Source organism: Panicum virgatum, chromosome 1K (genome assembly GCF_016808335.1).
Source record: "Panicum virgatum strain AP13 chromosome 1K, P.virgatum_v5, whole genome shotgun sequence".
Taxonomy (NCBI): domain Eukaryota; kingdom Viridiplantae; phylum Streptophyta; class Magnoliopsida; order Poales; family Poaceae; genus Panicum; species Panicum virgatum.
In genome coordinates this window covers 31297747-31367990 of record NC_053136.1, presented here as the reverse complement: position 1 = coordinate 31367990, position 70244 = coordinate 31297747, and the positions used below count along the sequence as shown (strand labels likewise).

At 46.3% G+C, this 70244-nt stretch overlaps 4 protein-coding genes, 2 long non-coding RNA genes and 1 pseudogene across 8 annotated transcripts; 3 read left to right on the top strand and 4 right to left on the bottom strand.

Moving 5' to 3' along the window:
- Nucleotides 1-29874: 29874 nt before the first annotated feature.
- LOC120702734 lies at nucleotides 29875-47016 on the top strand (annotated as a pseudogene).
- Nucleotides 47017-48006: 990 nt separating this feature from the next.
- Nucleotides 48007-49424, top strand: LOC120702730. The gene is made up of 3 exons (XR_005686512.1): nucleotides 48007-48761; nucleotides 48868-49021; nucleotides 49124-49424. It is a non-coding gene; the product is annotated as an uncharacterized LOC120702730 (long non-coding RNA).
- On the bottom strand, nucleotides 49375-51959 carry LOC120702723. The gene is made up of 3 exons (XR_005686511.1): nucleotides 51335-51959; nucleotides 51092-51245; nucleotides 49375-49774 (listed from the first exon to the last, which is right to left on the bottom strand). It is a non-coding gene; the product is annotated as an uncharacterized LOC120702723 (long non-coding RNA).
- A 1-nt stretch (nucleotide 51960) lies between these two features.
- On the bottom strand, nucleotides 51961-52620 carry LOC120654553 (MEIOTIC F-BOX protein MOF-like). Its single transcript, XM_039932123.1, has one exon. It carries the CDS (start codon nucleotides 52618-52620, stop codon nucleotides 51961-51963), a length of 660 nt encoding a protein of 219 aa, XP_039788057.1.
- A 4740-nt stretch (nucleotides 52621-57360) lies between these two features.
- On the top strand, nucleotides 57361-64265 carry LOC120702694 (chromatin assembly factor 1 subunit A-like). Its single transcript, XM_039986599.1, has 12 exons — nucleotides 57361-57695; nucleotides 57829-57988; nucleotides 58106-58201; nucleotides 59158-59234; nucleotides 59945-60024; nucleotides 60761-60821; nucleotides 61745-61812; nucleotides 61909-61990; nucleotides 62105-62191; nucleotides 62397-62474; nucleotides 63697-63816; nucleotides 63928-64265. Exons 1-12 carry the CDS (start codon nucleotides 57528-57530, stop codon nucleotides 64102-64104), a joined length of 1254 nt encoding a protein of 417 aa, XP_039842533.1. The 5' UTR covers nucleotides 57361-57527; the 3' UTR covers nucleotides 64105-64265.
- On the bottom strand, nucleotides 64184-66505 carry LOC120702702 (stearoyl-[acyl-carrier-protein] 9-desaturase 5, chloroplastic-like). Its single transcript, XM_039986607.1, has 3 exons — nucleotides 66025-66505; nucleotides 65017-65515; nucleotides 64184-64918 (listed from the first exon to the last, which is right to left on the bottom strand). Exons 1-3 carry the CDS (start codon nucleotides 66165-66167, stop codon nucleotides 64349-64351), a joined length of 1212 nt encoding a protein of 403 aa, XP_039842541.1. The 5' UTR covers nucleotides 66168-66505; the 3' UTR covers nucleotides 64184-64348.
- A 365-nt stretch (nucleotides 66506-66870) lies between these two features.
- Nucleotides 66871-70057, bottom strand: LOC120702707 (F-box/kelch-repeat protein At1g67480-like). 3 transcript variants are annotated; one of them, XM_039986631.1, is made up of 5 exons: nucleotides 69837-70056; nucleotides 69426-69512; nucleotides 69110-69175; nucleotides 68144-69024; nucleotides 66871-67907 (listed from the first exon to the last, which is right to left on the bottom strand). In XM_039986631.1, exons 4-5 carry the CDS (start codon nucleotides 68671-68673, stop codon nucleotides 67280-67282), a joined length of 1158 nt encoding a protein of 385 aa, XP_039842565.1. In that variant the 5' UTR covers nucleotides 68674-69024; nucleotides 69110-69175; nucleotides 69426-69512; nucleotides 69837-70056; the 3' UTR covers nucleotides 66871-67279. The 3 variants fall into 3 exon arrangements, with proteins under 3 accessions (XP_039842565.1, XP_039842573.1, XP_039842555.1); XM_039986639.1 differs by having other exon boundaries at nucleotides 69426-69493; XM_039986621.1 differs by lacking the exon at nucleotides 69426-69512 and having other exon boundaries at nucleotides 69837-70057.
- Nucleotides 70058-70244: the final 187 nt, after the last annotated feature.

The following is a 70244-nucleotide window of genomic DNA, read 5'->3' as shown; positions in this document are numbered from 1 at the left end:
GCTCTCAGCTCTCCTGATGGCTGTCAGACTAACTAGTGGGATTTATGCTAAGCCGTTGCCCATACAACGGTCGAGTGGTTTGCACGATAGTGGAGTTAGGTGAGATGTCACACCAACTCGGTCCTTAGTTGTGACAAGATGGATATCTCACATCCTTGCCCTGCCATACCGGCACGAGCACACCAAACGGCAAATCACACCGAAATGCCATCCATCCCGTCTAGACTCATCTTTCGAAAATCCACTTTTATCCCTTCCCACACACACACCTCTTCTTTATAAAAGCAAGTTGTATTGTGTATAAGATCCTAAGCGTTCTAACAGCGATTAACGTTGAAACAAAATCAGTCATTAATCTAGGCGGTCAAGGAATGGTTATCACAAATCAAGGAGTGGCTATCCAACCTTGTTTTCATGCAAGCAAAACATATGCAATTTTGTAAAACAGACCAATGGGTTGTGTTTATAAAAACTAGGACAAAAGCATGCATCAAAGGTTGGGATTGAACTTGCCGTCTTCGAAGCCTTCGGGGAGGTCCTGGTCGAAGCACTGTCCTTCGGGTTCGGGGTCGCGGAACTGGTCCTCGTTCGCTGGCTCGCAGTACTACTCATCAACGGGCTCTCCTTCGTTCACACCGTGGTCTACGATGCATACAAACAAACACACAATCAAGAAAAAGAAATAAGAGTTTTATCGTTGAGCACGAATCGGAAATAATTAGGATATGGAGTTTGGAGTAATATTTTCGGGCGGTTTCCAAATGGCATGGATGAAACTATTTCTTGAGAGGCGTGGTAAAGTTTTAGGTAGATCAGAGGTCGTTTGGCGCATGAAATGATAGGTTATATAAAGGTTTAGGGGTCAAATAAGGGTTCAGGGACTTGTTTGTAATTAGTGAAAGGACTTGATTAAATTTTCAGGGAAGGTTTGGGTTATTTTGGAAAAAGGTAGGGGTTTATTTATAAATGTGTTTATATGGTAAAAGGGTTCATTTGTAAATAGAATTGTTGAAAGGGTTTCTTTTGGAAAATGCCAAAGGGTGGAGGGACTCTTAATAAAAAAAGCAGAAAAGGAGGGGCTAAAGGCAAAATGGCCTTCCTTCCTCCCCTTCCCCTCACTGGAAAGCAGAGGAGCGGCGCGGGGTCACCGGCGGCGGCTCTTGCCGGCGGTCTGGGCCCGAGAGTGGCTCTGGGGTGAGGGAAAAGGGAGAGAGAGACCCAAGGGGTCGATTCCCCCCATTGATTTGGGGGAAAGGAGGCCCGCAGGGCGAGGATTCATGGCGGCGGCGGTCAGTAGGCGGCGGCGGCCGTGGTGGCGCCGCGGTGGGGCTCGACGGCGGCCAAGGTGACGAGGGAGAGTGAGAGGAAGGCGAGAGGGTCCTACTGCACCTCTTACCCCGGGCAGAGGCAGCGCGTGGAGGCGGCTCCGCGGTGGCCGGCGTTCGGGGCGGCGGCGATGGTGGGTGGTGGCGCTAGGAGGTCAGGGAGGAGGTGCGGCTCGTGGTGGTGGCAGTTGCGGAGCTCGGAGACGGGGCAGGGGCCTCTTTATAGTCGCAAGAAGGCGGTAGGAAGGGGTGCGGGGCGGTGGCGGGTCGGTGCCGGCCGGCGAGCATCGCGGGGCACCATTAATGGCGCTCCGGCCGCTTGCTCGTGTCGTGGCGCGGTGGCGCGGGCGGCGAGGCGTCGCTAGGTGATGGGACGTCTCGGGCAGGCTTGGCGAGCGGGTCAGCGGTGCTGTGCGGCTTGACGGCGGAAGGCGCGGCGAGCAGTGCCGTTCGTGTCGCGCGTGGGCGTGCACAGGACAGTCGGCGGCGAAGGCGGGGCGTGCACGTGGGCTCTGCTCGCGGGCTCGGGCGTCGAGGCAGGCAAGCGGCGAGCGGTGCTGCAGTGATGGCGGTGCGGTGCGTGCCGCGTGCGCGCGTAGGTGAGTGGCGGGCTGCTGCGGCTGCGGATGTCACGGTAGGCGGCGCGGCATGCCGTGCGCGGCGAGCGCGTGCACAGCAGCAGTGGCTCGCACGGTGCGGTGGCACGGCGTGCGCGGTGCCGAGCTGTTTGGCAGCTTGCGGGGCGCGGCGAGAGGTACGGCGGCGTCGCGGAACGCGTGTGCGGGCGTGTGCGTGGGCGGGAGGAGGCGGCAGGGGTGAGCGCGCGCGGGCGTGCAGGCCAGGGGGCATGGCGCACGTACAGAAGGCGAGGCGCGCGGCTGGGCAGGCGGGGTTTTCGTTGCGCGGGCCGAGCGACGGCGCGGCGCGGCATGCCGAGCGCCTTGCGCGCACACAGGAGTGAACGTGGTCGGGGGCGGTGCGCGCGAGTGGGCTGGGAGCAGGTCAGGCGGCCGCGGCGTGCGTGTGCGTACGCGTGCGCGGTACGTGGGCGGCCGGGAGCGTGACGCGGCCGGGGGGCGTGCGTGCGTGGAGGAGGGGTGCTGCGCTCGGAGGGGTGCGCGGCAGAGGAGAGGGAGCCGGGGTAGAGCGCGCACGTGGAGAGGGCGGGGAGTGGCCGGTGGCGGGCGGCAGGGTGCGCGGCAAGGAAGGAAAGAGGAGAAGGGAGGAGGAGGGAAAGAGAAAGGAAAAAGAAAGAAAAAAAGGGAAGGAAAGAAAAATGGAGAAAAGAAAAGGAAAATGGAAAAGAAATGGAAAAATGGAAAAGAAAAGGAGAAAGGGAGAGAAGAGAGAGAGAGAGGAAGAGGAGGTTTTTGCCGGCGCTGATCGCGGCGTCGACCGCAGCTGTCGGTCACGCGCGCATTGTCGGGCGACACGCAGCTCGTTGCGCGGAGAGGAAAAAGGAGATGTGACATCGGTTGTTCGGGATAGGAAAAATTTCTAGAATTTAGGGTTTAGGGCTTTAGGAGGATCTCGAGCTCAACGACAAAAAATAATTTTGAAAATAACTTAGCGCGTGATTTATTTTGTGGATTTTCGGGATGTTACAAACCTACCCCACTTAAAATGAATCTCGTCCTCAAGATTCGGCTGGCTTCTAAACAGATGGGGGAAATCCTTCTTCAGAGTGTCTTCGCGTTCCCACGTAGCTTCTTCTACTCCGTGTCTGCTCCATTGGACTTCTGCAAATCCGTACCTCAGATCGATCTTGGAGAAGTACTTTGCTCCTTTTAGCTGATAAAAAAGGTCATCAATCCTTGGGAGGGGGTACTTATTCTTGATGGTAACCTCATCCAGTGCACACAACCTCATATTCCCATCCTTCTTCTTGACAAATAGGACTGGGGCTCCCCAAGGCGACGAGCTTGGTCTGATGGATTCAATTTGTTGTAGTTCTTCCTGAGGGGGGTTCTGCCCGATAGGCTGTACTTCCACATCAGCGGCTGGAGGGTTCCGGTTGCGGGAGGCCCTCGTAACGCTTCGGGAAGCCATCTGTTGATTGGGTAGGGTTTTGGTGAGAGTGGGATTTAGATTATGTGATGTTTAAGTTGTTTAAATCGTATTTTTGAAAAGACAGAATCTACCTTCTGCCAATAAGCACACAAACAACAAGCACACACATAACAAACAACAAGCACAAGCAAGTTTATTACAGCAAGGAGGGTACAACATGGGAACTAAAACACGTACTACACGTCCGGATATAGGGTCACACTTAAGGGTACAACTTAAGCCAAAGGGGCTTGGGAGGGTACAACACTAGGTCATCGTCGGACATTCTACTCGTGGGGCGAGCCTTCTTTTGGGGCGGAACGTGCTTCCAGGGGAACAGACAACTCACCATCTTCTATGTTTCCGTTTTCCAGGGGTTGCGCAGCAGCTTCTCTTTCGACGGCGGCAATAGGCCCTTCGGGGTTCTCGGGTGGGGCTTGTGGGGTTATCACAAGTGGTCCCCATCCTATGACGGGCGTTCCGAGTAGAACATGGTCTTCTCCAATTGCCGGGACTGGTGTTCCACTTCTTGTCCATTCTTGCATACGCCGGTCTCGGCTTGCCTGAGGCTCTCCTGAGCAACTGCTTCACTGCTGACCGCGGCTGTAGCTCTTGCCTCGGCTTGGGCTACTCGGATCTGTTGCAGTCTTACCGCGAGCTCTGCTTGCTCAGCTCGATGGGTCTGCTCTCTCAGAATGTTGGCTTGCTCGTCAAAGAGCTGATCCAAGCCGGCTAGGTAAGTAGCCACTTGGTACAGGGGATCTTCTTCATGGCGGCGCCATTCCAGACTCCTCATTCGAGCTTCCCAAACTGGGGTTCTGATGGCCGGCGGAAAGAACCTCATTGGCGTGGGGGCTAGGTGTTCTTCGAAAATCCAGCACAGGTAACGGAGTGCCTTTCTGATGGCGAAGGGATAGGTGTCTTGGTGCCTAAATCCTGTAGCGGTCACTCGCCATGGCTGGATGTCGGGGTAGCGATCACTTCTGGCGATGACTAGGATCACCCTGCAGCGGAGAGTGCCATGATGCTCGTACTCTCTGTTGTAGTACCTTGGGCGTTCTGTGACTCCAAGGCTTTCCAGGGCGTTGATCAAGAGGCTGGGGAAGCCAGGTGCAGCTTGGCAATTGCCCTGGGTCCATCCTTCCTCAGCCATCTGAAAACAAAGATAGGGTGAATAAACTTGCACAATTATCTGGGGTACACAAAGGGAGTAGATGATATTTATTATTGCAACATGGTGGGATACAGACTTCATGGATACACGATTATTAGGGCATAGGTTCTAGCTTGGGGTGCTACTTCTATCATGGGGATTCTTCCATGATCCTAAGAGGGCGCTTCTTCAGTGGAAGATACTGATCCATCACGTCATCTTCGGTCTGAGTACCTTTATCCCAATGGGTTTTATCGGGTTCTTCTTCTTCTTCAGTCTGAGTGCCTATATCCCAATAGGTTTCCATGGGTTCTTCTTCTTCTTTCTCTATCCAACCACCTAATCTTCTGCGAGCCTCGTACTCTTGCATCCGGGCTTGGAGCGCAGCTAGGGAATTCTCGGCGCGTGCGGCTCTCGTCTGTTGTTCTTCCAGTTCTGCCTCACATTGTTGCATTTGGGCTTGGAGAGCGGATAGGGAATACTCGGCGCGTGCGGCCCTTGTTCGTTGTTCATCCAGCTCTTGGGTTGCCTTTTCTGCTTGGTGGACTTGTTGCTTCAGTTTTGCCTCTTGTTCGCGGTAGAGCTCATCTAGGCCGGTGAGATAGATGGAAAGGTGGGAGACCGTATCTTCCAGGTCTTCTTCTTCTCTTCCGAGTCCTCTCATCCGGGCAATCCATGTGCGTCCTCTTCCTTCAGTCGGCGGGAAAAATCCCATAGGAGTCCGCTGAAGGTGATGCCTATAGATCACGCGTAGACGTCGCAGGGCTTTACGGGCGGCTTTTTGATAGGTGTCCGGGAAGCGAAAACCAGTGGTGGAGATGAACCAAGGGTCCACATCTGGGTAGCGGGTGCTCTTTCCCACGAAGATCATCAGGTCGCACCGAAGAGTGCCCTTGGAGTCGTACTCCCGGTAGACAAACTCGGGTGGGTCCACAACTCCGATATGTTCCAGGCTGAGTATCAACAACTTAGGAAGGCCGGGCTCTGCGTGACAGATTCCGCCAATCCATCCATTGTCAGCCATCTGGAACAGGGCAAAAACCAGTGGTGAGTGTTTGTGTGAAAGAAGGATTAAGGAAAGAAAAGTCCTAATGTGAAAGGGCCAGAAAAGGGGTTTCGCTCCTAGGGTCACGTCCTACGGCCAACCTACGGCTCTGATACCACCTGAAGCATCCCCTCATAAGAGAAGACTTAAATAAATGTGTTACAAATATCAGTCCCAGGAGGCTGATGACACATTTATTACATCAGAAGGTTCATTACCGTACAACTCTACGCGATAGTGAGCAGAGAAGCGCCACTATCACGAGGATTACAATCCACACACACGCAACGATATTAAATATAAAAAGAAGGTCATCAGAGTCTTGCGTCATGCGGTATCTCCTGCGGGTGACCCTAATCCACAGGCAAGGCTGGGTGCAGGACGGTACCCCTACTCAACGTCGTCAGGTACAAAGTCTGGATCTTCTTTTGTAAAAATAAAGAATGGGGTGAGTACAAACGTACTCAGCAAGTCCAACCACACCCACGGAGGGGGTATAAACAGAATATAATGCACAGGGTAAATCAAGGATAAGGCAAGGGTTTGATTTGCGGAAAGCAATATTTTATGCAGGGGTTCATTTGAAAGAAAGCATTTTCCAAAACCAGTTTTCTTGTACCGAGTAACACGAAAGGTTGATCCACACAGGATCCAAGTTTTAAACTGCTACCGGACTCCTCATCCACCGTAGCACACGGCACAACTGCCGGACACATTTCCAAAACAACTCACGCCAACCCGTCCCAAAGTAAACACTAGTTATGTGACCACACCGTAACTCACCCAGTACCGTGGGCACGGCTATTGAATAGATTCTTAACTCTGCAGAGGTGTGCAACTTTACCCACAAGTGGGGTACCGCAACTCGATCACCTTAGTGTCGGTGCAGATCCCAACACAGCCATTACCCACCTTAGCTAGACCTGACTAGCCATCACGGGATGCACCAAGGGGTCATCGACCTTTCACCTGGGTTTAACCGGGGCATAAGTCACACCGAGCTTATCCCTTCTCCTTAGTCACCCGTTGCTCTCAGCTCTCCTGATGGCTGTCAGACTAACTAGTGGGATTTATGCTAAGCCGTTGCCCATACAACGGTCGAGTGGTTTGCACGATAGTGGAGTTAGGTGAGATGTCACACCAACTCGGTCCTTAGTTGTGACAAGATGGATATCTCCCTTCCTTGCCCTGCCATACCGGCACGAGCACACCAAACGGCAAATCACACCGAAATGCCATCCATCCCGTCTAGACTCATCTTTCGAAAATCCACTTTTATCCCTTCCCACACACACACCTCTTGTTTATAAAAGCAAGTTGTATTGTGTATAAGATCCTAAGCGTTCTAACAGCGATTAACATCGAAACAAAATCAAACATTAATCTAGGCGGTCAAGGAATGGTTATCACAAATCAAGGAGTGGCTATCCAACCGTGTTTTCATGCAAGCAAAACATATGCAATTTTGTAAAACAGACCAATGGGTTGTGTTTATAAAAACTAGGACAAAAGCATGCATCAAAGGATGGGATTGAACTTGCCATCTTCGAAGCCTTCGGGGAGGTCCTGGTCGAAGCACTGTCCTTCGGGTTCGGGGTCGCAGAACTGGTCCTCGTTCGCTAGCTCGCAGTACTGCTCGTCAACGGGTTCTCCTTCGTTCACACCGTGGTCTACGACGCATACAAACAAACACACAATCAAGAAAAAGAAATAAGAGTTTTATCGTTGAGCTCGAATCGGAAATAATTAGGATATGGAGTTTGGAGTAATATTTTCGGGCGGTTTCCTAATGGCATGGACGAAACTATTTCTTGAGAGGCGTGGTAAAGTTTTAGGTAGATCAGAGGTCGTTTGGCGCATGAAATGATAGGTTATATAAAGGTTTAGGGGTTAAATAAGGGTGCAGGGACTTGTTTGTAATTAGTGAAAGGACTTGATTAAAGTTTCGGGGAAGGTTTAGGTTATTTTGGAAAAAGGTAGGGGTTTATTTATAAATGTGTTTATATGGTAAAAGGGTTCATTTGTAAATAGAATTGTTGAAAGGATTTCTTTTGGAAAATGCCAAAGGGTGGAGGGACTCTTAATCAAAAAGGTAGAAAAGGAGGGGGCTAAAGGCAAAATGGCCTTCCTTCCTCCCCTTCCCCTCACTGGAAAGCAGAGGAGCGGCGCGGGGTCACCGGCGGCGGCTCTTGCTGGCGGTCTGGGCCCGAGAGTTGCTCTGGGGTGAGGGAAAAGGGAGAGAGAGACCCAAGGGGTCAATTCCCCCCCTTGATTTGGGGAAAGGAGGCCCGCAGGGCGAGGATTCATGGCGGCGGCGGTCAGTAGGCGGCAGCGGCCGTGGTGGCACCGCGGTGGGGCTCGACAGCGGCCAAGGTGAGGAGGGAGAGTGAGAGCAAGGCGAGGGGGCCCTACTGCACCTCTTACCCCGGGCAGAGGCAGCGCGTGGAGGCGGCTCCGCGGTGGCCGGCATTCGGGGCGGCGGCGATGGTGGGTGGTGGCGCTAGGAGGTCAGGGAGGAGGCGCCGCTCGTGGTTGTGGCGGTTGCGGAGCTTGGAGGCGGGGCAGGGACCTCTTTATAGTCGCGGGAAGGCGGTGGGGAGGGGTGCGAGGAGGTGGCGGGTCGGTGCCGGCCGGCGAGCATCGCGGGGCGCCATTAATGGTGCTCCGGCCGCTTGCTCGTGTCGTGGCGCGGCGGCGCGGGCGACGAGGCGTCGCTGGGTGATGGGACGTCTCGGGCAGGCTTGGCGAGCGGGCCAGTGGTGCTGTGCGGCTTGACAACGGAGGGCGCGGCGAGCAGTGCCGCTCGTGTCGCGCGTGGGCGTGCACAGGACAGTCGGCGGCGAGGGCGGGGCGTGCACGTGGGCTCTGCTCGCGGGCTCGGGCGTCAAGGCAGGCAAGCGGCGAGCGGTGCGGCGGTGATGGCGGTGCGGTGCGTGCCGCGTGCGCGCGTATGCGAGTGGCGGGCTGCTGCGGCTGCGGATGTCACGGTGGGCGGCGCGGCATGCCGTGCGCAGCGAGCGCGTGCGCAGCAGCAGTGGCTCGCACAACGCGGTGGCACGGCGTGCGCGGTGGCGACCTGTTTTGCAGCTTGCGGGGCGCGGCGAGAGGTACGGCCGCATCGTGGAACGCGTGAGCGGGCGTGCGCGTGGGCGGGCGGGGGTGAGCGCGCGTGGGCGTGTGGGCCAGGGGGCGTGGCGCATGTACAGGAGGCAAGGCGTGCGGCTGGGCTGGCGAGGTTGGCGGTGCGCGGGCCGAGCGACGTCGCGGCACGACGTGCCGAGTGCCTTGCGCGCGCACAGGAGCGAACGTGGTCGGCGGCGGTGCGCGCGAGCGGGCTGGGAGCAGGTCAGGCGGCCGCGGCGTGCGTGTGTGCGCGCGTGCACGGTACGTGGGCGGCCGGGAGCGTGACGAGGCCGGGGGAGGCGTGCGTGCATGTTGACGCTCCTTAGCGCCCCCGATTTGTATACCGCAAGCGCACGGTTCGTGTAGCTTTTCCCTTAGAGTATTCCCCCCAAGTTTTATCAATCCGTGGATCGACAAAGAACTTACTAGGGTTTTCCATCTAATCTAACGGATCTATCCTAACATAAAGCATTAATTGCATATAAAAGGTGAACCTTTGATAGATATGAGTGATGTACGAAGGTTGATCTCATCCATGAACATCGGTAAGGATAAAGCATGACCGAAGGCATGACTAAGCCTATCACACGCATTCTAGTTGTAGTTCTAGCTAAACGAGTAAGATCAACATGCATCTCATCCAAAGCCTCTTTAAATCAAAACCTCCAATCCGATCCCTCGATACCCAACCTACTTAGTGGCAACGGCCTGTCACGACGCCACCCCTTTCAACGGGATACCCTGAAGCAAGTCGAACCCCCTTTGGGTAGATCCGGTATGAACTCCTAGCCACCATAGCTACAAGAACACCCAATGCAATCTATCTCGAGAATAAATCTAGGAATAAGCGCACCCAAAGCAAGAACGAAATCGAAAGAGGAGAGACATGATCGCTAAATAGATCGGATGACATGAAGACATTACTCACATAATAGATTCGTTTGGATCGCCACCACCGCGTATACACCATTGACGACTCCAACTAGCTCATGAACTCCACCATGACACAACCACGCAGGGAGGCCATGGCGGCTAGGGATGGCCTAAGCCATCTCCTAAACAACTTCGAAGACTTGCGGCGGCCGTCGTCTCCCTCCGGTCTTGGCCCTAGGTTTTCGTCGAGTTCTGGTTGGATGGATGCTTCGAGTTGAATAAGGTGCGAGCTATTTATAAGCCGAGGAAGCCACCGGTCGAAGGGGAAGGCAAACCGCCTCAGAAAAGGGCTGGGCCGGCCGGCCCCATGGGCCTAGGCCGGCCTACCCCTTTTCGGGCTCGCCTCGGTCTCATCTTTGGCGTGTAGACTCCTCGCATCTTCTAGACTTTCTGTCCTTCACGATTGCACCCCTTTGGACATTATTATCTTGGAGATATCTTCGAGGAAAGGATAGGATAGGGAATCCTTCCTTAAATCTTTATTTGCTTTGCTTAATCCTGAAGTATCTTGATCTCATCTTCGTGGGCTTGGTCCTTTGGGCTCTCTTGGAGGATGGATGTGCATGAATGTGCTTCGAATCAACATGGGCTTTGGTCCTTCCTTTGGGCTTTGGCCTTCATCTTTTTCCGTGTTAGCGCTCGATCACGGGCCTCGTCATTTCATGCTCCAAAATAGGCCAAAAACCTGCAAAATCGAAGTTCCTCCAAAATATATGTGCAAACGTGAAAATGACCAATAATTAGGCCGGGGTTAGGACGGTTAGTGATTTTGATATTAAATCCATGCCATTATCAAGGATAAACAAGGGATAAAGTGGGTACTTAAGGAGCGCCAACATTCCCCCCATGCTTAAACCTTGCTCGTCCTCGAGTAAGTCCAGGAGCTTTGCTTATAAAGAAATCAGCGTTGCCCCTCAATGTTCTCTCTGCACTTAGTCATACATAACAAGACGTATTGCTCTCTCAAGTACTTAGCATTTAAGTTCATGTTGTGACCAGCTACTTTTTCATTATGGAAGATAGACTAGCAATTAAAAGAACAAGCCACAATTATAAATAAATGCAATGCTCTTAGACTTAAGCGAACATCAAACCTTTACCTTGTTTCATCGTGAAGAGTTTTCAAAAGAATACATATCAAACATAAGTGAGGTTCTCTTGCAAAAGATCATGGAAATACTCATCTCATCAACTCGCTCAAGCCTACATTAGATTGTCTTTAACCTATTCTACTCATATGTAAAAGTGGAAGGCTTATGTGGAGCTTGGTAGGTAAAAACAATCCTAGCAAAACATTATATCTGAAATATTGTCAAACTAAGAGAGAGATCTATTGGATTTACTGAGACTAGTCAAAAAGGCCATTGGAAAATAATGTTGGAGAGGGAGAAAGATGAAACACACACATTTAGATAGGTGGACATGTGGAAGTGGCAAATGGATGATCCCGAGACACAAATGAAGTTCTCGTTATCGGATTGCACATGGTTGGAAGATTTGAGTATGGAATAGTTCTTCAAAGTAACTTGGAAAATTAATGAAGCCAAAAAGAACTAAGGAGCATTTTATTCTTCTCTTTTTTTTTCTTTCATTTTTCTTTTCTTTTCTCCTTTTTTTTCATTTTTCTATTTTTCTCTTTCTTTTTGCTCCTTAGAACTTTTGATAGCATAGAATACTTACCCAGCCATCCCCCCATGCTTGAACGAATGCTCGTCCTCGAGTATTAATAGTGGGAGAACCAACTAGCTAGGGTAAGTATCTCAAATTCACCTTCTTCTTCGTAGAACCTCTTGAATCTCCGGAGAGCCTTGTCTCCCAAAATTTTTCTTTATATGGTGCCCTTGATTCTTTTGATTCCGTCGAAATGATAATCCATACTAAATTGGGTTGTGGTCAAGGAGGTAATCACAAAAAGATATTTTTGGTTTAGGGTGGATATCCAGCGAGGTTTGCAAAATTCCCGAGGTAGAAACTCACAATGCATGGATAAATAGGCTAGCAGAAAGAAGGTTACACAAAAAAAACGGAATGACCAGCTTCTTAGTCTCATACCAAAGAAATCAATCTTAATCCAACTCATCAAAATATAAGTTTGCAATCTAAAGGTTTCATCATGAAAGAATATGTATGTATAGGCTTTGGTAGGTAGAACTTTACAAGAGATTCACAAATGTAGATAGCATAGGAATTAAGTTTTCAAATTAAACAACACAAGGTGTAAGGTCATCGGTAGACTTAAATCAAAGAGCAACATAGAATATGTGGGTTTAGAATTTAGTCATTTAACCTCCACAATTAAAAGAGCCGGTATTTAATCATTTTAATTCCATTTAATTGAGAGCAAATGGTAAAGTCATATACAACATAGCGTAGGTAAAACAAAGCGGCAACTTCCATCATTTTTCCATAAGCATAAGGCATTGCCAAAATGTATCAATGTGGTGAGCACAAAGTGATGGTGATCCTACACTTATTGAAAACAAAAACAAAACTAGGTTGTCCTCCTAGAAGCCATGTGATAGGTTGAGAGATATATACAAAGGTTGCATCTATGGTTGAAGGCATATATGTACAAGCATTTAGAAAAAGAGAGAGTTGAGGAAGAGTTACCGTCCTTCTCGATGCTCGTAATGAAGTGTAGCGTGGCCTCCCCCATACTTAAGCATTGTGATAAGCATGGAAGAAGAATCATGAGCATCTTGTGGCAACCGTGATTATCTTACCCCATGAGATCTTTCTTCCTTGTCCACGAAATCCTCCCCCATGCTTAGCATGATGCTAGGCGTGGAAGGAGAAGATGGACCATCTTGAAATTCTTGAAGTCCTTCCCTCATGTGTATGAATATCATCTTCAATGTGTCTTCACCTTTGTTGCCTCAATTTCCTTCAACTTCTTCTTGTACTAAGTCATGGTCCCAATCATTGCTTCACATCGTCGTCGCCTCCTTCAATTCCTCGTTGTCCCATTGCTGCCTCATCTTCACGAATTTTTCTTTCAATTTCCAGGACAGAACATGTACTGATACATTGCTCCATTGCGAAGTGCACGAATTTTCCTTTCCAACGAGTCCTTATTCGCCCAAAACTGATTTCGAACAAGAGAGTTATGTCCATTTCATCCCAGCGCTGCAATCTGTTCCGAATTTCAGAACGCGCAGCGTCCAAAGTTTTTGCCATATCTCCTTGTACGGGTCTTCAAATTCATTGATCTTGAATGCGTTGGAATGGGAATTTGATGGAGCTTCTGATTATCCACTTTTTCTTCCTTGTACATCTCTGTCCATGTGCAAAATTTGATGAAAACAGCGGGGCTTGCTCTCGAACTTTGGAGATGTTGACGGATTTGATTTCTTCTTTGATCACGAATTTATGGGAACGCTTTGTCATGCCTGCAAAACAATTCAAGTGCATAATCTACCCCCAAGGTGATGGTCGGGAGTAGAAACAAATGCCAACAAACCCACCATTCCTAAGATCTCAATTTGTGGCAAAGCTAGCTTAGCGAAAGTAGTGAGTGTACGTGTGTGCTAGTGAAAATGCAAATGAGAGGAAGGTATATAAACAAAGACAATGTTTACACCTAGTTCTAAACACCATGTTTAAAACTAGGTTGCCGAACTTCTCCATAGCCAAAAAGACTTATTTAACCAAGGTCAAAACACCATGTCTATCCCAAGATCAATAGGCCTTAATAGCACAAGAAAAAAATAAAGCGCATTGCAAAGCTTATAAACCAACCAAATGCAACCTCATAGCTTGGTAACTAAATGATGATGGTCTTCAATAATGTCTAAACACCATGTTTACACAAGATTGCAAAAAGGAAAATGCTCACGTGAAGCATTAACATGGATATGAAAGCTTTCATCAATAAAGTTGAGACCAAACTAGCAAAATGAGTGCATGAACAATGGAATGGATGCAAAGTGCAAATGCAAAGTTAGCAAAAACAAGTGTTAGCAGGGTTGAAAGGACCTTTCAATGTTGTTCCGTAACTAGCTTATCCAAAAACAATTGCTAAGAGTGACAAAAAGCCTCCGCGACACTTCATAAGAAGTGAGGCTTTTGTCAATGAAAAGGTTATTTATCGAAAAAGGATCAAGCAACCGAGCTAACAAGGTTTTAGAAGTAGGTTTATGGATTTCCTATATTTTTGGCTTAAAACAAAAATTTTGAAGAGAGAGAGAGTGTTGGGTATAGAAATTCTATCTAAGGTGGTTTCAAAAAAAACTAGAGAGAAACAAAAGTTAGATTTTTTTTAATGAAAAACATACCCTATGGTTTTGGGATTGCTCTATGAGTGGTTTTCCTAAGGGTTTTAGGATCTCAAAAGCGAGGCTAGTCAATGTTTTTAGAAAAGGTTTTTTTTTAAATGCAACATGCAATGCAATGCAAGGGTGAGACGAACAACATGGTATGCAATGCAACACGGGGTGGGTGAACAAAATGATATGACATGATGAGGTGGTCTAAAACAAAACAAAAAGTTAGCCTAAGTTAACTAGCCACAAGTTTAGAATCAAAGGGTGGTGCAACACTTCATATTTCTCTCTAAAAGGGACACAAAGAAAAAGACTCTAAACACTAATAGGCACACAAAAAGGTCTACAAATTTCCCAAGATCAAATAACAAAGTGCTCCCTCAATAACATTTAGAATGAACAACATGAAGTTGTGGTTTTTATTAGAGTAATGGTACAATGTTACTTGATATTCCGATTGAAGAGTGCAATGTAGACGGTCATATTAATATATATATATATAAAATAAAAGATCGGGTTGCCTCCCGCAAAGCGCTTCATTTAAAGTCATAGAGCTCGACTTTCTTACATACCTTCTCATTGATGCGAAGCCATGGTCCTTCATGCAAGAGGTGAAGGTGTTCCATGCAGCTCTTATTCCACTTCCCATGTTGGACATGATCAATCACGCTTAATGAAAAACTTGCCCAATCGTCTCTCACATCATGGTCACCTCCTTCTTTGTTGTCCTTTGTCGCTACCTTTTTTTTCACGGATTTTCCTCTCTGTCCAGATTGGGAATTGCGCCAAACAATTGATCCAATGCAAGGTGCACAAAATCTTCTTTCCAACAAGTCATCATTTGCCCACAACGCATTCCAATTGAGAGAGTTATGCCCCTTTTTCCCATCACTGCAATCTGCCCCGTGCTGATTTCAGCACGTGCATCTCCGATGCTTGAGACATAGCTCCTCAAGTGGGTCTTCAATTGTATCGATCATGGATGCGTTGAACCGAGGACTTGATGGAGATCCTGAATATTCAACTTTCTTGCATTGTAAATCTCTGGACTTGCGCACAAAATTGATGAGGCTTAGCGACGTCCGTTCTTGAAACTTGAAGATGTTGATGATGGTGTTCAAAATTTTGGGCACAGTTTCCCTCCTCATCATTTGAGTTTCATGTCCTGCATGGTTAGTGAAATTCGGGGCTTCTCCCGACATGTGCTCTTTTAAGGTCATGAGCTTGACCAAGCGCAAAGAAAGATCGAGATTTACAATTACTTGTAAACATATGCAACATAATCACATCCTCAATTAAATTTCATCAACAAGGCATGGTGTAATTAAATGCAGCATGTGTTTCTTGCATAGCGCGGAGCTCATTATTAGGCAAAGGTTCTTTAAGCATGAAATCAACCTTCTCAAGAAACTCTAGCCTATCATCATGAAAAGAACAAGGCATAAAATTTAAACTTTCATTCCGACTATTGGTTCGAGCATGAGATTTTTAACGATTATCAACAAACCAATAGAAGCTTGAGAATTCAACGTATACCTTAGCCTCGGAGCTTTATCATACTCATTGGAGTCATGGTGCTTTGTGCGAGATGTCATCTTGATGCACTCCTCGTGGTCCGTCATGATTTGCTTCTCACGTCTCCATGTGTTGAATGTTGCGCTCTTGTAATCCGTCGTGGTTTGTTTGCAACATCTTCGTTTGTCGAAGGTCAACCGCTTGTGCCTTCATTTGCCAATGTCATTGGGGTTCTTCCTCTGCTCCAAGCCTCTGAATTTTATCAAGTACGCTTGATGAAAACATCGCCCAAGCTCATCTTCATTGTTGTCATCGTCATCTTCTCTATCTTGTTCTCATCGCGTTGCTCCTGCCTCTTCTTCGTGGAATTTCTCCTGTATACTCAAGAGAATATATACCAAAATATAGCTCTATTGAAAATTTTATGAAATTACCTTTCCAACGAGTGGTCACTCGCTTTAAACGGAGTCCAAACGAGAGAGTTATGACCGTTTTCCTTTAGAGCTGCGTGCTGTCCAGAAAATTTCAGAGTGCACGACTTTCGATGTTTTGGCCATAACTTCTTGTGGGAAACTTTGATTGACTTCATTCTTGATTCGTTGGAATCGGAACTTCGTGGAGCTTTTGAATATCCAAAAATATACTGCAATTTTCTTCTGAGGTCGAGCAGAATATTGATGAGAATAGTATCTTCTTGTGAATTCATCCGAAGATGTCAATGATCTCAATCATGTGGTCTTTGGAGCGTCTTGTCGTGCGTCCTTGGCTTCAAGGTCATCACCATTGATTCACCAGCGAGTAGCAGGGCTCCAATGGTCTGTCTCCATGGTTCTTGCTTTGCCTAAGGTGTCGGGATCGAAGGAGGCTCCCATGCTTTGTGTCGATGATCAGAGCGGTCTCTTTCTTTGATTGCACTCGACTAGAAGCTTCTTGAGCATCCCATGGAGAAGATGGGTGGCATCATGGTTCATCTAATCTTGTTGCCTCTAGCATTGTTCAACTTCAAATCATCAACTTTTGTGCACAAGGTTCTCCAAACATCTTGCGACACCGTCATCACTTTCTCCATTGTTTGTTACTGCCTCTTCTTCGTTGAATTCCTTGATCATCCTACACAGAACATGTACCAAAATTCTACTCCATGTAAAGCCTTATGAAATTACCTTTTCAACGAGTGGTCATTGATCCCAAACGGACTCCGGATGAAGAAGTTATGGTCATTTTACTCCGGCACTACGCTCTGTCCCGAGCCATTTCAGAACGCGCAGCGTTGAAAGATTTTACCATAACTCTTCACACCGATCTCCAAAATTCATGATTCTTGATGCGTTGGAAAGTAGACATGATGGAGCTTCAAAATAATCTATTATTTTCTCATGGTACTTCTCTGATCTTGGACGAAAAACTCAATACAACAGTAACACTTTGGAGATGATGATGATCCGATCGCACGATTTTATTCGCGGGCATGCTTCATACCTATTGCTTGAACAAACAATTTTTCCAAAAAACATTAGTCTTTAAAATCAATTGACACAGTGGCGTACCTTATTTATCATCTTTTGCTCTGGGGAGTGGGGACTCGATAGCGGATGCTGGGCCACTAACAAAAGTTAGCACCTACCACTAAAGAGTGAATCTTGATGTTGTTGCTGTCATATCGATGTGGATGTTGTCGATGTTCCATGTCGAGGCTCCTCGATCATCTTATTGCCGATTGTTGAAATTTGGTGTCTAGCTTTTTCCACCTGCTTTCAAGGACACAAACAAGAAAACAAGGGTATATGCAATAATAAAAATTAGGGTTAGTCCAAAAAAACTAGATAGATCGCCCTAGGGTTCGAGTTGCCGATCCCCGGCAACGGCGCCAGAAAAGCTTGTTGACGCTCCTTAGCGCCCCCGATTTGTATACCGCAAGCGCACGGTTCGTGTAGCTTTTCCCTTAGAGTATTCCCCCCAAGTTTTATCAATCCGTGGATCGACAAAGAACTTACTAGGGTTTTCCATCTAATCTAACGGATCTATCCTAACATGAAGCATTAATTGCATATAAAAGGTGAACCTTTGATAGATATGAGTGATGTACGAAGGTTGATCTCATCCATGAATATCGGTAAAGATAAAGCATGACCGAAGGCATGACTAAGCCTATCACACGCATTCTAGTTGTAGTTCTAGCTAAACGAGTAAGATCAACATGCATCTCATCCAAAGCCTCTTTAAATCAAAACCTCCAATCCGATCCCTCGATACCCAACCTACTTAGTGGCAACGGCCTGTCACGACGCCACCCCTTTCAACGGGATACCCTGAAGCAAGTCGAACCCCCTTTGGGTAGATCCGGTATGAACTCCTAGCCACCATAGCTACAAGAACACCCCATGCAATCTATCTCGAGAATAGATCTAGGAATAAGCACACCCAAAGCAAGAACGAAATCGAAAGAGGAGAGACATGATCGCTAAATAGATCGGATGACATGAAGACATTACTCACATAATAGATTCGTTTGGATCGCCACCACCGCGTATACACCATTGACGACTCCAACTAGCTCATGAACTCCACCATGACACAACCACGCAGGGAGGCCATGGCGGCTAGGGATGGCCTAAGCCATCTCCTAAACAACTTCGAAGACTTGCAGCGGCCGTCGTCTCCCTCCGGTCTTGGCCCTAGGTTTTCGTCGAGTTCTGGTTGGATGGATGCTTCGAGTTGAATAAGGTGCGAGCTATTTATAAGCCGAGGAAGCCACCGGTCGAAGGGGAAGGCAAACCGCCTCAGAAAAGGGCTGGGCCAGCCGGCCCCCTGGGCCTAGGCCGGCCGGCCTACCCCTTTTCGGGCTCGCCTCGGTCTCATCTTTGGCGTGTAGACTCCTCGCATCTTCTAGACTTTCTGTCCTTCACGATTGCACCCCTTTGGACATTGTTATCTTGGATATATCTTCGAGAAAAGGATAGGATAGGGAATCCTTCCTTAAATCTTTATTTGCTTTGCTTAATCCCGAAGTATCTTGATCTCATCTTCGTGGGCTTGGTCCTTTGGGCTCTCTTGGAGGATGGATGTGCATGAATGTGCTTCGAATCAACATGGGCTTTGGTCCTTCCTTTGGGCTTTGGCCTTCGTCTTTCTCCGTGTTAGCGCTCGATCACGGGCCTCGTCATTTCATGCTCCAAAATAGGCCAAAAACCTGCAAAATCGAAGTTCCTCCAAAATATATGTGCAAACGTGAAAATGACCAATAATTAGGCCGGGGTTAGGACGGTTAGTGATTTTGATATTAAATTCGTGCCATTATCAAGGATAAACAAGGGATAAAGTGGGTACTTAAGGAGCGCCAACAGTGCGTGGAGGAGGGGTGCACGGCAGAGGAGAGGGAGCCGGGGTAGAGCGCGCACGTGGAGCGGGCGGGGCGCGGCCGGTGGCGGGCGACAGGGTGCGCGGCAGGGAAGGAAAGAGGAGAAGGGAGGAGGAGGTAAAGAGAAAGGAAAAAGAAAGAAAAAAAGGGAAGGAAAGAAAAATGGAGAAAGAAAAGGAAAATGGAAAAGAAATGGAAAAATGGAAAAGAAAAGGAGAAAGGGAGAGAAGAGAGAGAGAGGAAGAGGAGGTTTTTGCCGGCGCTGATCGCGGCGTCGTCCGCGGCTGTCGGCCACGTGCGCGTTGTTGGGTGACACGTAGCGCGTCACGCGGAGAGGAAAAAGGAGATGTGACATCGGTTGTTCGGGATAGGAAAAATTTCCGGAATTTAGGGTTTAGGGCTTTAGGAGGATCTCGAGCTCAACGACGAAAAATAATTTTGAAAATAACTTAGCGCGTGATTTATTTTGCGGATTTTCGATATGTTACTGTTCATCAGGCCATGTTGGTATGCAGAATGGATCTCCAGCGTGGTCTCTGTACAAAAGAAGGATGGCCGATGACGAGTCTGCGTGGATTTCAGAGACCTCAACAGAGTAACGCCAAAGGACGAGTACCCGATGCCCGTCGCGGAAACATTGATCAACGCAGCTGCCGGTCACAAAATGCTGAGCTTTATGGATGGTAATGCCGGCTACAACTAGATCTTCATGGCCCCAGAGGATATAAGCAAGACTGCGTTCAGAGTACCAGGCACGGTCGGCTTGTTCGAGTACTTGGTTATGACCTTTGGATTGAAAAATACCGGTGCGACATATCAACGCGCCATGAATTACATTTTTCATGATCTCATCGGCAAACTGGTAGAAATCTACATTGATGATGTCGTGGTCAAGTCCACATCGGCTGGGGGACATCTGGAAGATTTGCGTAAGGTATTGGAGCGGACTCGGAGGTTTGGGCTCAGAATGAACCCGAAGAAATGCGCCTTTGGTGTATCGGCCGGTCAGTTCTTAGGATTCCTGGTACATGAGCGAGGGATCGAGATCGGCCTAAAAAGTCAAGAAGCTGTAAGGACGATGAGGCCGCCTACTACGAAGGAGTTGCAAAAGCTCATCGGCAAAATCAACTTTGTCAGACAATTCATCTCCAATTTGTCTGGACGTATCGAGCCATTCATGGGTCTCAGGAAAATCATGTCCGATGATGAATTTCACTGGGGGGCAGAGCAACATCAAGCTTTCGACGAAATCAAGGAATACTTGTCGAAGCCTCCAGTTTTGGTTCCTCCACAGCAAGACAGGCCCTTCTACGTATACTTATCTGTAGGCGACACCTCCATTGCCTCGGTGCTGGTTCAGAAGCATGACGGACAGGAAAGGGTTGTGTTCTACCTTAGCAGGCGCATGTTGGACGCCGAGACCAGGTACCCTGAGATTGAAAAGCTTTGTCTCTGTTTATTCTTTACATGTACAAAGCTTCGTCATATTTTGCTCTCGGCGGAAACAATCGTTATTTGCAAATCGGATGTCATAAAGCATATGCTGTCGGCTCCTGTTCTGAAAGGCCGACTCGGAAAGTGGATGTTCGCGCTGTCAGAGTTCGATATCCGATATCAACCGGCAAAGGCAGTCAAGGGACAGGCACTGGCAGATCTCATTGTAGACAGGATCAGCACTGATGTGGCTGCACTTTTCATACGTCCATGGGCCATGTTTTTCGACAGATCGGCGTGTGATGATGGGTGCGGTGTAGGAATTCTTTTGGTATCGCCTCGAGGGGCGACTTATTCCTTTTCCATCAATATGACCACTCGATGCACCAATAATTTAGTAGAGTATGAGTCCGTTCGCAAGGGGATGAAATTACTCCTGAAAGCTGGTGCAGAAGAGGTGGAAATCTTTGGGGATTCGAAACTGGTGATTTCTCAGCTCACGAAAGAATACAGATGTGAGAGCGAGGCTCTTTTTCCGATATGGATGCAGTGCCGTGAGTCGATGTCACAATTCAGGTACATTAATTTCCACTGGATACGTAGGACTTTGAACAATGAAGCCAATGACTTGGTACAGATGGCTTCCGGATATAAGGAAACAGCCGATGGGGTAGATGTAGAGGTTCAGTTTCTAGAACCTGGAGATTGGAGAGCCGATATCTTCAATTATTTGAAGGATTCGGCTCGGGGGGCACCCAGAAGGATAAGACTCAAAGCTATGAAGTATGTTCTGATAGGGGACGATATGTTCTACAGGACTTTGGAAGGACTGCTGCTTAAATGTCTGGGGCCTTCGGAGTTGAATCGGCTCTTGCATGAGGTTCATGAGGGAGCCTGCGGTACTCATCAATCGGCTCATAAGATGAAGTGGCTGATTAGGCGATCGGGATATTACTAGCCTACCATACTTGAGGACTGCTTTAAATATTACAAGGGATGTCAGACATGTCAGAGATTCGGCAAGATTCAGATGGTGCCGGCATCAGTAATGAATCCCATCATTAAGCCATGGCCGTTCAGGGGTTGGGCCATGGATATGATTGGCCAGATCAACCCGCCATCCAGCAAAGGTCACCAATGGGTGTTGGCTGTCATGGATTATTTCACGAAATGGGTGGAGGCGGTACCCATGAGGTCGGTGGCATCGAAAGGTATGATCAGTTTCGTTAAAGAGCACATCATTCATAGGTTCGGGATTCCCCAGACCATTACGACCGATGGAGGATCGGTCTTTATATCGGAGGAATTTAGGAAGTTCGCCGATGACACAGGGTTCAAGCTGATCAGATCATCCCCATATTATGCCCAGGCTAATGGACAGGCTGAAGCATCCAACCAGAGCCTTATCAAGCTGATCAAAAGGAAGATCGATGAATATCCTAGGCGCTGGCACGAGGTGTTGTCAGAGGCTTTGTGGGCATATCATATTTCGTGTCACGGATCCATCAAGACGTCACCATACCATCTGGTCTACGGTCAAGACGTTGTGTTTCCATGGGAGATCACGGCCGGATCGAGGCGTGTTGAGTTCCAGAATGATCTGTCGGCTGAGGAGTATGCAGCCTTGATGAGCGACAATGTGGAGGATCTCACGGAGCTAAGACTTTGGTCACTTGAGAAGATCAAGGAAAACAAGGCTAAAGTCGCTCGTGCATACAATAAAAAGGTCAAGCCAAAAGATTTCCAGGTTGGAGACCTGGTTTGGGAGGCAGTGCTACCATTGGGAACTAAAGATAGGAAGTATGGTAAGTGGTCTCCAACTTGGCTTGGGCCGTACAAGGTTGGTCAAGTCTTGCCTAGAAATGCGTACATGCTTGAAGAATTGGACGGTGTCTAATTTCCTATAGCCGTCAATGGCCGACACCTCAAGAAATATTTCCCGAGCATGTGGGAAGGCGAATAACAAGAGCCGATGAAATTCATCTGGCTGTATTATAAAAGGCCAACACGTTGAGTTGGCCAGTAAAAAATAATAATAATAATAAAAGTGAGAGAGGCCAACACGTTGAGTTGGCCAGTAAAAATATATATATAATATGAGAAGCAAGGCAGCCGATGTGTAACCATCGACTTAAGATGTTTTTAATAGTTCAGGAACCCTTCTATGGCATGGATGGCTTCTGCGTGTATGGCGTCGGCTCTTGCTATGATCGCTTCGTCATCCTTGTCATCACCTGTTACTATCTGTTGACTCAAGGTGCTTATCTCTGCGAACTCTGCCCGTATTTGCTCGGTTATTTCTTGGGCTTCTTGCTTGGAGTTTGCAATCGAGGCTTTTTCCTCGTGGATTAGTCTCTGGGTGGTGCGAACCTTTTCTTCGAGTTCCACTAGTTCTTTCTCCAGGAGATTGAGTCGCCTTGTACTCGCGGAGATATCGGCTTTGGCGTCCAGAGTTGCTTTCTTCTGGTTGAGCATCTTGCACTTTTGAGCGATGTCGGCTTTCAGAGGAATTTGAGAATAACGTAGTTCTATTCTCTGTTGTGCTGCTTTCACCTCTGCCCGAAAGAAGGGAAGATGGCCGGCTGGCCAGAGCTTGACTTGAAGTGACTCTGGGAGTTGGGATTCTATCTGCTTGAGGAATTTCTTTATTTCGCTGGAATCGTCAACCAGGGTACTAATTGAAGCAGATAGCAGATTTTTGATGTGTTGAAGCTGATCCGCGAGGTCAATCGGCTGCTGTGATGGTGGTACTTTCGCTCCAAGGGCGATTAGACCCATTGATGCTGGGTCAAAGGAGAGCAAATCTGAAATATTGAAGCCCTGTGGAGATATTAGAGTTAGTTTTGGAACAAGGTGCATCAATGGAGTTATCGGCTGATTTAGAATCGGCTCATGTAGTGTTACCTGTTCTGAGGAAGAAGCAATGGTCGGTCCAGTTGTGATCGGCTCAGTTGGGTTTGAGGCAGCAACAGGGGCATCGGCTATGTCAGCCTGTTCGTCACGCACCTCCATCGGAGCATCGGGAGTCCCGGATTGAACTTCCATCGGTACATCAGCTGTTGCAGTTCCTTCACTGCGAATTTCTGCTGAAACGATGGTTGATTCTTGTTGTTCTTGGACTTCAGTTGTTCCAGTATCAGCTTCATGAACGGTGGTTCCCTGTTGTGCTGGGCTTCCAGTACTGATGGTGTCTCCAGCTGCGTCCTGAAAATAGGATTACAGTCAACCAGAATATATATGCGTAAGGAAGAAGTTTTGGAGGAATGAATTACCTGGTTGGTGTTGGATTCTGATTGATTCGGGGAAGGTTGTGCTATTTTCTTGATGACTCGTCTTGCGATGATCTTCCTTTTCTTAGTTGGGACTCGGGGGCAACACTTCCAGAGGTCTGTCTCCGCTTAGAAGCCAACTGGGGTGAGTCTGGCTGAACAGTCATTATTACTTTCTTCATTGGCAGTGATTCCTTGCAAAAAAGAACATCAGGGGCAGTTGGAAGGAAGTAGAATGGCTCCCCGTTACTGGTCATGGGTTCTGGATCATCTTGTTGCTGTAGGCAAGGTGAGCAGGGTTAGCCAAGTAAAGTGGTGGAGGACTTAGAATAAGTGCACGGATTCAGTACCTCTTCCTCGGGGATTGCATATTCAAGATCAATTTGCTGCTGTAGAGGGCCTAAAGCTCTTCTGAATACATGAGTTTTCCACATTCCCCACCATGTGTTAAAACCGATTGACGAGGGAGTAAAGGACAGATCGGCTGGTATTGAAATGTGGAGGTTATCAAACATGTTGTAGCATCTTGAACTGGTAAGACCATTGGGTAAATCGGCTCTACTCTCCACCAAGTGGTGAATATGGAAGTGGGGAGGGACTTGTCCTAAGCCAAATTGCCGAGCTGCTACGACTGGTTGATAGGTTTCATAACCTGGTTTGATGATTCTGTTGGAAGTACTTATGCCAACAGATAGGAAGCCAGGTCGGATCATTAGGGAATACAGATGCCGAGTGCCGTCATCATCGGCAAAGCTATCCAGCCTAAAGGTAGTTGGGTTCTCAAAGGCTTCAGATTCAGTGAATGGAAAGTAGAGGGGATTGTCTAGACCTTTGTAGAAAACTCTAAACCAGTTTGCTGCATCTGTCGAGTTCAGTTTACTGCCAGGGAGGCTGAATAGGGCTTGGCCATAGCTGGTGCATCTAATTTGCTTGCCATTCTCGTCAGGGAAGGAATTCTTGGCTAGGCTTTGAAAGTTTGGAATCTGATGTTGGAAGTAGAGTTGTGCCCATAACTGAATAAACCACCAAGAGCCTCCAGTTCTGAGTTTCCTTTGGCTGAGCAGATTGGTTGTCGTCAGATGGAGACATCTGTATGTTTCTCCGAGGAAAAGTTGGCCTAGGCTGGTGCGGTTGCCATGGGCCAGATGGTAAGCCAAAGGAAGGTAATTCTTGGTTGGAGCTAAGGAAGGACCACAGAAAATAAAATGTTCTAACCAAAGATTTAAAAAGGCTGTGTGTTCCTTTTTAGTGACTGGACCTTTTGTCTTCATGTGCTGGTTCATGTAAGTACTCCAGTTTGTGCAGTCTGCCTTGGATGAAAGTGTGAAGGGGGCATCTACCATTCTGTGGGCTGCAGGATCAGGGGAACTAATGTTCAGGCCAGTAATCATGGTAACATCTGGCATAGTAGGGGTCATGGGTCCATGACCAAAGAGGAAGCAGTTCAGAGCGTCGGACCAGAAATAGCCGATGGAATTGGAGCCAAAGGAGGAGGAGATCGCCATGGCTACAGGAGGTTTGGGTACTCTACGCTGTTTGGCTGAGGGAGGAAGATGAGTTTGTGGTGAAAGGAGTCAATTCAGGGTGAGATTAAATAGGAAAAAATGGAAGATGAATGGGCACTTTCACATTCTGCGAGGAGCCGGCTGCAGAGACGTTGCGTCTTCCGTGATGGTTGTAGTGCGTTTTAATGAGCATCAACAGGAAGATGAAGCAACGAGATGGTTTTGGAATTATCATTGCCAAAACCAGGGGGCATGTGTTATCGCCATAAATTAACAGGGTTAATTAATGGGCCGCAAGTGAGTTGGGCTTAATGCAGAAATTAAAGGAGGCTTACGAATTGGCTCCTGCGTGGGTGTTCGGGCCATTTGGGCCATGTACCTTTAAGTTTAAGTTCAGTTTGAGTTAGAGATAGAGTCCAATATGGACACATTAGTTTAGATTGTTTTTCAAGTCTCCGGACTATAAATATGTACCCTATGACATTCGTAAAGGGAGAACGTCATCACGTCTCGCAACAACAATTCTCGGCGCACCGCCACCCCGAATCCTAGGGTTTCATCCAAGTAAGCGCAATGCTGCCCTGATCACTAAGCATTGTTCTTGCTTTTACCTTGGTATTACTCCTACCGAAGCATTTTTTATGGCGAGTAGTGCTAGTTATCCTGATGTTCGTAGCATGACCTTTAGTAGATCTATCATGCTCTTGTTGTTTATCATCTACGAATATCATGTTATCTCCGCATGATCATGTATTAATCTTATGCTATTTCTCGTTGCATAGGAATTAGTCGCGTAGAGATAACACCTTGCTTCTTTTTTATCTAGAAGATCTAATCTGTTATGGGTTGTTCTTATACTTAAGAATCGGCTTAATATCTGCTAAGTTAGGCCTTGCAAACGGGTTGGATGATCCGGCGACGTATTAGATGCTTTGCTTTAATCTTAATAGGGATTGATCCGGGAATCGGCTTTCGCTTATTCTTAGGCCTCTTTTCTGGTTAAGGTTTGGTTATCTATTACGCTCGTTAGGCCTAATTACGTGTAGGATGTTCCGATCTAGTAGTAAAGCTTTTACCGTCGTGGATTGGATTAACTAGATCTAACTGAAGTAGTTTTTGCAGTTATTTGCTTTATCTATAAACATCCAGATATGCAGATCTGATCTGACACCGGGACTCGATCGGCTCTTTAAAGCCGATGCAAGAGTCGTCCCGGGGAGCCGACCACGGCTCGGACTAATGTTTACATGTGTTTGTGCATGCAGGCAAACCATCGAAATCACGTTTGCACCTTCCTGATCGGGTATAGGTCAGGTGGCACGCCCTGCATCTCCGGAAGCGTCGGCGTGTGCCAGGATCTGGGCCGTTGACCGAGGGACCGGTGCCAGCCAGCGCCCCGACAGCCTCCCGGCTCTTCGTGTTGCCTGTCGCTACTCGCCGGTGGATTTTGACCAACAACAGTAATCTCAAAAAAAATATCTGAAATTTTGGATTTACTTTTATACAGACTCAATTAGTGGTGGATCTAAGAATTGAATATGGGAGAGGGTTATCCCTCTACTTCATCCATGGCTAAAGAATGTTGGGGGAGCTTCAGGGGGCTTCACAAGATGCATGGGGTAGGGGGCTCCAGCCCCCCACCCCACCCACACGCTGGATCCACCCTGGACTGTAACATATATTATGACATCTAACCATTATTGCTAGATAAAATTTCACCTAACGTGGAGCCACAATTGTAGCATACGGACTGGTGTGAGGTGAACCTTAGCGCAACCGCTTGTCCTGCATTTGGGCCGACCTAACAGTCCTCCAATAAATCTTTTAGATATAGGCAATTGACCAATAAATATCTCCTAATACTATATTATTGGGATATCCCAATCACTTTTATAGGTTATTGGGGGAGATATTTTTATAGTTCTTCAATAATCTAGTCTCAATACAACAAATATATTGGGAAAGCCAAAAAATTCTCCTTTTATTTTAGGGGAGTTAGGGTGAAATATTGGGACAACCTAATAATTATTAGGGAAAAAGAGAGAGATATTGGGAACTGTTGGAGCATATTGTTTTCCTGATATCGATATTATATTGAAAAAAGGGAGACTGTTAAATATGCTCGGTGTTGCCTCTCAAGGCACTACTCAGCAAAATAGCAACATGTGTTTATAAATAGGACGTGGCTAATTTACAGCCGGCCGTATTATAGACCATTGGTACGGCCTCTTTTTCTTAATAGAAAACATTACGACTAATTTTATTCAGTGTCACATGTTGCATGTACGCGCCAAAAAGAGAAGTAAAATAGCATGCTGCATGCATGCATGTGAGGGGGCCAAAGAGAGTACTAAAAGAAAGGAATGACATAAGCGCATGCACTGAGGGGATAAGAAGATTGGGAAGCTGTACGCATGCATATAATCTCAAAATAAAAGTGCATAGTTTCAAAATTGAGCATCGAAATAAAAGTCTGATTATACAGTTGTGTTTGTTTCAATAAGAGCTTCAAAATAAGATCTCACACGACTATATTTCAATGATATATTTTTTTATGAAAGAAAATATTTTTTAGTGTGTCCTAATTTGCTTACCGTTTTTGCAAAAGTTGCTTATGAATTTACAAAATGTTGCTTCACACCTCTAAGTTCAGTTAACTGGATATTGGTGTTGATATTACGAAGATAGATTGCTTGGTGTGACTAGTGGATGAGGGTAAACAATTTTGTTGGAGTATGTGAATGTTTACGATCAATAATAGGCAACTTTAGCATATCAGATGAGCATTTTAACTAATTTATTTTGATATTTTTCTATTATATCACAAGCAGTTTACGTGTTTTGAAAAATATTGTCAAAACATATTCAAGTTGGGTCTTGTTTTGAAGGTCTCTTTAAAAGAGAGATAATTGTGCAATTAGAATTTGAATTCGATGCATGATTTAGAAACTACAACATTTTAAAATTTTAGAGTTACTTGCATGTGGCTGTCACCAATGTAGAATTTTAGGTGAGGCGATGGTCGCACGAACGGACAGAATTATGGCCGGTCGTAAGGAAGTGATTACCTTATAAATAACTAATACTTCAAAATATTTATACAAATAGTATAAACATAAACAAACTTAAGTACTTTCTATAAAAGAAGTATGACGATACTCTTAAATTTCCATCGAAATGACATCTAGTTTTGTCCTAAGTAAAACTTTCTAACTACCGTTAAGTTTATAGAAATACTGCCTCTGTTCTAAAATATAGGTCGTTTGACTTTTTTATCATAAAATTTGACTACTCGTCTTATTCAAAAATTTATACAAAATATCACTTCTTTTGTTGTGGCTTGCTTTCTCAATACAAGTTTTTCGAGAATGACTTAAATTTGACTATATTTGTACAAATTTTTTGAATAAGATGATTTGTCAAACTTGGTGACAAAAAAGTCAAATGATCTATAATTTGGAACGGAGAGAGTATATATTACCATCTATAATAACAAATAACTATATTATCAAGTCATATTTTTGCATTTTTCAATACATTTAGCTAAAGTTAGAGACTTCGAACAAAACTAAAACGTCTCACATTCTAGATCAAAGTAGCAATAAAACAAAACTACAAAGCATATTGATCGTCTAAAATACCCAACTCAAAAGTTAAAGGCACACTGCTTTGTTTTACCAAACAATTGGGCATAAACTGCTGGTCAAAATTTAAACATAAAATAATAACTATGTGCATTTGTTTACAAAATGGGGCCCATGAGTCAGACGTGTCTTCTCAATTATTATTCTACCTATCCGCGCCACTGTGGAGTGTGGACGCTTCTTTCCGCACAGGTGCAACGCTCTGGTGTCGGGAGACACTGGTTTCTGGACGTCACCCGTCGGCGTGGTCTCCCCCGCCACGCGGCGCCAGCAGCCGCAACCGCAATGCTTGCTTCGCCCGCCGCACCTCCCGGCTCTCGCTGCCCAGTTGACCGTGCTGTGTGTCGTGGACGAGATCCAGGGACCAGGAGCAGCATGTCGCCTAATTGTGGAGCGCAGGCAAGTGAGCGTGAGCTGGAATCGATACTTGAAGGAGTTCATGGAGACAACACTTCAGCCACGACGGGGACTGTTAAGGTTGAACAGAAATTTGAAGAATGCACGGATCAATCCCATGGATCCAGACAGTTGCGAACTTGCGATCGATTCTTCCCTCCCGGTCAGATCGATCTTCAAGAGAACTCACGTCCTTGTGGTGCCTAAAACTCAAGCAATGGAAGCTGATTAATGTTGCTGCTAATGCCTGCGGCGGTTCTGCAGAGCTAGCATGGTACCCTGCAAGTATAATTCCTCGCTGTGCACCAGACTGGATGCCCACCAGGTAGGTGTTCGACGAATTGCAAAACAGAGCACCCATGGCATTACACCAACAACAGTATTGCTCAGGCTGTGACGCCGTGTCAATTGTAGCATCCTCTGCGAACCGAAGGAGTTTGTAGGTGGCGATGCTCCGGACCCACCATGCGTTCCACGCTGGGAATATGGTATGTGCAACTCCAAGTGCATCCCACTCACTATCAGCCTCAGATCTGTAAGATATTTAGCTCTGGTGTGTCACTTTGCAACGTAGCCCCTGTTGTGCATTATGGATAGCTAAACTTCAGGAAGATGGAAGGGCCTTTTTTGTATTCTGCATATATCCCACCACTTTTGTATTCACAGCAACAGCGACAGGACTCAGTCTCAAACGGCTTCGTGTCGATGGGGTAAAGGACACAACTCAAAGCAGTCATATGTCATCAGTGAGCCCCCTATTGAAAATTGAAGTCCATGCTAATTTTTTTATAGGACCTAGTTGTGAATATAATTGATAGTACACATAGATGATGTCCACTAGCCTCAACCAGGAACGTGTTGAACCTTTCTTAGATCTCGTAATAACCCAGCTATGGAGGCTGCTGCTGCTGCTTTTGCAGGAAAAGCTGTTACAACATCAGCGATCTCCTATAGCATCAACAGGGCCTTTGACTACCTGAAGGATAACAAGAAAGCAGGAGGTTTGAAGAGTACCAAAGCAAGGTTAGAAAAACTGCTCCCTCAGATCCAAGTGGTCTTTGATGCTGTTGACACAGAACAGATCAGAGATCAAAGTGTGTTGGCGCCAATCTAGGGCCAACACACGAACGCGCACGGCCGCGCAGCGCAAGGAGGGGCTCGATGCAGCACCTTTTCCGTAGGGCGGTTAGACCGGTCAGACCGGTCGCCGGGGTGAGATGGCGAGATCCGACGAACGCTAGCCCGGGAGGGACCCCGTCAGGGCAAGCGCACGTAGGGTTGTTCTAGGATCGGCAGGCCACCTAGAACGCCTTCAGACGTCGCGGAGACGAAGGAAGAATAGAGGATAATGGGGTTGGAAAAGCTAGGGTTGAGAGATAAAAGTAAAGCCAATGAAATAGTAGATTTGTTTTGTATTTTGATCGATTGGATGCCTCAATCGGCCGTGGCCCTTTATATTTATAGGGTGGGTGGACTTGCCCCGTAAAAAATCCTATTACAAGATTTAAATCTATGAAAAATTCTAGTTGTACTCGGACTCTGCTTGGACCGGTCAAACCCACCGGTTAGATCGGTTGGTCGTGCCAGACCAGCTACATACGCGTCGACCGGTCAGACCGCTTGAACATACCGGTCAGACCAGTTCCTGCCAATTTTGGTCGTCAACATATGCCCTCCTGTTCTTTGGCAAAGCTTGCGTGCCAAAGAACACTCTTCTGGACCAAAATTGTCTAAGGGCGATGATTATTAATGCATCAGCCATTTTTTGTGCTAAGGGCGATAAAAATTATCGGCCGTGTCTTATTTTACCTCAAGTTGATGATGAAATAATTTGCTTTGGCCTCCAAACCTTCTTCATGACAATTGGCTTTATTGGCTCGACCTCCACTTGTTGCTCCATCTTCTCTTGATTGCGCAAATGTTGTAACCTTCTCTTTTGAGTGTGAGATAAGTCTAACCTTCTCTTTTGAGTGTGAGATAAGTCTGAGGGACACCACCTCGGCTATAAGTACTTTGAATCTTTCTTCATGTTCTTCTCACCCTCCTTGCTGCAATTAAGATCTTTTTCGACCAAATTATTGCTAATCGGTCTTTGTGGAATACAATTTGGATACATAGAAGAATATTGAATATAATATGGTAGCATATACATCCTACTATAATCCAAGTGTGTATAATAATAAGGATATGACTAGAACCATGGAGCAATCGGCTCAGAATTTGGCGTAACAACACAATTACCTTGACGTAGGCGAGAATCCGATTGCTCACTAGATGTTGACGTTAATTTGGTACCTCTGGCTTCATCTGGCCATTCCTTCTGCTTGTGGACAGCTCCCTCCTTCTCATATTTGGCCAGGAGCTCTTTGAAGCTCGGCCTTGTTCTAGTTCCAACCGTGGAGGAATTTTCAGATTTACTGGACACACCGGTCAGACCGGTCTGGAAACCGGTCAGACCGCCCTGGGGACCGGTCAGACCGCTCGACGTACCGGTCTGACCAGTCAGATTGCTGCCGGTCTTCTTTTCTTTGCGTTGCCCCCCGAGTGTTGATGTTTTTGTTGTAGCTCGAGGAGTCTTATTCTACAGCACCTTCCTCTCAGGTCTCTGTTCTCCAATGATCACATTCTTCCCTTTAGTTGATTCGGCTTGACTTGGCCGAATTAAAACCTTGGGATTTTTCAATTCAATCACATGTGTATGCATTGGAAAAGGATTCTGGTCAATTTGCATTGTAGGAGGAATCAATCGTCCTTCATCTATGGCCGATTGTATCTTTCTACGAAGCACATTGCAATCGTTAGTAGCATGAGAGAAAGTATTATGAAATTTGCAATAGGCACGCCGCTTTAACTCTTCTGCCGATGGAATAATGTGAGAGAACTTAATTTTCCCAATCTTTGCTAGTTCATCAAAGATTCTCTCACACTTGGACACATCAAAAGTAAAATTGATCTCTTCCTTCCGATTTTTGTTAATCGGCTTTAAAGAAGAACAAGTACTCGGCTTGTCACTAGGTGACCACACAAATTCAGCGGCATATACCTCTTTAGACTCATCGTCCGAAGAATCTGAATGATACTCAAGAGCATGAGTATTGGGACGATGATGTCTATGACTTTCTTGCAACTCTTTGCTTTGGCTTTCAGCGGCCAAAGCTCTTTGATGCATTTGATTAACAGCAAAAAAGTCATTGCCCTCTAGTTTTTCTTTAATGTGAGATCTCAAGCCATTAAAAGCTAAATCCGCTAGATCTTTTCAAGTAAGATTCACATTAAAGCATTGGCTTTTTGTATCGCAGAATCTTCTAATGTAATCATTAACAGATTCATCGCGCATTTGCTTAACCGATGTTAAATGGGACAATTTAAGCTCATAACTTCCAGAAAAGAAGTGATCGTGAAACTTTTGCTCTAATTGTTCTCATGAAGTAATGGAGTTAGGAGCCAAAGAACTAAACCAAGAGAAAGCTGTTTCGGTTAAAGATAAAGAAAACAAACGAACTTTCAATTCGTTTATAGAACTAGCTTCTCCTAATTGTGCAAGATATTGGCTGACATGCTCGAAAGTGCTTTTACTATCATCTCCATTAAACTTCACAAATTCAAGCAATCTAAAGCCAGCAGGATATGTAACCGTATCAAAAGACATAGGATACGGCTTTTGGTAAGATAGAGTTTTGCCTTTAATATCTACTCCAAGACTTTCTTTGATCATCTTAGCCAAATCATTCTTACATTCAGCAAGAAATTTCTCAAGATTAATTGATGAATTTGGTTGTGTGGAGGTAGACACGATCTGCTAGTTTGATGTCGCATGACCGGTCTGACCGGTCGATACGACCGGTCTGACCGGTGGAGATGAACCGGTCTGACCGGTTTGTTGGGTTGGTCTGACTAGTTGCTGTCTGTTTTGCCATCGCTGCACGTATCGGTCAAACATCTCGTCTGTGATAGGACCGAATTGTGGCATAGTACCTCTGGGGGGTACTGGTGGCATGTTATAAGTATGAGTAGAATATGGTGGCGTAGAATTTTCTAACTCATACGTTCGGCGAAAGCTAGCCGAACCATGAACGCTTGTAAGCGGATCAGAATATGTTTGCTGAGCCACCAACGCATTTGTTGGTGTTACTGTTTGACCACTGAAATAATTCATCGGCATTCCATACGGCAGTTGACTCACCGGTAAAGTTATCGATGGTTGAGAGACAGGGATGTCAGTAGATTCAACAGTAGAAACAGGCAACGTGTCATCAATTACTGGTTGTTTACCGGCTAATACCATCATTTTTTCAGTAATTAGATCAACTAATCGCACATCTCGCTCAGCGAACAAATTTTTGACTTGCTCCATGGTAACACCAGCAGATGTTTCACTTACAGGGGGTGTTACCTCAGATGCATCCGCAGAAGTGGAGGTGAAGTCGATCTCCTTGATCTTAGTGACCTTGCCACGTCGATCAACCTTGATGCTTGCAAGCACCGCTTTCAGATCTTCTTCATCGCGCTTCTTCTTGCGCTCCTCTAGCAATTGGCGAATATCTTCTGGAAGATGCTCTTCAGTTGTCGGGATGATGTTCTCCGTGTCGACGTTGGCAGTTGATCCCATCTTCTTGAGGTAGATTAGATCGGTTTTTGTTAACCAAGATATTTTGTCCCTAGCGGAGTCGACAAAATATGTTGGCGCCAATCTAGGGCCAACACACGAACGCGCACAGTCGCGCGGCGCGAGGAGGGGCTCGATGCAGCACCTCCTGCGTAGGGTGGTTAGACCAGTCAGAGGGACCGGTCAGACCGGTCACTGGGGTGAGACGGCGAGATCCGACGAACGCTAGCCCGAGAGGGACCCTGTCAGGGTAAGCGCACGTAGGGTTGTTCTAGGATCAGCAGGCCACCTAGAACGCCTTCAGATGTCGCGGAGACGAAGGAAGAACAGTGGATAATGGGGTTGGAAAAGCTAGGGTTGAGAGATAAAAGTAAAGGTAATGAAATAGTAGATTTGTTTTGTATTTTGATCGATTGGATGCCTCAATCGGCCGTGGCCCTTTATATTTATAGGGTGGGTGGACTTGCCCCGCAAGAAATCCTATTACAAGATCTAAATCTATGAATAATTCTAGTTGTAGTCGGACTCTGCTTGGACCAGTCAGATCGGTCAGACCCACCGGTTAGACCGGTTGGTCGTGCCAGACCAGCTACATACGCGTCGACCGGTCAGACCGCCTAAACATACCGGTCAGACTGGTCCCTGCCAATTTTGATCATCAACAAAGTGAAGCGTTGGATGCTTGGTTGTGGCAGCTCCGGGACGCCATTGAGGAAGCTGAGGACGCGCTTGATGAGTTGGAGTATTACAGGCTTGAGGAAGAGGTGAAATTGAGAGATAATAGGGTGAGTGGCTCTCTGCATAAGTGCAAAGGCAAGCTTGTCCAACAGTTTAATCATATGTTCAACACTGGATCTCTGCAGAGGTTAAAAAGTGATGTCAAGACTTTAGATGATGCTGTTGGTGGTGTAGAGCGTTTTTTTTCCATGTCCTCAATCAGTTCGATAACAATAAGCTAAAGCATAGACAAGAAATGGATTTCAGGAACTGGCGTGAAACAAGCTCACTGCCTCAAAGTCTGGTACTTGGCAGAGAGAAGGAGAGGAAGGATATAGTTGACTGGTTCACCCAGGATGAAAGCATTGCACCTGAAGGGACAGTCAATAGTATCCCTATATTTTCTATAAGGGAAAATTCGATTCATGCCACCACAACTCCGTGAAATTGGGTGTCATGTTGAAAATCATGCCACTCAATGGCATGATTTTCAACATGAGATCCAATTTCAAGAAATTGGAGTGGCATGGATCCAACTGACCCTTTCTATAATTGGGATTGGTGGATTGGGAAAGACAACACTCGCTCAAGTTATATGCAACGACGATGAGGTAAAATGTTATTTTGATCTGATTATCTGGGCTTGTGTTTCTCATGATTTTGATGTTGAAACATTAACAAGAAATATCCTTCAAGATGTAACTAGAAAACAAATAAACATTGTTGGCCTAAATGCTCTTCACAAGCAGCTCAAGGAGGAATTGAGTTCCAAAACCTTTCTCCTTGTACTTGATGATGCGTGGAATGATGACAAATTAAGCGATTGGGAAAATTTAATGCGCCCATTGAAATATGGGGAAAAAAGGGAGTAAGATCTTGCTGATGACTCGAATGCAATCAGTATCTGATCTTGCTGCAAGGGCAATGCAGGAAAAGATGTCAGCAATTGACATTGAGTGGACTAGAAGAAACTGACCTTCTTGTTCTATTGAACAGGCATGCATTCTATGGTGTTAATCCTGATGATTACAGAAATCTGCAGCAGATCAGCAAGAAAATGGCATACAAACTAAAAAAACTCGACCTGCGAGGGGCTAGCCGCCCCCCGAGCATTCTTATAAGAAAGAGGCCTTCTAACGCAGGCCGAGAAACCCCCGAACCCCGGCTCTTTCTGACCTTGGGTCTGGTGCCATTTCCTGGAACCGTTACCCGAGCCGGGACCATTACCCACTGGGCCGGAAAACCGTGACGCCAGGCCGGGCCAGGCTGACTACACAGCCCAAGCTATCAGGAGCACAACGAGGGGTGTTTTTTTTCCCACAGGTGGGGAAATTCGCCCCAGTGGGGGCGGTTGCTTCACACCACTCGGGCTAACAACCTTAGGCAATGGCATACAAACTCAGTGGTTCTCCATTGGCAGCAAAAGTTCTTGGTGGATTGCTGAGCAGCAAAAGGGACAGTAGCACTTGGAACAGAATTTTGGCATCAAGCATTTATAATATCGAACAGGGTAAGGAAGGGATCATGATGGTCCTAAGGTTAAGTTATCAACATCTACAGACTCATTTGCAGGCATGTTTCAGGTACTGCAGCTTATTCCATAAAAATTATGAGTTCACAAAAAAAAGAACTGGTGCACTTATGGATGGGCTCGGGACTTATACAACATGTGGATGACAAGATGCCAGAGGATGTTGGAATTGAGTATTTGGATACATTAACCAGGAAGTCTTTCTTCGACATCAAATCAAGACCTCTATCTAGCCGTGACATAAAATGCATGTTTTTTGATGAATAATATGAAGAAAAATATGCTATTCATGATCTTTGCATGAGTTGGGACGCTTGGCTTCAGTAAAGGAATGTGCTAGAGTTGACAGCAATTTTTCAGAAATAAATCTGAAGACTGTTAGACACATGTACATTGAAAACATAAATCTTACTGTGATTGACCAAATCTCTCAAGCAAAGAAACTGCGCACCCTTGTCATGCATTTTCAAGGACAAGATCAAGCAGCACAAGAACTCGTACTCAACAAAGTGTTGGCAGTGTCCAAAACCTTGCGGCTGTTATCCCTAACCACAAATTCTATTTGCAAACTACCTAATGAATTTGGCAATCTACTGCACCTTCGGTACTTGTCTCTCATTTGGGTTGGACAGAACATGACACATGACTCCTGGTTCCCGCAGTCAGTTTACAAGTTATATCACCTGCAAATAATAAAATATGATGATCCTCATCTTGCAGTTCCTGTAAAAGGAGAAATGGACAGTTTCTGCAATCTAGTTAGTTTGCGCCATGTGCAGTTATCATATTTTATAATGCCTATGATTCCTTATGTAGGAAAGATGACTTCTCTACATGAACTATATGGTTTCTCGATCAAACAACAAGATGGATACACTATTTGTGAACTCAAAAATCTAAAGAGCATCTGCCATTTGGATGTTTCAGGTCTTGACAGAGTAACAAACGCAGAAGAAGCTGCTGAAGTTATGTTGAACCAGAAAGAGAATCTATCTGCTATAACATTTAAGTGGTCTCGACCAGGCCCTAGAGACGTACTGCAAGTTAGCCCGATCTCTTCTGACCTATCTGACCCAAGCAAAGCTGAGCAAGTTCTTGACAAACTTCAACCACATCCTAACTCTTGTAAATTGAAGATTCAAGGATATCCTGGTTCTCGATCTCCATGTTGGCTGGAAAGTCCCATGCTCATCAATTTGACATATCTCTGTCTATGTGATTGTAAACAATTGCAGCGACTTCCACCTATTGGGCAGCTACCTTGTCTCCAGTATCTTTTTTTTTCTCGAATGCGCAGGAGAGCTGCGCATCAATATATTAAGAAGAAAGAAAAGGGGGGAAAGAGCCCCCAAAACAAAAATGTTACAGGGATAAAGGATCTGTAACACACCCTAGGAAGAACACACTCTCTTAGACACACTAAACACTTAAAGGACCAGACCACCTGCACAGGGCAATTAGGAGGTGGGAGCTAGGGCAAGGAGATAAGAAACTCCTCGAGCCCCAGCTACAGACCACAGTTGGACCTCTTCTCTAAAGGCTGCCATGACCCGGGATAAATTAGGAGTTCCTCCATCAAACACACAGTAATTCCTGTGCTTCCACACTAACCAAGATCCTAGAATAATGATGGAATTGATTCCCTTTTGAACCTGACCCGAGAACCTGCTGCTAGTTTCCCCCCACCAATGAATAAAGTAGTGATCATCCAACTGTGGCGCCAAGGTTTGCAGCCCAAACTGCTGCAAGGTGTGGACCCAGAACTGTCGGGTGAAGACACAGGAGACCAATAAGTGATCAATTGTTTCTCCAACCTGATCACAAAGTGGGCATTTCGGTGGGTGGTTAAGGCCTCTTTTAGCAAGTCTATCTGTTGTCCAGACCCTATTGTGTGCCACCGTCCACATAAAGAACTTGCATTTCCCTAGAGCCCAACTTTTCCATATTCTCTCCCACGAACCAAAATGAGTAGCTCCAATGAAAAAGGCCTCATAGGCTGATTTAGTGGTGTATATCCCAGAATTTGAAAACCTCCAAATATGTAAGTCCTCCACTTCTGGCTGCAATTCAACAATAGAAAAAGGAGGTCCCAAAGGTAGAGATATTCCACTAGAACCTGCACACTTAAAGCTCCTCTAATGTCTGAAATCCATCTTCCACCTATGAGAGCATCATAAACCATTCTTTTCCTTGCTCTTGCTGGTATTGCACTAAACAAATGTGGCAGGAACTGTTTTAAGCTTTGACCAAGCAGCCAGCTATCTGTCCAAAAACAGGTATTTTTTCCATTACCAATTACCGTTTGAACAGCCATTTCAAAGAAAGAGTGGACTTGGGGCTGTGCTTGGACGGGGAAGAGTACCCATGCCTTTTCAGGCTCTGTTTTCTGCAGCCAAAGCCACCTCAACTTCAGGTCCCACCCCAATTTTTGAAGATCAGAAATACCAAGCCCTCCCAAGCAAAATGGTCTTGTGACCTTTGGCCAAGCAAGCAGGCAATGTCCTCCTCTAGCATCTTTTCTGCCTTTCCACAAAAAAACATCTCCTTATTTTGTCAATTGCCTTTAAAACACAAGGTGGTAACTCAAGAGCCAATAAAATGTAAATGAGCATTGAGGTAAGCACAAACTGTACCAAAATCATTCTACCAGCTTTGGTGAGCAGATCAGCCTTCCAACTTGGGAGTCTATTTGCTAATTTATCAATAATGGGCTGTGCTTGTGCCTTAGTAATCTTATGAGGAGAGAGAGGAACTCCCAGGTACTTACAAGGGAATTCAGAGATCTGACATGGCAGGGCTTCTTGCAAGAAAGCTTTGTCATCTTCAGCACATTGTATGGGAAGAACACTACTTTTCTGGAGATTTGTTGTGAGCCCAAAGGCATTACCAAAGAGCTGCAAGATATCAAGAGTAGTTTCAATATCTCTTGCTGAAGGTCTCAAGAAATTGTCTCTAGTATCTCTATATACTTAACATGGAATCGGTAAGTCTTGTGGATTCTTCATTTTACGGAATTGAGGAACCATATGGACTGCAATCCCTTAAGGTACTACAGATTGAAAACATGCCAGTTTGCACTGAATGGGTTGGATCTGAAGGTGGGAACTTATTTCCTCGGCTTGACACGCTTGTGGTGCGTGATTGTAAGGAGTTGAGACTGCTGCCAAATATACCTACCTGTACTCGACATGTTGAAATCTATAATGCTGGTCTACAAGCTGTACCACTGCCATCATTTTTAGTGAGCTCCAGTACAAGTTCATCATCATCACCAAGGCCAGGCCTATCTCTTTCAAAGTTAATGATTTCCAGCTGCCCAGATCTGGCAAGTTAGTGGCAGGGATACTCACTTCCTGATCTAGAGGAATTTTCCATCAAACAATGTGCAAGTCTGTCGTCCCTATTAGAGATATGTATAGTTGACTTGCCTTATACTCTAAGTCCTGTGGACTCTTACTTGTACATCAAGCCGTCTTGGCTATATATATGAAAGGTCACCCCCCAATCAGGGTGTGTGGTGTTTCCCCAATCTCTATCTCTCTACATGGTATCAAGAGTCCGGGCCATGGGCGGAGCTAGTATGGATGCCTACCCAGGAATACCCAACTATTTTGCTTGAAAATTAAGTATATGTCAAGTATACACACATGTATATGTTATGTTGGGAAAAGAATTCTAGTTTTAAATTTCTAATAACTCAGCCTAACGCCGACACAGAGATGTCACATGCCTCACATCCCACCCGGGCAGTGCATCACATGCAAGGGAGATTACAGATGCACTGACGCTCAACATCAAGTGCCATAGTTGCTCTTCGAGGAGCAGAAGAAGGGGTGTAGCTCGGTGATTGGCTGCCGATAGGCAACCAACCAGTCGGGGTTCGAGCCCCCCCCCCCCCCCCCCCCCCCGGGGTCTCGCACCTTGCAGGAGCCCATATTTGTATTTGCACGGTGGTGTGTATGTTTTTTTAGCATGGATCGCGGAGCTATGAGAAATAAATAGCAAGTTAGTGATTTCAAATATTTGTAGAGCTACTTGCATCTATTTTATTTGGTCTAGTGGAAATAATTTTGTGAAAAATCATCACATGAGAAATGAAAAGAAAAACAATTTTGATTTCTCTTTGTTGCATGGACCATTTTTAATTTGAACTTTTTTGTAGAATTTTGAACTTTTAACATTTTTGTATTGAATGTTCTTTTAATATGGGAATACCCAACTTTTAAATCCTGGCTCCGCCACTAGTCCGGGCCTAGTTTCTGGCTCTCACCCCTTCCGCAACCCTAACTCCCGTGGGCCGCCGCCCGGCCCGCACGTCCAACACCCACCAGGTGCGCCGCCGCCGCACTGGTCCCTGACCGAGCGCCATGTCGACGTCCTCCACCACGTCGGCCACCAACCCTAGCACCGGCCAGGGCACCCTCCCTGCCGCGCACGACTCCGTCGTTCCGGTCTTCGTCAATCCGTACGCCTCCGTCAACGTCAAGACCCACGTCCCCATCGAGCTCGACCTCCCGCTGCCCAACTACAACAAGTGGAATGCCTTCTTCACCACCATGTGCGGCAAGTTCGGCCTTCCAGGTCACATCGACGGCACCGTCGCGACCCGTTTGGCTGATCCCATCTGGAATTAGCCCGACGCTTGTGTGTGCAGCTGGATGTACGGCTCTGTCTCCGATGGCATCCTTGACCTTGCCATGGCGCCTGATCAGACCGCCCGCGACCTCTACACGGCCATCTGTGATCTGTTCCAGGCGAACCAGGAACCGCGCGCTGTCATCCTGAACCAGGAGCTCGCTTCCTCGACTCAGGGTGATCTCCCCATCGAGGCCTACGCCGCGCAGCTGAAGCAGAACGCCGAAACGGCCTCCCCGTGCAGGACCGTCAGGTGGTGCTCACCCTGCTGAAACGGCCTCGACCCGCGCCTCTCCAACACCGCCGATTTCATCGCCAACACGAGGTCGCTGCCATCCTTCACCTCGGCGGTGAACATGCTTCGTCTGAAGGAACTCCGCCTCGCCAACGACAACAAGGTCGCCTCCAACTCCGCCCTTGCTGCTTCGACTACGGCTGCCTGTACCTCTCCTTCCTGCCGCTCCACGCCCTCGTCCTCGCAGCCTCGTGATGATGGCAAGGGCAAGGGCAAGGGCGGCAAGGGTGGCGGCAACGGCGGCGGCAACAGCAGTGGCGATGGTGGTCACGGCGGCAACAGCGGTGGCGATGGTGGTCACGGCGGCGGCCGCAACCAACATCAGCACGGTGGCCAGGGTTCCCAGAGTGGAACGCAACCCGGTGCCCCGCCCAACAGCCCATGGGTTTGCTTCAACATGTGGACCTGGGGCCCACAACAGCACCGTCGCAGGTGTCGCATCCTGCGCCGGCGCCCGCCGGCTATCCTGCGCCAGGTGGCTGGGACAAGGCGGGTCTCATTGCCGCCCTGAACCAGATGGCACTTCAGGGTGCCAATCCATGGAAGCTCGACACCGGAACGACATCGCACATGTCCTCCAATGACGGTATCCTTTTCTCCCGCCTTCCCCATTTGCCGTCTTTCATTTCCGTCGGCAATGGCTCTTCTATCCCAATTTGTAGTCGTGGCACTTCTACCTTGTCTCTAGCTGATCAAACCTTTAAACTCAATAATGTTCTTGTCGCTCCTCAATTTGTACGCAACTTACTATCTGTTCGACAGTTTACTCGCAACAATAACTGTTCGATTGAGTTTGACGCCCTTAACTTTTCTGTGAAGGACCCGAAGACCAGGACCGTGATTCTTCGCTGCAATAGCGATGGGGATATTTACACCATCCCTTCCAACCCGCCCCAGCCTCCTGTCATCTCGCCGATGCCTCCGCCTTGCTTGGCATTCACGTCTTGGTCATCCTGCGCCTGCCGCCATAGCTTCACTTAATAAGTTATCAGCTATTTCATGTAAACATACCACACGTGGTCTCTGTCATGCTTGCCAGCTTGGCAAACATTTTCGGTTGCCATTTACTAGTTCATCATCTAGCACTTTAGCTCCCTTCGAACTCGTTCATTGTGATGTTTGGACATCACCAGTGCTCAGTATTTCTAGTTTTAATTAGCGGAAGAAGTCTATTTTTGGCCATTGAACTATTTCCCAAGTTTGGTTTTAGCCATCGAACTCCAAAACCGGGTATCCTTGACCACTCAACTCTGCAAACCGTTTACATTTGACCATCCGACTATTTTGAAGGGTGGTTTCGCTGACGTGGCTGACACATGGCGGTGGGCAGTGCCCACATGTCAGCCCTCCTCTCTCCTCTCCCTCCCTTCTTTCCTCTCCTCTCACCCTGCGCTGGCCGCCGCCCTCCCTCCGCACCTCTCCAGCTCACCTGGCCGGCCGCGCTGGCCCGCGATGGAGTTCCAGCTCGCTGGCCCGGCGGCACGGGCCCGCGGCGGAGCTCGAGCTCGCCTGGCCGCCCCTTCAGATGGCCGGCGGTGGGCTGACCGAGGCACAGCGGCCAGCGGGCAGAGCAAGGACTGGTGGGAGGGCGGTCGGTGAGCTAGCGTCGAGGCTGTTGCGGTGCCGCGCGGCAGCCTGACGCCGGGCAACCGGCGCGAGCGGCACCGCTAGGAAGCAGCGGCCGTGCACGGTGAGGCGTGAGGGCGAGGGGGCAGCGGGCAGTGGCTGGGCCACGGCGAGCCGTGCAAGGGCAGCGCGGAGCTGTGCGGCGGCGAGCCACAGTAGGGGTGGTAGGGAGCAAGGCGGCGGCGGCCGAAGCAGCGGCGGCGGCGGGCTGGAGCAGCGGCCGGTGCACGAGCAGCGGCGGGCTTGAGTAGCGGCCGGTGCAGGGGCCCCGCGGAGCCGGCATGGTGGCCGGGGCTGGGCACCGTGGCGCCCGAGCGGCCGCTGGGCCCCGTAGAGCCGGCGCGGCGGCTGGAGTTGGGGTGGCGCAGGCACAGCGGCTCGCCGGATGAGCGGAGCCACGCGGCCCGCGGCGCAGTGGCTCGGCGGAGGAGCGGGTCAAGGCGAGGCGAGCGGAGGTGCGGGCCCGCGGTGGAGACAGGGGACGGCGGCGGCGGTGGCCGGAGCTGCGCGGCACGTGGATTGGGAAGAAGGGGAATGGAGCTTGACGTGTGGGACCCATCTTAGTCAGCATGCTGACATGGCTAGTAGATCCAGCGTGGCAGTGAAAACCAGGGTCAAAACCACTTAAGAGGGGCTAAATGGCCATTTGTAAATGTTTTGCAGAGTTGAGTGGTCAAGGATACCCGGTTTTGGAGTTCGATGGCCAAAACCAAACTCGGGCAATAGTTCGATGGTCAAAAATGGACTTTATCCTAAATATTATCTTGTGATAATTGATGATTTCAGTCACTATTGTTGGACGTTTCCTCTTAAGCAAAAAATCAGAGGTTCATAATCATATTGTCAATTTCGTTGCTTACGCTCACACTCAATTCAGTTTGCCTATTCGCTGCTTTCAGGCAGATAACGGCACCGAGTTCGTCAACAACGCCACTGCTACGTTCCTCGCTGCACGTGGCGTTCTTCTTCGCACCTCGTGCCCTTACACCTCTGCTTAGAATGGCAAGGCTGAACGAATGATGCGCACCTTCAACAATACCATCTGCACCCTATTGATCCATGCCTCCATGCCTCCCACCTACTGGGCGGAAGCTTTGGCCACCGCTGTAGTTTTGCTCAACCGGCGCCCCTCCACGTCCATCAACAATGACATTCCCTATCATCGGCTATATCACAAGATGCCAGATTACTCCATACTTCGGGTCTTTGGCTGTCTATGCTATCCTAACCTTAGTGCCACAACATCTCACAAATTGGCTCCTCGCTCATCAGCCCGCGTCTTCATCGGTTACCCTTCCTCCCAGAAGGGCTATCGCTGTTTGGATCTCTCCACTTGTAGAGTGATCATATCTCGACACGTTGTGTTTGATGAAGCTAACTTTCCGTTCGCGGTTACCAAGCCGCCACTGGAATCACTTGACTTCCTTCTACAGGGTCGTCCTTCCGCGCCAGCTCCGTCCTCGGACGTTGAGCGAACGCGGTCCTCCATCGATCAGTCGTACCTGGCCGACCAGGACCCTACCATAATTGGCATGGCCCCATCCGCCATGCCCCACTGGTGCTCGCTGGCCCTTCAGCGGCGCCTGCAGAGCCTGCACAGGCCTCTGCCCCGGTCGGCTCTCTAGACGACCACCAGCCGGCCGCTGCGGCCGTATAGCGGCCGCCTGCCGGTGCTCACCGGCCTCTCCGCATCTACGTCCGGCAACTACAACCTCCGGAGCACGTCCAGGGCCCTGTGCGGCCGGCTCCTCTTCAGCACAGGGCGGCACCGGCTCCTTCTCCGATACCTCGCGCCCAGCCCTCCCTTGGGCCGGCGCGGGTCTCCGTGCCGCGTGCGCCGGCATCGTCCCGTCCGGTGACTCGGGCTCAGACGGGCTCCCTTCCACAGCCACCGGACCGTCTCAAGCTCTCCGCGACTCACGCCCTCACCACTCCCGGCCAACTATCGCAGCGCCCTCGCCGACCCCAATTGGCGCGTTGCGATGGTTGACGAGTACAGGGCGCTCATCGACAACGGCATCTGGCGGCTTGTTCCTCGCCCGCCTCGTGCCAATGTCGTCTCCGGCAAGTGGATCTTCAAGCACAAGTACCACTCCGATGGCTCCCTCGCTCGCCATAAGGCCCGGTGGGTCGTCCGCAGGTTCTCACAGCAGCATGGACTCGACTACGACGAGACTTTCAATCCGGTTGTCAAACCGGCCACGATTCGGGTCGTCCTCAGCCTCGCCGTATCTCGCTCCTGGCCGATCCATCAGCTCGACGTGAAGAATGCCTTCCTTCATGGTCATTTGGAGGAGACAGTCTACTGCCAGCAGCCGCCTGGATTTGTTGATCTGACTGCCCCAGATCACATCTGTCTCCTGCAAAAGTCCTTGTACGGACTCAAGCAGGCTCCTCGGGCTTGGTACCAGCCCTTCACCAGTTACATTAGCACCCTGGGTTTCGCTGCTTCGGTCTCGGACACCTCTCTCTTTGTTTACAAAGAGGGCGGTCATATTGCGTACTTGCTGCTCTACGTCGATGACATCGTCCTCACAGCTTCCTCGACTGCCCTACTTCACCGCATCACTGAGCGTCTACACTCTTAGTTCTCCATGACAGATTTGGGAGATCTTCATCACTTCCTTGGGATCTCTGTCACCCATTCTACTGATGGTCTCTTTTTGTCTCAGCGACAGTATGCGGTGGATCTTTTTCAGCGTGCTGGCATGGCCGAGTGTCACTCTACAGCTACACCCGTTGACACTCGAGCCAAGCTGTCTGGCAACAGATGGTGATCCTGTTGAGGATGTCTTGCAGTACCGAAGTCTCGCCGGTGCACTTCAGTACCTCACGCTGACTCGACCCGACATCGCCTACGCTGTTCAGCAGGTGTGTCTCTTCATGTATGATCCCCGCAAGCCTCATCTTGCGCTGCTCAAGCGGATCTTGCGCTATGTGAAGGGCACACTGTCTATTGTTCTTCACATTGGCACTGGACCAGTGGATCGCCTCACAGCCTACTCTGATGCGGATTGGGCCAGCTGTCCTGATTCCCGACGGTCTACTTCTGGCTATTGTGTCTTCCTCGGCGACGATCTGGTGTCTTGGTCTTCCAAATGCCAGACCACAGTCTCCCGCTCGAGTGCAGAGGCTGAGTATCAAGCAGTCACACATGCTGTGGCTGAGTCTTGCTGGCTTCGTCAGCTTCTTCAGGAGCTTCATATGCCCTTGTCTTCAGCGACCCTGGTCTACTGTGACAACGTCAGTGCTGTATATATGACGGCTAACCCTGTTCATCATCGTCGCACGAAGCATATAGAGATTGACATCCACTTTGTCCGAGACAAGGTGTCTTTGGGACAGGTTCGAGTGCTTCATGTTCCATCCTCTCATCAGTTCGCGGATATCATGACCAAAGGCTTACCTAGTTATTTACTAACTTTCAGTCCAATCTTTGCGTTCGGGATCCTCCCGCTTCGACTGCGGGAGGGTATTAGAGATATGTATAGTTGACTTGTCTTGTGCTCTAAGTTTTGTAGACTCTTACTTGTACATCAAGCCGTCTCGGTTATATATATGAAAGGTCACCCCCCAATCAGGGTGTGTGGTGTTTCCCCAATCTCTATCTCTCTACCGTGCCTACCAGAGGATTCATTTCGTTCATTTTCCAATCTGAAGACCTTTGAAATAGTGAGGTGCCCAAATTTGGTGACAGGAGAGATCAGGTTGCCCCCTACAGTGAGAGATATCAGATTGGGATCATGTGGTGATGCTGAAACTCAACTGATCTACTCCTTGCAAGGTCTCAAATCACTATGGCGGTTGTTTTTAGATGGATGTGCAATGCCATTACTCCCTTCTGACGTATTCGCGAGTTTGACAGGGCTGACTTTTGTGTTGTTTAGTGACTGTGCAATGGCATCCCTTCCCTCCATAGAAGCCTTCTCAAGACTGACAAAGCTTTAAAATCTAGCTATCTAGGATTGCAGAGAGCTTGTATCACTGGATGGAATTCAAGGGCTCAATTCACTCGCGTTCTTGGCAATCACTGGCTGTAGCAGGCTTGTTCAAGACTCATCTGATCAATCAGTGGAGGGTGCTGATCTATCTGGCTGTGCCTTGGAGCTCGGTGAGCTTGATATCGACCACCCATCTATCTTACTCAAAGAGCCATTAAGAAGCATAACCACTGTGAAGGGGCTTCAAATTTTTGGTGGTCCTGAACTAACACTTTTACCTGAGGAATGGCTTCTTCGCAACCGTCAAACCCTTCAAGAGATAGTAGTGCGTGATGCTTCTCATTTGCAATGTTTACCGCAAGAGATGGCAAGTCTGACCTCCCTGCGGTCATTGAAGATATCCAATGCAAATCTGATCCAGATGCTTCCAGATATGCCTGCATCTCTGAGTAATCTAAGCATGGACAATTGCCACTGTAAGCTTAAGGAGAGGTGCAAAAGGAATGTTGGCCCTGATTGGTGCAAGCTAGCACACATTCACGATGTGGATATTTCCTAATATGTGGTACATTATAGTATTAGGAGTATGTCACAAATGGGATCTGCTAAAACAAAGCTTGTCTGTGCCCATTGCTCCATTAGCACTGCGGCACTCTCTGTCTCCGATGACATGCATCTGCTGGTACGTCTTGGAATTCTATAGTTCTCTATCGCACTTGTCCATTTACCTTTTGAATTGTGATTAATATATTAGCAGACTAGATGTGTATTTGTATTTTTCGTATCCATGGACCATCGCATTATATGCTCAATAATGCTGACAAATCTAGCTGCCAATGTCAGAATGTTGTAAGTCATAATTAATTATACCTTTTTAGTTAAGTCTCGTTTATGTTGACTGGTTAAATTATCCGATTAAGCCCTCCTAAGGTGCCACCGCCATTTCTGTTTTGCACCTGGATTATTGAGATCAGTATAAACTGAAGTTAAGCGCACATTTTTCAGCTTCTAAAACCGTCAGATGTTTGTGCCTTGCAGGCGCTTTCATTGAATGCACATGCTTGGCTTAGGTTCCAGGTATACTTGAAGGCAGTCAGCTTTTGTCCATCTTTAATATCCATCTTGTACCTCAATTTGTGAACTCAAGTGCGAAAGAGCATAAGATTCAGTATCCAGTTCATACAATAGAAGAACCATCAAGAGCAAAGCCGACTCTGTTACAGGTATAAAATGTGAAAGTTATCAATATTGAACAGACAACTGTTCATGATCTTCAGATTAGGGTAAAAAATGAAATATGATATTAGATGAGTAGCTGGTACAGTCTGAGTATGACTGAGGTGGAAAATGAGAATAGCAAAGGCCTTTCTTCTGAACGATGTGATATGAGGGGAATGCAGAATCTGTTTGGTTGAAGAAGTAGATCGGAGTATTGTTCTTGTTATCCTTTATGTCGTGTTTATATGAACTGACAGCTTGTGCTTTTGATATAATATAAACTGTTCGATAGAAGGTGTTGCTGTGAACTCCCATGTTAACTGCATGAGTAGACACACTACCACACCAAATTGATTTCGAGTGCCACCAGATGATATAAACCCCTGATTGATTGTAAGCATGTGAGCGAAAACACAAAGATCGGTTTAAATACTAATTGATTCCATTTGGATTCAACCGTGCAAGGTGCCTTTATGCTATATTCGATTAAATTTGTCATCATGATTCATATGAGAAGAGTGCCCCAAGAAAATGTCACCACAGGTTTATGAATCCACCCATGTCGCTTCTTTTGTGACGTTTTTTTTTCCTGATTTCAGCTTGTCTCCATGGTGTACTTTCGAATGTATGAATATCTTGGTCGTGTTGTACGTCTGTGCTCTTTACATCGTCTGGATCAGCAAGTTCAAAGGGAAGGGAATTTGATTCCAGATAGCAATACACCACCAAAAATCAAAATTAAAGAATTTTCTAAATTTTGGCTCTCCTGCAACATTGGTGGAGTAATAACAAAATGACAGATTTCTTAAATTTGTTTAGGCTCCACCAAGGACACAGCATCCCTGGATCTGTGTGAGCTTAGTAATCGCCAATCCATCACCCTTACTCAAAGAGACATTAGGAAACATAACCACCGTGAAGGGGTTTCAAATTTCTGATGATGGTCCTCAACTGAGACTTTTACCTGACAACAATATTCTGCGCAGCAACCTGCCTGTTGGAGAAAAAAAAAACAATATTCTGCGCAACAACCTGACCAAGGCCACATAACCATGCGGGGAAGACAACAGCCAGAGATATACAAATACAAGGACAAAAATGCAAGGATATAAAGTTAGAGCGTTTTTTCAAGGAGGCTGTGATCAAATGAGGTGTAAATTCGCTCACAGAAATTACGACAGGTTTGCCTCAACAAATTTTTTTTTGTCAAACTACATTTGTAAAATCGTGAGCTCTGAAGTCCTTTAATCATGTGAGCGTAATAGTACTCACCCAGCATTACTGCAGATTCAATCCTAGCATAACAGGAACTGGGCTCAGCATGGAGAAGATACATGATACTGGGTTTCTTCTGACATTGCATAGGCATGGACGCTACCTTGAGTATGCTAATTATTGATCGGGGAAGAAGGTAGCCAAAGCCATAACAAGGTCAAACCAGGTACAGCTAAATGATTGAAACAACTAATTGCTGACTCCTAAGTGTTCCTTACAGCTAAATGATTGAAACAACTAATTACTGACTCCTAAGTGTTCCTTACAGCTAAATGATGTTTTGGACGTCTGCTGGCTTTCATTGCCAGCAGGGACATTGCCACGTGGGAAAGACAACAGCTGGAGATGTACAAGGACAAAATTGCAAGGAGATAAAGAGCGTTTTTTCAAGGAGGTTGTGAATATGTGATCAAATGAGGTGTAAACTCGCTCACAGAAATTACAGGGTTGCCTCAACAATTCAACATGTGTAATTTTTTTTGCCCAACTACATTTGTAAAATCATGAGCTCTGAAGTCATTTAATCATGTGAGTGTAATAGTACTCACCCAGCATTACTACAGATTCAATCCTAGCATCACAGGAATTGGACTCAGCAAGGACAAGATATATGATACTGAGTTTCTTCTCAAATTGCATAGAACATGGACACTACCTTGAGTATGCTAATCATTGATCGGGGAGGAAGGTAGCGAAAGCCATAACAAGGTCAAACCAGGTACAGCTAAATGATTGAAACAACTAATTACTGACTCCTAAGTGTTCCTTACAGCTACAACTAAAACTAGGAACCAGAGATGAAAGACATCCTTGGCTGGCAGCAACGATCCTTCCCTGATGGAGCTTTGCATCGTATCTTGTGTAATATGCTAAGTGGTACCAGATCCATCTTCAGCCAAAACCCCATGTTGATCAAAAACTGCAAAAATATGAAAAGAACAATAAGTTGCTAAGGAGTGCCATCTGAGAAATGAGAAAAACTTCACAAGGGAACTTGAGATATTGGAATAGGCTTCAGCCATTTGAATTTCACTTGATAAAACAGCTGGGTATCTACTTATTTATTCCAGCACTGGGTGGATGTCGATGTTCTACCAAAATGAAGATACAGAAGAAACCCTATTTATGATTAATCACTCCCCATTCAGAAGATATGATGTTTTGGACGTCTTCTGGCTTTCATTGTCACCTTCTAGCTTCTAACTGAAATACTGAATTGAAAATTCTAAGACTATTATATTTTGCAAATATATTTCATAGCATTCCCTACGATATCATTTGCACATGACCATTTAAAAGAAAAAATCATACATAGATGCTGAAAATTGAAAAGTTTGGGTGAACACTTTTCAGTAATATAGCACGAGTTCAACAGCAGAGGCATCTGACCAATTTCCACTACAAAGACCCATGACAAGAACATCAAGCTACATGTGTTGTTATGATAATCATATAGCCCTGTTACAGAATTTTAGCTAGGGATATACTGATATAGGAGTGGAAGACCAGGTAAACAAAATAAGTCAAATAATATTCGAAAAGTGGAAAGATGGAAGACCAAATCAAATGACAGAACACACATCACCAAAAACTTTTTAAGTCGGTGACACTAATGTTATTATGTGAAAGCAATGGAAACCTGGAATAACAAGAGCAACTAAGAAGAATTCATGGAGACATCGTTCACTAGTTCCCACGGGACAAATAGAGGATTCAATTACAAATATAGCAATGGTAGTACACTGCTGCATATGTAACTATGTAGTAAAATGCTACATAGATACAAGGGCATTTGATTGCCCATATAAAATCTAACTTGTGAAAGAACCATTTACCATTATAATACTATAATGTATCAATGTATGCAACTCGGTCAGTTGGAACTGTTTGACAAGCTAGCATATCATGTTACCACTTTAAATTATTAACAGACCCATTTATGCTATGGTTCAGAACTAATCTGCAAGCTAACACACTCAGTATGACTGTCCAGAACTACCTGAATCTGACATTTGAACAATCTTCAGAAATCAGAAGTGATTGGCAAGTTAAGATGTACGCATTATAAATCATTTTAAACACTTTAACTGATTTTGTTTTCTTATTTTCGTCCGCCAAAGGTATTAAAAGAGTAACATCTCTCTCAGGTTGTCCAACATTTACTGTTTTTCAAATGAACTTAGAAGTTTCTTCATTCATTACTTGCTTTCTTTCCCACAAGTGAGCAGTGGCTTACTTATGCCAAGTTTACTCAGAAACTTCAAAATATTGAGAACCACTTTATCAACCATTTCACATTTGACTTCAATTATCTGAAGGAATTCTGATATAGCAGATGATAACTCTTCCGGATCAGGGATTCCTTTCATTTCCTCTACACATTTAGGCACCTATAGTAAGAGGAACCAATTTGATAAGATCAATCAACAGTGTACAATGATTCTAAAATTCAAGAGCTGCATATTTATAGAATGTATACCTCCAAAAATAGCTGAAGAGTGAGCTTCTCCACAAAAATAGCTGAAGAGTGAGCTTCTCCAGAACTGGAGAATGTTCAAGGATACATGCAAGTGGATGTAAACTATCAGGCTCAGACCAGTATTTGTTGAGTAACAAAGTCTTCAACTTGCTAAACGTTGGGCAGCATCTCAAGTCCCTTTTGAAAATATACTGGACAAAGTGCAAGCAGAAAAGATGAAATACTAGCATGACAATTAAAAGCCACAAAAATACTAGTTGTTGGCAACACAAGCACAAAAGCAAAGGCTAGTCTAGGTGACATTTCTCAATAACCTCCAACAATATAGATAATGCAGAATATATAATGAGATGAATATAATGACAAAGGTAAAAGACAAGAGTCCAGGTATACCATTACAGGATTAAGAAAACAATGTCAATTTTTTAGCTTCTGATAAACCTTTTAGAAGCACACAACTGTCATGGCCATTGCCACTGTTACCATCTTTGTCACAAGACTTGCAATCACAATCCCAATAGTTTGCATGCCATTGTTTGCACTCGTCGAAACATAACTCAGGTATTCTGACAAATGCTTCCACTAATGATACCATGGTCCCAAGCACAGGAGTCCACCCATAAACTTCATCTAATCGCAGTGAGACCAGATTCGGAGCACAAATACTGAGTGTGGTAAAAGCCGGAAATGGACTTAGTGATGCTCAGATGTTTAATTGAATCGGACAAAATATTCCGGAACGAGAATTCACATTCGTTGAACTCTAGATGTTCCAAGACCGGGCAGCTTGAGAAATCGGCGAAACTGCTGTAGACCCCAACACCGTGAAGCTCTAGCCTTGCAAGATGCTTGGAGACGAGAGGCAAGCCGTGTAGTTTAGACAAGGCGTGGAAACTCTCAAAGTCATTGTGCAAGCGGAGCCTGAGAAACCGGGCTTTGCGCGTCACAGCATAACGGAACCAGATGCTCAAGCTGGGGAATTCTTCATCGCTGGACCCCATGAAATTAAGCTCGAACGTGTCGAGAGGCGCGCCTCCGCGGGAGAGAAGCAGGTTGTCGACGAACTCCCCGAGCTCCTTCACGGACCCTAGGAACTTGCCGTCCCCGCCGCCGACGACGCGGAGGGCCTTGGCGGACTTCCAGAGGTGGCGCCAGCGCCGGGCCAGCACGCAGGTCCGGATGGCATCCTGGGCTGGCAGGAAGCCGAGGATGTCCTCGAGGACGCCGTCCGGAAGGGCGCCGATGCGGTCGCCGCCCCTCCCCGGAGCGGCGGCCGGGGCTTCCATGCGCTCTTTCTTTCATGGAGTTCGTTGAGATCCACGCACGAGACAGGAAACGGGGCGTCGAAGACTGGTGAGGGGAGGGCCGGAGGGGGCGCGGAAGAGGAGCGCCGGTGCGGCGGCGCCGACGACGTGGGGACGCCGGCCGACGACAATGGCTCGTCCGTTGCTCGAGGAGTCGAGGGAGCGCCTCTTGGGCTTAGTTGTTAGTGGGCTCATGGGCTGTCTCCATGGGCTGAATTTGCTTGCCACAAATTATAAACGTTTCAAGGGTTTTTCAGGAAAATAATAATATGGTTAAATACACTTTTGGCCCTTAAACTTCTCCAACCGTACCACTTAGGCATACGACTTGGATATGAAATACAATTTTGAAATATTGTGGATCTAAGTGATCTAGTGAGACAAACTTAACAACTGCTAGTGTAATTAACTCATAGTAATAATACTTGGTATACTTGGATCATCCAGTATCTTGCATTCTAAATGACCTCAAAACAAAATTATGTGGACGTTAGAGCATCTCCAAGAGTTCTTATATTCATGAATAGCTAAAATTCTGATATAGCTATTATGTAAAACGAAATAGCTAACGAAAAAAAGATGAAATCCAACAGTTTTTTCAAAATCCAAAAAGGGATGGCTAGCGCTCAACGCTAGACAAAGATGTCCAGCGGCACCCCCTGAATAAAAAACGAGGATAAAAGACGAGGTACATAGAGTTCTGTTGGATGGAAGTTTTTTTTTATTTTTTATTTAGCTAACTCATCTAAGATACAAAGAGTTCTCGGAGATGCTCTTACTGAAAGTCTTTTATACTTTGCAAAGTCAAGTTAGTCGATGGGACAATGGAAGGTAGTTCCACGTTGATCATTGAGATTTGACCACGAAGGGGTGCGTTAAGTCAAATTGATCCAATATGCATGCCATGACACCGTGAGAAAAGTTTAAACACCACCGACTTCATTAAGGCAAGAAGACACTGCTTCTCTCCACCGTTTATGTTTGATCCGAACTCATTTTTACCTATTTCTAAAGTGAACACCGCTTCCTTGTTGACTTTTCTCCATCTCGGGGGATCCAATAGCGGGTGGTGGGTCCATGGATGAAAAAGATTGAATCAACATCGAAACCAGATCGATGTTGAGCTAAGGGTTTGAAATCATATGGAATTAGTGCTTGGAGATAAAATAGAAAAAGATAGAAATCCTTCACTAACACGTGCTACATTAATATTTTTTAACTATAATATAAAAATATTATTATAAATATGAATATATGCATTTTTATATATTTATTATATACTAATCAATATATTTATATAGCTTTGTAGTATTTGCCCGTAGCAACTATGGACATATTTGCTAGTATTATGTAATGAACAATTTTTGCGTGACGAAATTCCACTGGACCGTTTCATCTTGTAGTTCCTAAGAGTGTCACGCCATCTAGAATGATTTTGAGTTGATGAATGAAACAACCCTTCTTCTATCTAATGCATAATTCCAACCAATAGATCTTGAAAATTTCAACTTTTCCTATTTGACATTTCCGTATTCTACTGGTTAACTCGCACAAGCCGAATCTTACCAACTAAATCTAGTGCATTCTCTTGCATGGGATGTGGTCACATCACCCACCAACTAAATCTGATGCATTCTCTTGCATTGGAGGTGGCCACATCACCCCAAATTACCTCGGCTGTCGGATTGGCCAGGAACTTGGGATATAAATTTTGCAAAAAAAAAAATCCTGAACACAAAAACAATCCGCAGTCCATGAATGACAATTTTGTAAAAGAGCCACCAAACTTGGTGAATGTTAATTTACAAAATACTTCTAAACTTTGACGAAATCGACACACACTTTATTGAAGGCTATTTTATAGAAAACCTCTGGATTTGAGTAAAATCAACCAGCACTCTGCCTACGTCGCTTTCATATAAAACTCCTGAACTTTGGCGAAATCAGTCTGCACTCTACAAACATCTGTTTCATAGAAAACTCCTGAGACTTTTGCGAAACCAACCCCCTTGATATTTATTGGTGATGGGTTAAATTGTCTCCCACCCTTACATACCGCATGTACCACAACATTGACACATATGATGACTATCTCATACATGTTTTCTCGCTACGGACGTATGGACGAGCCATAGACATATTTCAACGCTTCACATCTCATACACATACATTTAACAACCCGAATCAAATTTGACTGAGCCCGCAACTAATAAACTTTATAAGCACTGACATTTTTCTAGTATATGTAGATCTATATCACTGGAAGTTTTTCAGTCACGTGGAGGCCTATGCTACTGTTCACGAACGGATGCCCGGCACCTGGCATGTTATGCCTCGCGCCGATTTTGCGTTTTTTTCAAGCGGTGTGACATTGCCCAGGAGTTCATCCTTGATCCGTGTGCCTGAGCGGTGGGAAATGGACACAACTGACAGCTGTCGTCCTTCACTCCCAAAAAAATCGAGCGCAGCTCAGTGCTCGCCCCGTGCCCACACTCGGAACATCCGCCGGCCGCCACCAACTCCTTGTGCGCGCTTCTCTCAGCAATGCGGTTGCAGCCAGTCCAGTTTACCGGCCGGTGCGCCTATTCGTGCATGGGCAAAAGGCACCTGTAATAGCTTCCCAAACGGTGGCATTCCGAAGCTCGCCGGTGAGGAATCAGCCAGTTCCAGCGCGTCCGCGAGCCATCGCCCAGCTCTAGCTGCACCCCTCCTCTCGCTTACTAGTGGGACCGTGGGGATGCTCTCCTATATGCGCCTGCCGGCGCTTCTTCCGTGTCGACCCCCCAAGCTTGCCAGGCCACGTACGAGGACAAACACGCGTTCTGTCTAGACATGGCGATGGTCACCACGCCAAACGACATCCGCTGGGCCGCCATCGAGGTCGTTGTCGTGCTAGCATGAAGTTGTAGGTTGCCGCTGCCCTGTTTCCTTCTCCATGCTTGCACCCGCAGCCCGTAGATGGCCGCTCTTGCCAGGTCCGAGGTAACCTTTGCCTGCTGCTAGCGCTTGCACTTTTGCTATTTTATGAAATGCCCGTTCAAGCTAACAAATTCATTGCACCTTCTTTTTCATTGTATATTATAACGGTTTATGTTCATAACTTAATTCGCTTCAGCTTTTGCAGCTGATAACAGTCTGGCTATTTTTGCTGAATGGCACTGCAAAAAAAATTGGAAGAATTGTTTCAAAACCTTGCGCTCTTACAACTCTGTTAAAGGCGGATTTTCTTTTCTTTCTATGAGCATTCTCTTTTGCCATTGTTGTATCTTCAGCGTGTTGTATGCCTGCGAGGGATTGGTGAGAGGAAGGCATTATTACAAGGAGGCGAAATTCTATCCTTCCCCATGCATCCAAACCACATATGGATTAAATATATTATTCTAAATAATACATGTTGATCAAGTTCAAGTTTTGCTAATGTTACCACATTAATTTATATCTTAGTTTGCCTCAAGAACTGTGCTTGGTCCATATATTAATCTTAGAGGTACATGTACTTGAGCACAAATGTAATGGATTTGTCATGCCTGTTCTTGATTCCACGTCTATGCAAAAATATTGTTGAGACTGAGAGGATCTATACAGTGCTGATGGTGTGCCAATCCTGAACTTCTTGAGGCTGCTGTTCCATATGTTTGCTTTTCCATACAATGCCTGCTAATGATACCCCGCAAATCTCTATCTGCTTTGAGACTTTCTTTTCTGCATTATTAGGGGTGTCGGAGGACTAGCTAGTCCAGGCATCCAGCATGGTGCGGCCCAAGGCCACCACAAAATATTGCGACTTCCAAACTGCAGCCAGCTCAAATGTCTTTTTTTTCTTTAGTCCTAAAAACTAACTATATAGCTAAAGACTATCCAGATCTAATTGCAGACATGTGGTTTCTGCAATGGCTTGGTCCTGTTTGGATCTATGAACTAAATTAAAACTTAGACCTAAAATTTAGTCCATTAGTTGACCCAAACAGATGGACTAAATATCAGTTTCATCCCAACAAAACTTTTTAGCCTATTAGCCCATAGAACCCATCTAATTCGGAGTAAAGTTTAGTTTCACCTTTTTTTGTGTGTGTTTTAGATAGTTTTCCACCTAAAATTTAGTGCATGGATCCAAATAAGCATAGACTAAAGTTTAGTTACCTAATGTTTAGTCACCTAAAGTTACTCCGGACTGAACTTTAGTTCTAGGTGATCTAAACAGTGTAAGACCACCTGACGGGATTATGTCATTTTTACTAAGTTATCGGAACAAATCTTACTTACTGAAGCTATATGTAAATTAATGTGTCAAGTCTTGCTATGTAATGGAACTTGCCATCCTTTCTCCATCAGACCAAACGGCAACTGCATCACCAAATGTCCAAATTTGTGCCTCACAGCCTCACTACAATTGTCCGATGACAATTGTTCTCCCATATGTAAAATGTATATTGGCGTGCCTGGATTGGCATGACATTACGACCTACTTTAAGTCTTTAACCGTCTTTAACCCTTCCACTGATTGCGATTTCCACTATATATATACCACTGCATGTTTGATTCGCTGCTAAAGTTAGAAGCCGACGTTAAAAAAACAGCTACTTCGCCATTGTACTGGCGCGTTACCTATTGCTGGCGCGGCGTAGCGCGCCCACTATGCTAGTATACCCAACCCAAACCAAAACCCGGCGCACCACGTTTGGAAATTGGAATCTGCGGAAATAAATCTGAGCCCACACTGCCTGCCTCGTCATCGTCTCGTCTCCCCGTCTTCTCGCCCGACTCGTCATCAAGCTCCTAAAAACCTCGCGAGAAGCGGCGAGAGCACACTTTTAGTTTGTTCGCTGTTTCCGCCCCAAATCTGCTGGGGGGCTCGAGCCGAATTCGAGTCGATCGAAGCGGCGGCGGCAATGGCGGGGCTGTCGCTGCGGTGCGGCGACTGTGGCGCGCAGCTGCGGAGCGTGGAGGAGGCGCAGGCGCACGCCGAGGTCACCAACCACGCCAACTTCGTCGAGTCCACCGAGGCCGTCCTCAACCTCGTCTGCTCCGACTGCGGCAAGCCATGCCGCTCCCAGACCGTAAGATCCAGCCCGCCCCTCCCGCAATTCCTCTCTCTCCCCCCGACTCCCCCGTCGGATTTGGTGGCCCCTCGAGGTTCTCGATCCGATTTCGGTCGCGTGATTTGCTGATTCCGCGGGCGCGTGCTTGCAGGAGGTGGACCTGCACACCAAGCGCACGGGCCACAAGGATTTCGCGGACAAGACCGCCGAGGCGGCCAAGCCCATCGATCTCGAGGCGCCGCTCAAGCCGGCCTCCTCCTCGGAGGCCATGGATGTCGACGCCCCGGCCTCGGCAAGCGAGGAGCCTCAAGGTTGGCTTGTTTAACAGTGTACCACTATTTGTGAGATGAGCGAACTAGCGAAGAGGGTTTAGCCTATTTTGGTCTCACCTTCCGCTTGTTGATTGCGGTGGTGTTTGATTGTGGCAGAGATGGTGGTGCCGGAGGTGAACAAGGAGATGCTCGCCGACCTCGAGGCCATGGGGTTTGCCTCTGCGCGTGCCACTAGGGCACTTCATTTCTCCGGTATGTTTTGTGATATTGTTGGCCACTTTGGTTGGGATCTTATTATGACTATATTGACTGCTTGGGTTGGAATCAGTAATTCTTAGCACTCGAATCCATGGATTTTGTCCAGAAAAAAAATCCATCCTATGTAAGAGGCTTAGATACGAGTACTTTCTGTGAATAATCATTCAATATGACCTGTTGTGTTTACTTGATTGTGTACCACTACTTAGATTTTTTGTCATTTTTACAAACCAATCTAAATCTATGTAAAGTTAACAGGTGGCTTTACTTTTCTTTAGGAACTTAGGCTGTCAAGCAAATGAACTCCCATGTAATCAATATAGTACTTTTTTAGAGAAGATTCAGGATGAAACAGCAACTGTCTATTTGAACATGGAGATGACACTCTACCTCCCATCACAATTAGGATATGATTCTGCTCACACCAGCAACACATATTAAAATAAAATATGTCCATTCGGGAGATCCAACAGATTTCTTTGTTTATCCAACAGATTTTTTCTTCCAACTTATATACAAAGAGAGTAGAAAAACATGATCTGTGGAATGTATTTTTTCCATAGCACTAAGATATTTTAGACATCCGACTGGTAGGTCAAGACTTTACATGTCTGACTTAAGGTTTCATCATGAGATGAACAAATTGGGAGTATTTTCCTGGCAAGTGAATTGTATACAACACTGAGTTCCAATTGTTTCCGCTCTTGACTGTTTTGCCAAACCCTGATATGTTTATTATGCTTATAAGAACTCATGTGAGCCATATTCTTAACTTGGTAAATAGATGATAGTTGTATAAAATTACTTTAGTATCTGAAATTCTGAATATACCAACATAGCTTACTGTTTGGTGCTTTTACTAATACCATCTCATCTAATTGTAAAACAACAATACAATGATGTTCATGTTAATTGTTCATCCTGTGCTGAGCCATGTGCTTTTACTACAGGTAATAGCACCATCGAAGGTGCCATCAACTGGCTTTCTGAGCACCAGGAAGATGCAGATATTGATGAAATGCCTCTGGTATGATGATATTTTTTTTCAACTTATCTTTGTAGTTTGTTCCTTTCGTTACTTTGATGGTGCTATTTGGTCCCTATTTGAAAAGTTCGATGTTCTTGATACATTGCTAGTTGTCTTGCTATTATGTTTCCATTAGGATGTGCTTTATAGATGTTGTTTCGCTAACCTGTTTCATTATAGTTCCTATGTTATATTCTTGAAATCTCTGCAAGCAGCTAGTTTGATCCAAGTTGGTTTGTCTGGGTTGATGCTTAATTGCGTTGCCAAAATTTGTCCATTTATGCTTGCTTTGACATGCACAATTAGGAAGGACATTGGCCTTCAAATGTTTCATCAAACTTGCACACTACTCCCTCCGTCCCAAAATACTAGTCATTCTAGGAATTCTAAGACAAATTAACAAGAAGGTAAAATGACCATGTTTGCCCCTATATATTATCCATATTTGGCACTAATTGATTCTTGCATGCACATGCACTTTCTAAATAGAGTAGGGTGACTTGTTTTTTGGGACAAATTTTGAATCCCAGGATGACTATTATTTTGGGACGGAGGGAGTAGGTTTCATTTGTTCCATCAAGCTTTCATCAGTTATTCTTGGTGGGGCATTGAGATATTCTATTCCTATGTTATACTATCACTTCAGGAGGAAAATTTCTTTTTTAACAGCCCATACTTCTACAGGTTACTTATCCTCTTTCTTCTCTTAGGTACCAGCTAATTCAAAAACGGAGGCTAACAAACCCAACCTGACTCCTGAGGAAATGAAGATTAAAGCGCAGGAGCTAAGGTGCTTTTATGAACCATTCTTTTGTATCGTGGGTTGAGTTAAGTATGCTTCAAATTTGTTAGAACTTTTCCATTTTTGAGTGCTGTTTTTTTTTTGCTAGTTCTACTTCAGTATCAGTTCACTTGCATTTAAAATTTTCTGTGCCTCGCATGGTTCAGCTAATATTCCATCTCTCCCGATACATAGCTGTGGAACAGTAAGAAACAATTTCACTTTAATTTCTTTTGAAAACAGAACCGGTATATTTGTGTTGATGAGAAAATTAGTTTTATTAGTGTATAACTATGACTTCTGCTGCAAATTTTTGGTGATTTTGTTGCATTATGGCCCTGCTGCCAGGGGTCTTGTGCCTTTTTCCAGTGCTTAAAGGATGCTGACACATGTTACACATGGAATCCTGAAAGTATTAGCCACATACATTGTACTGGGAAAAACATATTTTTTTCCTTAAAATCAGATTGAGCATTTCTTTATAACGCTGCTGTTAGAAGATAATCTTTTTAATGTTTGCTTCTAATTGTGGACAGCTATTATTCTTGAACGTTAAGGTTTACTCCCCTCTGTTTTAAACATATGACGACTAGGACAGGCTGATTAGTTCAATTTTTTGAACTAATAGGTTGTCCTAAACATCATATATCTAAGAATGGAGGGAGTACTTGGCATATATGAAATGTTCAAATATTGTTATTCTTTGGAAGACATCTTATGTTGAAAATTTTCCCTCCATTTGTAGGGAACGTGCTCGTAAGAAGAAAGAGGAAGAAGAGAGAAGAATGGAAAGAGAAAGGGAAAAGGCATGGTCACAACTCTCTTTTATACCCTACTAGCTGGGTGCTTCTTACATTGATGTCTGTTCATGTATTTAAACATGTGGAAATAAATCGGTCAGGAAGCCATGATCTTTGTGAACACCATGTACATATTTGTATACACAAATCAGTCCACCGAAAGTCTGCAAAACCAAAGTGTAGAACCAAACCAGCACCTACTCCAAGTTTTTAAGTAGTAGAGATTATTGACATGTAACAGTAACACAGCTATATATTCATTTAGAATGGCATTAAAAATGTATGGGAAAATACCATGAAAAAAGTTAACAGTGCGGCTTTATCCCTTAATGTGCTTATTTTACCCTTTGAACCTTGCTTAGTATGCCTGGTGACTACTGGATATCAAACTCATCAGTATGACACTATGACTTTTCAGACTCTTTGGTAGTTCACTGTTTTGGTACAGTGATCAGCTGTGGGATTCACAGTTACTTGCTACTATTGCCTACGCTACTCTTGTGGTGATTTATGATCAGTTCAGTTTAGTAAAACAAGCCAGAGTGTTCCTTTGATCTGTATTATCTATGAATCAATCCACTGATCCAGTATCAGGGGATGTATTCAATTCTACCATTAAGCTTAAGACATGCTGTTCACTGCTAGGCAGACGGAACATAGAGGTCCACTAGGAGGTGGTCAAATTTTGCTGTTTGGTTCCTAGGGTAGTTTGCTAAATCAGAAACTGGCATCTGATGATATGATGTGCATTTCTTGGGTGTCAGAACAAATAGAGCACAGCATCATTTTAATCTATACCGTATAACATGTTTCTCCATCAGGGCTTTTTTTAAGATCACTTTTATTGAATTATTCAAACATGGATTCTGGACAACACAAACTGAACAGAAAGTCAATTTACTTTGGCTCACATTTTTTACATTTTTCAGGAAAGAATACGAATTGGTAAAGAACTTCTTGAAGCCAAAAGAATTGAGGAACAGAATGAAAGAAAACGGTTGGTTTCTTTCCTTCTCTGTATTTGTGCTTGCACAAGCTTCTGTTTGATTTTATTGTACTCACTCCTGACTAATTTCTTTCCCTCCATTGGCAGCATGATAGAGTTGCGAAGACTTGAGAAGGAAGAGGAGAAAAGGGCTAGAGAAAAAATCCGCCAGAAATTGGAAGAAGATAAGGTTTCTAATTTCTGCACCTCATCTTTAAGAATCTCTCTTGCTTTGTCATTTAAGTTTCTAATTGATGTAGGAAATACTAATAATTTGGCCTTAAAAATGTTTTTCCTTTCGCAGGCTGAAAGGAGAAGGAAACTAGGATTGCCGCCAGAAGACCCAGCAGCTTCGAAACCAAGTGCACCACCTCCTGTTGAAGAAAAGAAGGTATTTTTTCCCCCGAATTTGAATTTCCTTTACCATCATAACTATTGTTTAAGCAGCATTTGGTACCATTTTTGAGCTCATGGTGCCTAACTGTTGTTAAGAGTACTGAACTTCCTAGGGGAACATAACTTTGCTACAAGATTAATCTTAATTGACTTGTTATTTTAATTTAACTCACTGCTCACTGTGATATGTGAATATGCAGAGTGCATTGCCTATCAGGCCAGCCACAAAGGCAGAACGGATGAGGGATTGTCTACGAAATCTTAAGCAACAGAACAAGGTAAAATGCATAGGTTTCCCCCCTTGAGCCCTCCTTTTATTTCATTTATATGCATCTGCCTGGGAAATCTATCCATTTGCTGTCATCTTTTGATTGGTTAGTGGAGCAGCTTGGCATATTTACTTGTTCATTAGGTATGGATAAATATGATTGTAGATGAATAAAAAGAGACATACTAATTTTTTAACATTGAAGTGATTAGTCAGTGACAAGGTTCAGGTCTTGGAGGTCTGTGTGCTTTTAACCTTGTATATATAAGTGGGCAAGCAGATGATAGACCTATGCTTGATGGCCGAATTAGTCTTCCAGACTTTGCACGTAGGAGAAATGTAACAGAATTATAAGATGTCTGCAGATTACCTATTAAGTTGCTCATTTAGACAGGGAGGATGGACACAGTTTTTCGAACACAAGAGAACTTCTGTAGTAAAAGGTGAAGAGATTAGGTTTCATCAGACTTCTGGCTATTTCCCGTGCCAGTTGTTGGCTCAAGACATGATAATAGTAGTTAAACAGCATGAAACAGGGATGTTTATCTGTAAAAGGATTAGAGTTAGTTTAATGCTATTTTTTTATCTAGTTTGAATGATAACTTATGAAATGATGAATACAAAATCTGGGTGGCTGGGGATAGTCAGCAACCTCATGCTTTCTTTGGTATATCACTCGAGTGTAGGAGGTGCGCCTATCATGACCCTTGCACCTACCACTCAACCTTCTTCACCTCTGACCGCCCTCTCTATTGCCACCCATTGCTTGCCTCCTGGGTCTCCCCTTTTGGCGCACCACTTGACACCATTGCCAGTCATGCTTCTTCTTTTTTTTTTTTTGAAAAGTGCAGTCATGCTTCTACTGCCACAGCCCATTGCCAATGATGGGAATACCCTCTGCCTTGCTGCACCCCTCCACTCACTGCCCGCTCTAGACATCTTGGTAGTCCTGTCGTCTTGTCATCATGGTGCTGACTGCCCTTCAAACTCATGGCAAGCAATCGCGCTGCTATGTAATCACATTGGCACCACTCCTGCACACTCTCACTGCATGGTTGGGTGATCTGGTGAATCCTCACACAGTCACACTGAACTGGGGTAGCCTAACCCTAATCTCAGCCAGCTAGTTGCTAGTATCAATTGTTGGAAAAGATGTTAGCACCAGAAATTTCTTCACAACATCAACCATTGATGTTTCAATTTGTATAAACTGTGTGATCATTTTGTGACAGGATGACGATGCCAAAGTGAAGAGGGCATTTCAAACACTCCTTACTTATATTGGAAATGTTGCTAAAAGTCCTGATGAGGAGAAATTCAGAAAGATTAGGCTCACGAATGCTACATTTCAGGTAAAACTATTGAATCTTGAAACTGGCAAAGTGCTTGTTATCCTGTTGAATCGGAAAGGTTAAACATGGGATTGCAATTTATGTTTGTTTATGTAATAATTCACCCTACAGGAGAGGGTTGGGAATCTGCATGGGGGCATAGAGTTCCTCGAGCTCTGCGGATTTGAGAAGCTTGAAGGCAACGAGTTCTTGTTTCTACCAAGGGACAAGGTTGACAAGGCCATCCTGAACACGGCTGGAGCCGAGCTGAATTCTGCAATCACCAATCCTTTCTTCGGAGTCCTTTGAGCTGCCGAGAACCTCAATGCCTCTTGGCTTCACCTCTTTGCTTTTACATGCAAATTGTGTTTAACATGCGCATGGCCTGGATGGTAGTGGATTTGCAAGTCATACATATTACACGAATGATTGCATCCAAAACAAGTGTGCTGTTTTCTTTCTTACACCAATCAAACAATCACCAGATCGGATCAATAAGCTGCCGCCAACTATCTGACGAACCTGGCAAATGATTGATCGATCTGAGACAGAGTCAGAGCTGAACTCGGCGGTCGTAGATCCAGCTGAATGGCGCGAACTCGGCGGCGGCGTGCTTGGCCCTGGCAGCCTGCGCCCTCTCCTCGAGCCTCCTGAAGCGGGGCCCCAGCGAGCACACGAACTCCTGCGCGCGGCGGCCCTCCCCGGACAGCCCCGTGAGGTCGGCGACGCCCCAGCGGCGCACGAGGAACTCGAGGATGTCGGCGTAGTCCCTGGCCGTGTAGACCCCGAGGCGCTGCGCGACGGCGCTGAAGCGCGCGAAGAGGCCGTCGTCCCGGCCGTCGTACATGAGGTGCGCCGGCATGGCCACCTTCTTGCGCATCATGTCGGCGAAGGCCCGCGCCGTGTAGTCCGGGTCCACCTCGAACAGCTTGGCCACGATCCGCTCGTACGCCGACTCGTGCCGCTTCTCGTCGGCGGCGATGGTGCCGCAGATCCGCGCCAGCCGGGCGTCGCCGTACCGCCGGGCGTGGCGCGCCGTGTTGCCGTGCGAGATGAAGGTGGCGCGCTCCTGGAAGGACGTGTAGATGAACCCCATGTACGGGTTCATCTCCGTCTTGGGGTCCTGCATGCATCAGATTGCATTGGATCAAATCAAGATCAGCTCGGATTATTGGAACAGGAAAGAAAAAGAAAAAAACAAGAAGAATGGCAATGGCTTGCCATTCCGCAGCCGATGAGGTACTGGATGGTCTTCTCGATCTGGCGCATGTCGACCCTGCCGGAGAGGAAGAGGTACTTGTTCATGAGGTCGCCGTGGCGGTTCTCCTCGGCGGTCCAGGCCCGGGTCCAGACGGCCCAGCTGGTGGGGCTGGCGCCGGTCTCGTCGCGGACGCCGCCGTCGAGGGTGTTGAGCATGGTCTGGTAGGTCGGGAGCGCCTCCTCGGTGACCATGTCGCCGACGAGGCAGACCAGGTAGTCGTCGGGGACCTCGCGGGCGCGCGCGCGGAGCTCGCGGACCTCGTCGCCAAACGACTCGGAGCACGCGTCCGGCAGGTAGTCCTGCGGCTGCCACGAGCTCTCCACGGGCTTGAGCAGCGGCAGGATGGCGCCCGCCGCCCACGAGTCGAGCGACTCGAAGATCTCCCGCTTCTGCGGCGGCAGCGAGTGCGCCACCGGCCGGTGCGCCGCCTCGCGGGGAGGAGCGAAGGGAGCGCGCACCCTAAAGAGGCAAACAGACAGGCCAATGCAATTTTAATTTTAAGAAAAAAGTTTGAATTACACTGCAAACTATCACGAAGTTCAATTTTCAACTATAAAACTGGATAATATAAGTCATCCAACTGTCAAAACCGGACAAATTTGGTCCGTGGAGTGGCTCCCAAGGTGGTTTTAGAAAACGTTTGATACCCATTTCTTACCTTTTTGATTTAAAATGAATTACTTATGGTTTTTTAGTTTAAAATTGAATATTTTTAATTCTCACAAAATTAAAAATCATCTTTAAATGGCTTTTGTTATTCAGTTTTGTAGTTGAAAGTTAAAAATTGGATTTTTATGATAGTTCAAGTATGTAAACTGGACTCCTCCCTAATTTAATTAGTTCCTGCTACTTGCTTATAGATTATAAAAATAGAAAATGTTACCAAAGACGTGCAAAGGCAGACGAATTTGATCCGAATTTTGCAGGAAAACAAAACATAATCCAACAACTCAAGTAGAGCCGCTCACTGCTGGGCCGCCGAAGCCATGGCCACCACCGGGGACAAGGCTCTCCTCCTCCTGCTCCCCCGGCAAGGAGGCGCCGCTGTCGTCGGGGCGCCGAATAACGCGCCGCTGGAAGGGAGGACCGCCGCCGCCGCTATGAGAGACATGGCCGCCACCTTCAGTCTCCGGCCGGGATTCTAGTAGCTCCGAGCGAGTACCCTAGTGTGTGCTTGGTACACATGCACCTTCATCACTAGTAAAGCGTGGCGCGTGTTTGCAGGTGCTTGCGAAGCTCAAACTGGTCACCTCGCTCCTTGTTGGAAACTCGGAACGCATGCCCAAGCTGCCAATAGCACGAAGAATGCATGACCGGGAGGGCACGGTTCCTCTCCGGGGAAAGGCCAGAATGCATGCACACGAGGATTTGTGTATTAATCTGCTTCTAGTACGTTACATCCACACGCATCGTTTCTGCTTTTTTTTTTTTTTGAGAAATGCATCTTTTCTACTTGATCGCGACCATCTATATTAAGCAGATACATATTGTAAGGAATTAATTAATGAATTATTAAAGGAACTATCACAAAGATTCCACTCTGTATACAACGATAGGGCCGCCCTTTTCCTTCTCTACTGCTTGTTCAGTCATCTATGCGCTAAAGAAGCCTCTAAGAATAAGCACCGGCACGGTTATCCTTGTTTGCTGCAGAATCTTAATCCTGCATTCCATGAATGAACTTTGAGCTTCTCCTGAACCCCCTCTGAAAGAATCTTAATCCTGCGCTCCATCTTTAGCACGGGGTATGCTTTCAGCTGCTCAGTTGTTCGCATATATGCAGAGTTAATAAGCTAAAAGCAACATATGAATCATGCCCAAGAACTTGGCACAACAAATAACATAGACTGATAACCATTTTGCTTGCCACAATGCAACCATGAACTATTACAACTGAGCAGCAGCTACGAACACAGCTGCCTGCTGTTATAACGTGGGTGAACAGCAAAATGACAATTATCAATGGAAGGCCCTATGGCCAGAACTAGAGTTCAATACAAGTGAGGTAAGAACACATCATGGTGCTATGGCAATTCAATGAACCGACACATAACTGTCAAATTATTGTTTGGGATGCAACGAGCCAATAAAAGTTGTAAGCAAACAAGATTGCACATGAGGCCAACCAAAGCCGGGCCTCACCAAGAATACTGAAGAGGAACCAAGCAGGATTCCATCCTCAAGGACGGTAAACTGCCACCACCTTCGCACTCTAGGGCATCATCATGCTTTGATGGTCACAGTGCATAGGCAAGATCCTGAGGGCTTCAGCTTTGACGTGCACCACTCAGACCCTGGCGGCGCAGCGGGATCATACATCAGCGTCTGATACCCAGGCTCTTCCTCCAGCGGGAAGAGCAGCAGCTTGTCGTCATGGACACCCAATGAAAAACGAGTGCTTGAGCTACCTGTAAGCGGCACCGGGATCTTCTGCCAGGAGTTATCGGCTGGGTTAAAGATTGCCAAAGACCTCTGGTTCTTCCATTCGATGCAGAAGAGCTTCTCACCAAGAATGGCATGAGCCGTGACCATCACACAGCCGTTCTTAAACTCACCCCAGGCATGGTTGATAGGATTGTACACGTCAACGAAACGGGAGTTGCCAATTGTGAAGCTTGAACGGCCACCCATGACATAAAGCTTCCCTTCGAAGCTGCACCCGAAGCAACCCCATCTTGGCCTGCGCAGGCTCTCAATCAGTGTCCATCTATTCTGTTCTGGGTCATAAACTTCGACACTAGACAAATTGTCACCATTTGGACCAAATCCACCGGCAACATATATCACCCCATTGACCTCTGCGCAGGCGAAGTCACATCGAGCCACATTCATCTTAGCAAGCAAAGTCCACCTGAGGAATTAGAGCTCTAAATGAGTAAGCTTAATAACTTGTAATGCTATGACCTTAATTATTAATATGCATTTGAACAATATCAGTGCTGATCGGTTTCTTTTGAGTGCATAGATTCTTTCAATTGCTGGTTTAACCTTTGAACTTTGTGATAATAGTAAGATCATTCGATTCAATAGAATCTATCATATTATAATAAATTTTATTGATACATAGGAGGATCCAACCAACCATACCTGTTGAGGCAAGAATCATACTGGTACACCTCATCTGAAACATATTCCTTTCCATGGTCAGCAGCATAGCCAGCAATAACAAAGAGCTTCCCACCAATAACAACCACACCAAACCCAGCTTTGGTTAGTCCAGGCATACGCGGAAGAGGGCTTTGTGTTTGCCCTGAACACTCCAAAATCTGCCAGTGGGACCCCTTTGTGCCTGCTTCTGGAGTTAAGACATACACCCATTCCTCAAGTTTCCCAACCTCCTTCCTTACAGCTATTAACTCCTTGCTCTCAAGAAATGACATCCACCGCTTGGAAACTGCACCCATAACAGGAAAATGACTACGAGGAACAAGGGCAAGACATATCTTTGCCAAATCTTCAGGCAACCCTGGTATTAAATCAGAGTACGAATCGTGTTCCTCTTCGGGCATTAGCCCTGAGTAAAGTTTGGGCCTTGTAGGAGGCTTGAGCAGCATCCTAGCATGGAGGCACGTCGGACGTTGAGCAAACTGTTCTTGTGACCCAACAAATGCAAGCATTATGACTTTATGAGATGCACTAGGAAGCACCTCAATGTTCGCCTCCTCTTGCAAACCAATAGGAATAAGAACCCTTGGCCTACTTAAAAGATCTTGTCTACTATAAATGACAATGGCTGAAAGGGAAGGATTCGTGGAATCCGTCGCCTATGGGAATGGTCAGAGACAAGGGCTTGAATGATGCCGAAATGATGTTCTTCAACTTTGATGTCTCTGTTTTTGTTACCCTTGCTGTCTCAAATGCCATCCAATATTGAGAGACTGTGGAACGGTTTTTCCTGATAGAATCAACAGTACTCTCCTTACTGACAAGGTAGAAACAGTTTCCTCCCTCACACATGGCCCCAATACCTAAAGAAACATATGAACACAAGCTGTTAGCAGGAGGCAAAACTTTAGTTGCCAGGCACCTTCATAGAGAGCAGGAGACACATACCTATGTCCATATAAATCTGTATCACAATTAGCCAGCAGTAGCATCCATTTTTTTAAGTCTAATCAGCTGCAATCATTAAAGAAACTTAGACCAAGGAAAAAAAACAGATCGACTTAGGCTGATGAACTTGATTTCATAGGAGCACAAACATTCCAAGTAATTGCAGGTTACTGTCTAGGATGAGGCTTCCAAACAACAGAGTAAACCATTCATGGCAACAGTTGTACTATTGATGCAATTATAAAGCTTGACAAGAGAAAAGGGGTATCTGACTACTCCATAACTTCAGTGGTATTACAAAGAGAAAGGAACATACTATATCTTTTCGCAGGGGATAGCAGTAAATCCTGATTCCACCCACCAGCAGAAAAGATGACTTCTCTCCTACGCAGGAAAAACTATGCTGAAGGCAAAAACGCATTGGCTGGGTTAAAATTGTGGCAATAGAAGAGGCAAACACATATCAGAAACAGCTATAACCAGAAGTAATAACATCCACCAGACAAGCTAAGCATTCAGAAACAGGGAGGGCAGGCGTAAGGTGGTTTCAGCTGAATCCCCAAGATTCTGGGAAATTAAACTAGCATCAGTACTCCACCACGCAGCAAGCGAATCCGTGACGCACAGGAATGGGGATTTGGATTCGACTGCCCTGCAGCGAAGAAAAGACTCCCGAGGGCACAAACGAGCAATCATCCGCGCAGACAAGCCAGAGCTTTTTCCTTACCGGCGCGAGGAGGAACCAACCCAAGCCCCGCCCGGACGGACCAGCGGCGTCCCGGGGACGAGCACGGCCACGGGAGGGGAGAGGCGCGGCGGCGGCGGCGGAATGGAGGGATCTGGATCGAGGGGAGGGCGATGGAGGAGCGCCGACAGGAACTTTGGGGGCTCGATGGGCACGGTTGGTGAGGGAACGGAACGGAGCGGTGGATGAACACGGTTGGGTTGGCACGGGTCGAGCTGGATTGTGAATTTATAGGGGAGCTGCCGCTAGTGGAGAAAACGGCACCGAGGGAAGGACCACTGCATTCCGTTTTCCCGATTCGTTCCCGTTTTCTCGGTGTGTGTTTATCTGAAATCAGGACTCAGGAGTCAACGATTCCACTTCTTTTCCCATCCTTTCTTCACGCATTTT

What these genes read in the sequence shown, in the direction of transcription:
- LOC120654553 (XM_039932123.1), bottom strand. Translation starts at nt 52,620, where the DNA reads ATGGAAGCCCCGGCCGCCGCTCCGGGGAGGGGCGGCGACCGCATCGGC.
- LOC120702702 (XM_039986607.1), bottom strand. Translation starts at nt 66,167, where the DNA reads ATGTCTCTCATAGCGGCGGCGGCGGTCCTCCCTTCCAGCGGCGCGTTA. An exon ending in ATGGCTTCGGCGGCCCAGCA is followed by an intron (nt 65,516 to 66,024) that starts GTGAGCGGCTCT and finishes TTGCCTCTTTAG; the next exon opens with GGTGCGCGCTCCCTTCGCTC. An exon ending in ACCTCATCGGCTGCGGAATG is followed by an intron (nt 64,919 to 65,016) that starts GCAAGCCATTGC and finishes TGATGCATGCAG; the next exon opens with GACCCCAAGACGGAGATGAA.
- LOC120702694 (XM_039986599.1), top strand. Translation starts at nt 57,528, where the DNA reads ATGGCGGGGCTGTCGCTGCGGTGCGGCGACTGTGGCGCGCAGCTGCGG. An exon ending in GGCAAGCGAGGAGCCTCAAG is followed by an intron (nt 57,989 to 58,105) that starts GTTGGCTTGTTT and finishes TGATTGTGGCAG; the next exon opens with AGATGGTGGTGCCGGAGGTG. An exon ending in ATCTTAAGCAACAGAACAAG is followed by an intron (nt 62,475 to 63,696) that starts GTAAAATGCATA and finishes ATTTTGTGACAG; the next exon opens with GATGACGATGCCAAAGTGAA.
- LOC120702707 (XM_039986621.1), bottom strand. Translation starts at nt 68,673, where the DNA reads ATGCTTGCATTTGTTGGGTCACAAGAACAGTTTGCTCAACGTCCGACG. An exon ending in TATGATTCTTGCCTCAACAG is followed by an intron (nt 67,908 to 68,143) that starts GTATGGTTGGTT and finishes CTAATTCCTCAG; the next exon opens with GTGGACTTTGCTTGCTAAGA.